General features: G+C 32.6%; 1 protein-coding gene across 1 annotated transcript; it reads right to left on the bottom strand.

The window, feature by feature from the left end:
* Positions 1–21,663: 21,663 nt before the first annotated feature.
* Positions 21,664–44,179, bottom strand: LOC110099071 (cyclin-B1-2). The gene is made up of 4 exons (XM_020826099.2): positions 43,994–44,179; positions 43,754–43,854; positions 29,524–29,621; positions 21,664–21,929 (listed from the first exon to the last, which is right to left on the bottom strand). The coding sequence occupies exons 1-4, from the start codon at positions 44,111–44,113 to the stop codon at positions 21,829–21,831; spliced, it is 420 nt and encodes a 139-aa protein (XP_020681758.1). The 5' UTR covers positions 44,114–44,179; the 3' UTR covers positions 21,664–21,828.
* Between the last annotated feature and the right edge of the window lie 21,376 nt (positions 44,180–65,555).

The raw sequence follows: 65,555 nt of genomic DNA on the forward strand, positions 1-65,555 counted from the left end.
GACTGCAATGGGTAATGCCATGTATGCTTACCAATTCCATGTATTCTTTGGGCCAACAAGTTGAGGAATTTGCTACTATTTTTTTTCTTTTAAATAATTTGCTATCTTTCAATCCACTAATGGTTTGAGTTAGGATTTTCACCTATTAATCTTGGTTATGTCATTATTTATCTTGAGGGAAGCTTTATGAAGAAGTCTTTGAGGCCAAAGATCACCTACTACTCCGTAACGCCAAGGAGGTAAACGGAATTTAAACTACTCTGCAAATGCAAAGAGGTGAAAGTAATTTTGGCTACTCTGCCGCAATGAGGAGGTGAAATGGATTTCAAATACTCCGCACCGTGGAGGTGAAAGAAATTTGAGTTTGTATGAGCTTCTTAACCAAGTCGTGAGAAAAAAGGAGAGATACTATTGATTATTGCAATACTTGAAGATAACCTTTGGGAAGTGAATGTAGTTCAAGTTGACTGAGCCATTATAAAAATTTGGTTTGTGTTCTTTTTTTTTTCTTTTCGCATTTACTTTATGCAGTTTTACTTCCCTTGCTTATTTATCTTTATGTAACCTGGGTTGAGCTTTATTATCATTGTGATACAAAATTATTATGGTTGATTGTATTTGATCTTTGTTTTAAAAAGAAATTTAAAAAAATAGAAAAATAAAAAGAACAAAATTTTGTTCTTTGCTTTTTACAAAAAATAAAAAAACAAAAAGATTAGTATTTATTTTGGGTTGTGTTTATAATTGTTATAAGCTTCACAAATAAGCTTGTTTACAATAACTCATACCACTCTTCTCCTTATGTAGTTCCCATAAATATATTTTGTTTAAGGAGATGGCTATAAATTTTTATTTCCATGACTAGAAAATTTTTAAGTGGGTCTTAAGACTATTTATGTTCTTATTAACAGAGGTATTAATGTTTTTCTTACATTCCCTCTCTGTTGTCATTACGAAGAAATTCTTAACAACTTCTTTTTTGACTTCTTGTTGTCTATGCATATACCTTAAAGATCTATTCCTTTTGTAAACATTTTTTTTTTTATATGGGAGTAACTTTGCAATAAGTTCTTAATCACAAAAATAATATCAACTGTAGACATGGCAAAAAAAAAATTTCTTTTAGCCGTGCATATCACTACATATTACATAAGAAAGAAATATCCATATTTATAGGAATAAGAACTTCAGTTCTCATATCATTATTCATAAAATCAAATTTACTATCAGGCTTAAAAACAAAAGATTATCATCATCTACTACTTTTTTTTTCTTTTTTGAAGAAATGCAAATAGCATTAAAAGAAGAAAAACCTATTACAAACTAGAAAGCAAAAGCAAACCCTTTAAAACTATCATAATGGATATGCGATCCACTAAATTCCATTTTAGATCCATTGGGGTGATGGGGATACCAAATATTTAAACAACCTAAAAGGTTGGTTAGTATCCCAGCTTTCCCAAAAGATGAAAAATGAAACATAGTAAAAATCCCATATATCATCATAATGGTTTTAAAAAGGTATAATAAGCGTAAAAGCAAAACAAGCAAATAACAACTAGGTTCAAGAAAAATAAAAACAACTAACTAAACTAGCTGTCCAAACATAGAACCAAACCTCATTAATCTTAGGGTCTAACAAGCTCCAATCAAGAATAGAATTCGTTGTTGCTTCAACATAACCAACAACAGCAACTAAGAACGCAGCTGCCAAAACATCAAAATGACCGTCCTAAACATTCTTTGAGGCCAACAAACTCCAATCAAGAGTAGTATCTTCTGAAACCTCAATGCAACCATCCACAACCACCATGGACAAACAAAACAAAGTCGACGAAGCAATATCACCAACTCCCACAACTAGAGACTAAGAATCGGCCTCTCCACAATCAAAGTTCCCCAAAAAGAACAGGAATATCACATCTTCAAAAGCTCCAATACTAAAAAACTCTATATCCTTCATGCTACCTGAAGGACTCATATTTTCTTCCATGTAAATACCAAACAAATACAGCCAAAAAACTGCAATAAAGGCGGCATTCCGAGAAGAAACCGCAATAAACTGAACCTCAACTCTCATAGAAAATGAATCAGGATTAAATTCATCAACCTAAATAATTATACTGAACTTCCCAAAAACAATTTCTGCAGAATTCCCTTCTTCAGTTGAAATAATACAAAAACAGAGATCCATAATCAATACTGAAACACACGCCTCAAATCTTGCCCCTATAGGAGGAGAATAATCTTCTTCATGATTCTTGAAGATCTCATTCCAGATCTCAACAAAATCTTTCAAGATGAGAATAAAATGTTATGGAGAAGACATCCAGCAAATCTTTTCAAGAATTCCCTTCCACAACTGAAGAAAATTAGTTTGCAATTGAAAACAGTGGATTAACACCCATCTCACAAGCGAGCCTTCAGACAATAGCGATCCACCATTATAAGGCAACAACACACACAAAGCTTTCTTGAACAACCACCGATCACACAAGAAGATCATAATCGAACCAAAAACCAACATAAGAACAACTAAGAACTTTGCAATAAGTTCTTAATCACAAAAATCCTCCTCTAGAACTTTGCCTAGACATTTATAACTTTTATATCACTCTTAATTGCTATGATTTTATTTCTCCTAGTGTTGATATACATTTTCTCTTCTTTGGACTACTTTTTATGCTTAATGTTTAGATGGTTAAATTTAGTTTGGATGTTATTGGATTGATGCTAGAATTTGGATCATTTTGGATGGTATTGGAGTACTTTGTGCTTTATTTTGTTCTCTCTAATTGGTAAGTTTTTTGGTGCACCGGTCTTAGCGATGCAATTTCATTATTTGGTCTTCTCTTGGGATGCCATTTTCATCAGAATGGGGTGATGTTTGGTGATTGGAAATAAACTTTTCAACTGAAAGTTGTTATAATTTTCCTTATTTTTATTTGGGTAGATTTATCTTTTGATTATTTTTGGAATATAAATGATGACTACCTAATTCTAGTTACATTTTTTAACTCGCATATTTTAAATGCTTTGGGATCCATATTTGGCATACCCCTTCAATATGATTAAGCCACTGCTTCAAAATCTAGGCCTTATGTTGCTCTGATTCTTGTGGAATTGGACATTACCAAGAAACATGCCCAAGAGGTGTGGCTTGGATCTGAAACTTCTAGTTATTTACCAAAGGTTGAATTTGAAAATATCCCTATTTTTTTCTCTCATTACAAAGTCCATGGTCATTCATTTAATGAATGCTTTGTGCCTCATCCTAACCTCAAAAAGAATTAAGGAGGTGAAAATGGTTGATCATTTTAATAAGAATGATTCTATTGATAACGAGGCTCACATTCCTTTAGAGGTGAATAATGTCAATTTGGTTGTCCAGGATAGCATTGTTATTATACCTTTGGATAAACCTAATATTGATGATGAAGCTAACTTAGAAAATCCTTCTTTAATGGAACTTCACACCTTGGCCCAAAAGGATTGATAAGTTCTTCTTAATATTGAAGGTGACCCCATGATTCTTACTAGTATGCCTATGAATGAAATGGTTTATAATGGAAAAAAAAGAAATATTCCACCAAATGAAGGAGATGGTGGGGGAGTGATACATAAATAATATAAATTAAATCATAATAATGGAGAGCAACCTGAAAATGAGGAAGATGGTGAGGAAGAACATAGGGAATAAGGAGAATTTATTCCTAACAAGGATGTGTCTATACTAGGGAAGTCTGAAGGTATAAACGATGTTTCTATGTTTTCCCCTTCTTCAAAACAACAAGTCAATATTAATGAGGATGGTTATACCAAAGTGGGAAAGAACAAATTTAAAAATAATAAACACTTAGAGGGTCAAACTTCTAGAGTTACTCGAGCTTCTAATTTTTCTTCTTCCAATGGTTAAAGCTCTCATTTGGAATATTAGAGGAGTGGGTAATCATCCTTCTAAGGATAGGGTGAAGAATTTATACATAATTTATAATATTAATGTTCTGGTTTTACTTGAGCCATTAATTTCTTCCTCGAAGCTTGTTTTGATTCGCATTAACATGGGATTTGATGGGTCTTTTAGTAATTTCTCAAATAAACTTTGGATATTTTGGAAACATTGGGTGACTTTAAGCATCATTAATGATTATCCTCAAATTGTGTATACTAGTATTAATTATCTTCAATTTTCTTACTGTACTTCTTTTGTTTATGCTTCTTGCTCTAGAATTGATAGGAAAACCTTACGGACTCAAACTACTAATTTCACTTCTAATATTGCTGATGTTAGGATGATTGGTGGTGACTTTAATACTATTACTAATGTTGCTGAGGGTGTTGGGGGGAAAACCTCTGAATTTTCATGCTATGGAAGAATTTAATGATACTATTTTGAACTCTAATTTACATGATATTGATTTTTCTGGTAACGCATTTATGTGGAATCAAGCTACCATGTCATAATGGTTAGATCATATTCTTTTTAATAATGTTTGTATCCCTAAGTTTCATAATACTCACATTGAGCATTTATCTAGAACACTTTCTAACCACTATCTACCTCTTTTGAGTATTTATATACATGCCAATACTAATCATTCTTCTTTTAGATTTCAAAACATGTGGCTTTTACATGATTCATTACTTAGAAATGTTGAGACCAAATGGCATGCTCCTTTATGTCCCTCAAATAATAGTGTTGGTATGGTTTGGTTTTTGGCTTAAACTTAAGCATGTTAAGTAGAATTTAAATTTGTGGAATAAATGTGTTTTCAAAAATTTATTTTCTATTTGAGAATCAAGTTTATTTGGCTGATAACAACTACAAGAACCACCCGTCCATGGAAAATGTGTCTTCTCGGAATGAGATCAAAGATATCTTAGTTGAACTTCAAGAACAAGAAGAAGCTTATTGGAAACAGAAAGTTGATTCTAAATTTTAGTTGAGGGGGATAAGAACACCAAATGTTTTCATAATATTACTAATCATAAGAAAGTTTCTAGTTATATTCATAAAATTTCTACTCCTGATGGTTATCATATTGATTCTCCTCAATTGATTTATGAGTCTGGTGTTGAGTATTTAAAAATGTGTTTAAAAAAAATTCAATCTTGTTTTGGATTTTGATTTCTCTTTTATCCCTTCAATTAGATCGAAAGAGGATAACATTATGCTTACTAAAATTCTATCTGAGGAGAAAATTTGGTTAGTCATAAAAGAGATGAGTTTTGATTCAGTTGCAAGACTAGTTACTACTAAATTTTTTCAGAAAACTTGGCATATTATTAAAAACTTAGTTAAAGATGTGGTTGACTTTTTTAAAGGCAATCCTTACCCTAAATTTTTTACTTATACTGTTATTCCCTTAATTCCCAAAAGTGATGTCACAAATTTTTTGAGTGTTTTTCATCTTGTAAGTCTTTATTCCTTTTTCAACAAGCTTAATGTTAAGTTAATCATGGCTAGATTAGCTTTAATTCTCCCTAATATCAACATTTTGTAGCAAATGGGTTTAATTTGTTAAAGGTCGTTCTATTTTTGACAATGTGTTATTGGCTAAGAATTAGTGCATGATTTAGAGGCTAAAAATTTCTTGAGGATATGTTATTTTCAAGATTGATATTACCAAAACTTATGATAATCTCAATTGGGAATTTCTTTATACTATGCTTAGTTTATTTGGTTTCAATAATTACTTTATTAGGATTTTTAAGAATATCATTCAACACTGCTTCTTTTCAATTATTATCAATGGCAAGAATCATGATATTTTGACTTGGCTCATAGGCTCAGACAAGGGGATCATCTATCCCTTTCTTCGTTTATCTTAGCAGTTGAGTTTCTTTCAAGAGGTCTTAACAAACTTTTTAGGAAACATCCCACCTTACAGTACTGTACTATTGGTGATTTTTTGTGTCTAATTTAAGTTTTGTTGATTTTTTTCTACTAATCATTCCAGAATAATTCTTAATATCATTTTTAAATTTCTTGGTCAATTTTAAAAAGCTAGCGGGTTAATTTTTAACCCTTGAAAAGTTGCTTTATCACTACCAAGTCTATTTATAACAACAAAATTAATTCTATTCAAACAATTTTGGCTTTTTGCATAAGCAGCTACCCCTTAAATATTTAGGCACTCCTCTTTTAAAGGGAAATAAAAAATCTCATTTATTTGGGGGCATTTTCTCTAATATTCACAAGAAGCTTTCGACTTAGGCCTTTGATTTTATTTCTTTTGGGGGTAGATTAGTGTTAATTAAGAGTCTGTTATTCTATTTCTATTTACTTATTTCATACTTTATACCTAACTATGAATGTTTGTAATAGGCCAGAAAAAATCTTAAAAAAAAATTTGGGGTGCCAAAGAGGGTAAATATGTTATTTTATGGGCTCTTGGGAAAAATTTTATGGTGTCCAAGATGAAGGAAAACTTGGATTCAAGAATTTGGATGACATGGCTCAAATTTGGTTTAATTAATGCCTAAAAAGAGTCATTAGGCTAATTTTAAGATTTCTAAATATTATATTAGCAAACATCCCCTTAACTGCTTTTTCAAAAAAGGGGACTCTTTTAATTGGATAAGGTTGTTCTCCCTTAAATGGGATGCTGAGAATTTCATTCAATGGAGGTTGGGGGGTGGTGACATCTTTTTTTAGCAAGACAATTGGGGGGTGGTTATTCCTCTCATGATAATTTGTTGAATACCCATACTACTAGTGCTTGTAAAGTTGCCTATTTTATTTAAGAGTGGACCTGGAATGTGGATTATCTTAGTGAAATGGTGCATGATTTTATCATTAATCTCATTCTTAAAGTTTCTCTTTAACCTAATAAGAAGTATAGTAATTTATTTAATAATTCTAATGATGTGAGCTTTGTGTTCAAAGAAGTTTGGTATTTTATTCGGCATTTGCAACCTAAATCTCATATTTTCTCTTCCATTCGGGGAAAAGGCAGTCCAGTCTCTTATTCTTTTTTAATTTAGAGAATTTTTAATGATTACCTTTCGATGGATACTATCTTAATCAAGAAAGGTTTTTATATAGTTTCCAAATGTTAATGTTGTTATCATATTGAAAATTTGAATCATGTTTTTGCTAATGGCCCCATTGCTCTCAAAGTTTGGTTGTATTTTGACAATATTTTTAGTTCCCATTTTTTAAGGATTATATAAACATTAAAAGTATCATTCAAGAGGGGTGGTTCCTACTAAGAGGCATATTTGTATTTGTTGCAACCCATGACCTCGAGTTTGAGATTTTGATGATGACAAATAATGACGCCATAACTATCTATTCATTGAATATCATTTGATTTATGCTATTGTCTATGAGTACTAACATTTCAGGAAGATCACAAATTACTCAGGACAACAGGAAGACTCAAGACTGGGTAGAGTAGGAGTGTGAGTCTGGAATAATGTAATTTCTATTTATTTTATTTTTATTTTCTTGAGTCTGGCCACAAACTGCATGTAAGTTTAAGCAACCATGCACACATATAGAGGGAGAGGGTTTAAAAGTAAAAATGTAGATTTTCTATCTTTGGTGATCGTACTGTACTAATTTATTTCATACTGTACGATCTGATATTATAAAACATTTTATGTGAACAAATCGTATTATACGAATACTATCGTACTGTACGATGTGTTACAAATTCAAAACCCTTGTCGTCAAATTAACTTAAGTAAGTTTTTCTCAGCCATTTGTACTGTACCAAGAAATTCCTACTGTACGATTTATTTTAAATACTTACTTAAATTAACCTGTGATTAGTGGAATAAATCAAGGCTTAATTACTGATTGATAATCGTATTGTACGAACACGTTCGTACTATACGATGAATAGAGAAAAAATCTTATCGTCCCGGAGATCGTCCTGGACGATGCCTTGTTTTTTGTCTCATCATATTGTATGATGTAGATCGTACCATACGATGAACAGAGATGATATTTGATCGTCCCGTAATTCATCTTGGACGATGCCTTGATTTTGACCATTCGTACTGTACGATGTGTATCATACCATATGATGTACATAGATGACTTTTGCTCATCCCGGCTATCATCCTGTATGAGCAGTAGTGTTGAGGATGGTACCGTATGAGTTATTATCGTACTGTACAATTATATTTTGAACTGTTCGTACACCTTCGCACCAGGATAAGGCATGTTATACATATCATACTTTATGATTGTAAATAGTACTGTACGATAGTAACGACTATTTTGAAAATTTTAGGGATTTTGGAGCCCGTTTTATGTGTCAAAATTGTTATGTTTTTGTGAGACACAGAAAGAGGGGAACGTGATTAGAGAGGGAATCCTTGGGAGAGATCTCTTAACAAGTTTTTAGGGTTTGAGAGAGGAAAGAGAAGGTGAGCTTGGTGAGGGAGAAGAGGTGTGAGGGAGATCACAGGGTTGCTCTGTTCTTGTTGTATCTTACTCCTCTTGTGGCCTGAGAAGAACTTGTGGGAGGCTCTCTGAGGGGGAGACTCTTCTACATCTGTGACCTCGAAGGTACTCTGCCTTCTCCAGGAGGGAGAAAATGAGAAGGTACTCTACCGTTGCTAGGAGGGTGAAAACAGCCCTTGGCACTCTGCCACGCCGAGTTGGTGAAAGTAAGTCTTGTAAGGGCTTCTCCACCTTGCCGAGGGGGGCAAAAGGAGAGCTATAGTTTATAGTGAAATTCTTGGAGCGGAGGACTCCGGGGAGTTGACGTAGGTCATGGTTTGACCGAACCACTATAAAATTCTAGTGTGTTTTTTCATTATCGCTTTTTATTTTTTGCTTGCACTTTATTTTCATAATATTTGCTTGGTGAAAATTATGAAAGAAAAAGGATTTCATTGTTGCACATTTGAGTTAAATTATTTGCCTTCGTAGTAGTTAAAGTTTTCATGTTAAAAATTGAAAAACACCAAAAAAAAACTAGAACTCTTGCTTAGGTTTTTAATTATTGCTAGAAAGTTTTCACAATCCCCCCCCCCACCCTCTTGTCAATCTAGTAATTTCAATTGGTATCAGAGCTTGTTTTTAAAAATAGTATTTTAGAAAACCTTGAAAAAAATGATCATGTCACATTTTGGTAATCGTAATACCGCGGAGGGTTATTCAATAACCCTTCCACCTCATTTTGATAACATCCCGTTTGATTTTTAGAAAATTAGAATGTCTACTTTTTTACAGTCTATTGATTACCACATGTGGATATTAGTCAATGATGGATATGTTGCACCTTTTAAAACTTTGAATGGAGTGAAAACTCAAGTCCCTTTTAATGAATGGAGCAATGAGGATAGAGATTTAGTCTAATTGAATGCTAAGTGTTTAAATTTCTTTTTTTATGCATTAAAGTTTGAGGATTATATGAGAGCTTCTACCTGTGCTACTGGTAAGGAGATTTGGGATAGACTGTGCATTACATATGAAAGAACTCTTCCGTATGAAACCTAGCAAAATAATATCTGACATGTACACTAGGTTCACCCAAATTGTGACATCCTTGCATGCATTAGGTAGAGAGATTTCAAATTTTAAAAAAATTAATAAGATTCTAAGATGCTTACCTAGTTCCTACGATGCTAAGATAACTGCTATCACTGAATCTAAAGACCTTAATGTTTATTCTATTGATAATCTCCTTGGGTTACTCATTGCATACGAGCAAGGAGTGAGTCAAATATAAAGTGATGCAGGTGAAAAGAAGGAGCAAATGGTGGCATTAAAAGCTTAGAAAGTGACAGCTCTACAGGGGAGGAAGAAGACGATATAGCATTGATGACCCAACAGTTCAAGAACTTCTTAAAGAGAAAACAAAGGCGTTATCAGAACAGCTGGAATAAAGGTAAAAGCTCGAAGTTTAATAAAATTTCATCTGATACAATCTATTTTGAGTGCAGGAAGCCAGGTCACCTTCGAGCTGATTGCCCCAACTTAAAGAGCCAACCTGCTCAGGAAAAGAGCGAGGACAAAGCCAAGTATAAGAAAGGAAAAATAAAGACACAAAGAGCTTTTTGGGCCGACCCTACCTCAGAATTGTCAGAAGAAGAAGTAGAGGAGGAGGTAACAAATCTGTGTCTAATGGCTAACAATAATCTTGATCAATCGGATCAAGATGAGGTATGTCAACTTTCATATGAAGATTTATTGTTCATTTCTGAAAAAATTTATGACTCATATAGGAAATTGAAAAAGATACATGCTGGTCTTAATATTGAGTTTAGTAGTTTATAAACTGAGCATGGTAACTTAGTCGAAGAAAATTCTGATTTAGATAGAGATCATATGCTACTTCTTGATGCAAATGATGCATTAAATAAGAAGCATATTGAACTAACTGAAATGCATGAAACCTTGAAAACCACTCATGTTGAACTAGAAGAAGCTTTTGATAGACTAGACAAACTTGCATTAGAAGTAGATCACAGTGAGCATTTATTAAAAATAGAAGTTCATAGATTGACATATCAAAACAACACTTTTAAAGAAAAAATCAAAGAACTAGAACAAGAAAACGCATCACTCACATTAGCACAGTCTAGCAAACCCCCAATACAGCATGCATCACACAACTTTAGGAAGAGGCATCACTACCCACATAAGTTAGTGAACCCATTTCTTGGTGTTAGGTGCTTCTCTTGTGGCATGCTAGGTCACATAACTCGCATTTGCATCATTCACCGTATGACACACTTAGTATGGAGACCTAAAGTGTATCCATCACTGCATAGCATGCATACATCTCATTCATGCAAGCATAAGGAGGAACCCAAACTCACTTGGGTTTCCAAATCTAACCCGTGAATGAAATTGTAGGGATTCTCTCACAAAAGATCTAGTGAGAGCATGTGGTACCTGTATAGTGGCTGCTCGCGACACATGATTGGAGATATGAAGAAGTTCATTCTACTAGAGACTAAAACTGGAGACAAAGTAATATTGTGAGACAACACTATTAGGAAAGTGATAGGCTCCGGTATTATTGGTAATGCTAATAATTTTTTAATTAAAAATATCTTATTAGTTGATGATTTGAAGCATAAGTTACTTAGCATTAGTCAATTGTGTGACAAAGGTTTTGATATTAATTTTTTGTATGACAAATGCCTAATTAGTTTAAATGATAAACTAGTTTTAGAAGAAAAATGAATAAACAATGTTTACATGTTAGACCTTGATTGCATTGATAGTTCAAATTCATTTTGTTTGAAAATAATAGTAGATGACTCATGTCTATGGCATAGGAGACTATGCCATGCTAGTATGAAAACACTTAGAAACATCACTCAGAAAAACCTAATTAGAGGTGTATATAAGTTAGATTTCACTAAGGACCATTTATGTGATGCTTGCCAACTAGGAAAATAAATCAAATCATCCTTTCATTCAATTAAAGATGTGATCACCTCTAGGCCATTAGAAATCCTATATATGGACTTATTTGGAACAGTTAGCACAGCCAGCCTAGGTGGAAAAAATTATGGGTTTGATTCACTGGGTTCACTTGGATAAGATTCCTAGCACATAAGAATGAGTCTTTTGAGGAATTTAAGGTATTCTTCACTTGGATTCAACAAAAATTAGGATGTGAAATCTCAACAATCCATAGTGATTACAGTGGAGAGTTTCAAAATGAAAAGTTTGAATCATTCTATCAAGAGATAGGAATAGAGCAAACTTCTCAGCCCCTAGAACTCCACAGCAAAATGGTATAACATAAAGGAAGAACAGAACCTTGGTAGAAGCCGCTAGGCTAATGTTAGCGGAGTACACCCTTCCTAGATACTTTTGGACAGAAGCAGTCAACAAAACGTGTTATGTTTTAAATAGGGTAAACATTAGATCTAAGATGAATAAAATTCCTTATGAACTCCTTAAGGGTAGGACCCCGAATCTTTCACAGTTACATGTCTTTGGGTGCAAGTGCTTCATATTGATTAATGGCAAACTTTCCTTAGGAAAATTCGATCCCAAGTCTGATGAGGGTGTCTTGTTAGGTTATTCATCTGTAGGTAAGGCCTATATAATCTTTAATAAGATAACCCTAGTAGTAGAAGATTCCAACCATGTAGTATTCGATGAATCAGATAAGCCCTCTGAAAATAAAATTGAAGATGATGAAATAAAGATAATTTAAGGAGTAGAGACTATGACCTTAGGAGAAAGGGTAGAACCTCAGGAAGATTTGCCTAGAGAATGGAGATATTCTTCTAGTCATCCTAAAGATTTAATTTTAGGAGACCCTTCAAAAGGTGTAAGAACTAGGCATTGACTTAGGAAAGAGATTAGTCATTCAGCATTCATCCCTATGATAGAACGTACAAGTATAGATCAAGCCTTAGGAGATGAATTCTGGATTCTAGCAATACAAGAAGAGCTGAACCAATTCACTATGAATGATGTTTGTGAGTTAGTCAAGAGACCTAAAGAACAAAGTGTTGTTGGAACAAAATGGGTCTTCAAAAATAAGGTGAATGATTTTGGAACAATAATAAGAAATAAAGTCAGATTAGTAGATAAGGGGTACAACTAAATTGAGGGAGTAAACTTTGAAGAAACCTTTGCCCCTGTTGCTAAACTAGAAGCCATAAGAGTGCTCTTAGCTTTTACTTGTTTTAAGAACTTCAAACTATATCAAATGAATGTAAAGAGTGCTTTTTTGAACAAGGTAATTAAGGAAGTTGTTTATGTTGAGCAACCCCTCGATTTGAAAGTTCATAATTTTCAAACCATGTATTCAAATTAAAAAAGGCACTGTATGGATTAAAGCAAGAACCTAGAGCATGGTACGAAAGACTTAGCTCATTCCTATTGGATAGAGGATTTGAAAAGGGTAGTGTAGATACTACACTCTTTTTACAAAAGATCAAAAATAAAATTATCATTATTCAAATCTATGTGGATGACATCTTGTTTGAATCTTTAGATAAAAATTTGTGTGATGAATTCTAAAAAATAATGAGTAATGAGCTTGAAATGAGCATGATGGGAGAACTTAACTATTTTCGTAGCTTTAATGTGAAACAAATGGATTATGGAATATTCCTTAGCCAAACAAAATAAGGATGTTCTAAAAAAATATAAAATGGATAGTGCTAAGCCCATGAACACTTCAATGAGCTCAACAATTCAATTAGACAAAGATCCTAATGGAAAATCAGTAGATCAAAAAAAATATAGAGGAATGATTGGATCCCTTCTTTACCTGACTGCTAGTAGACCGGACATAATGTTAAGTGCGTGCCTCTGTGCCCGTTTTCAAGCCGATCCTAAAGAGTCTTACTTAATCGCGGTCAAGAGAATCCTTAGATATCTACTAGGCACCTCCAACTTAAGAATCTTGTATACGAGGCACAACACTTCTTTTGAAAATATAGGGTACTCAGATTCATATTTTGCAGGATGTAAGGTAGATAGAAAAAGTACCTCTTGTACCTGCCAATTCATAGGACAATCATTAGTTTTTTGGTCCAGTAGGAAGCAAAACTCAGTAGCCCTTTTCACGGCCGAGGTAGAATATATTATAGTAGGAAGTTGCGTTGCACAAGTACTATGGTTAAAATAATAAATTCTTGATCTTGGCCTACCTGTAGGAATCATCTCAAGCATGTGTGACAACACAAGTGCAATTTGCATATCTAAGAATCCATTTCAGCACTCTCAAATGAAACACATAGACATTAGACACCATTTCATAAGAGATCACGTTGCTAAGGGAGATATAGAATTGCATCACATCGCTACAAGAGATCAATTGGCTGACATATTCACAAAACCACTAGCATTCGATGCCTTTAGCACCTTGAGGACTAGACTAGGTGTCATAGACATTAATGCATAAAACAAAAAAAAATCTCCTAAGGCTATTCTTGATCATCACAAACTCACTACACAAAACCACCAAATTTGATATTTTATTATCATACCGTACTATCCACTATCGTACTGTACGTTATATCTAAATCTACATAAAACACAATACATATACAAATTTCACCTCTATTGATCGTACTGTACGATATCCATCGTCCTGTACAATATAGCTGGCAGTCATTCGATTTGTCTGGTACGACATTATTGATCATCGTATGGTACGATACCACATCTTCGTACTGTACGATCCATGTCAGTGATCGGATTTGAATGAATTAACTCTGTTTGGTATGATATTAATGCTCCGAACTCCTATTTCAATTTCTAGCAAATCTTACCTACACTATCGATAATACAACTTTCCACTCCTTTATGTGTCGTCAAAACATAGAGATTACTAAAACTGACATCGCCCAATATATTGGGATATCCACTGAAGGACCTAGAGTTCAATCCTTTCTCACAAACGAATTTGGCTGGAGTGATGTTAATCTTGTCCTTAGGAACGCAGCCTTCTATCAACACCAGCCACTCGTTCAATCACTCTATCAAAATGCCAGAATTATTCAACATTACCTTAGAACCTCTATAGTACCCAAAGCTGGCGACCGGATCAACATGACCCAGACTTTATCTGTCACTACCTATCTTATCATGTCCAACACCAAATTTGATGAGGCAGATTTGATTATTGACTATATTCATCATATGACTTTCGTTCGCCTCCCTAATACCCGCCGAAAATAAAATCTAGCCCTTGGTCACCTTATAGGATACATCCTTCAAAATAAATACCAATTAATCTATCTTGGTGAACTCGATAATCTTCCAATCTTTTATACAGATGCCTCTTTCCGTATTCTCTTCCATCGGGGATAAGAGCCTGAAGAACCTGACTTTAATGATGAAGAAGGAGACGCTGCCCCCGTAGCAGCTCAAGCTCGACCACGACGACATGCAGCACCCTGACCACCTGCACCAGCTTATCCTCACGATGATTTGGTCGAACGCTTTGACCAACTTCATATTCTTCTCGATACACACATACAAGAGCAACATCAGTAACACGAGGCTAGCATGCAATGGTTTGGGGAACGCTTCACCACGATTGATCATCGTTTTGACACAATCCTTCACTATTTCCAACCAAACTCACCTCCACCTCCCAGTGATCAGGATCCTTCCCTTTAAAGTGTATCGGTGTTATTTTTTTTAGTATTGTTTGCTCCTCTTTTTGGTGTTGTTAAAAGGGGGAGAAGTTTGTTTTAGTCTGCTCTTAGGTTTCCTTATGTTTAAATAGAATGCATTTCTTTTTCTATTATGTACTGCATTTTCTTTTTGTTCCTATTTTGTATTGCATTTCTTTTTCTTATGTTTAAATAAAATAAAAAACAAAAAAATGCCTTTCAAACTTGCCAACAACAAACAATATTTGCCATCATAAAAAAGGGGGAGATTGTTGCAACCCATGACCCCGAGTTTAAGATTTTAATGATGACAAATAATGTCGCCTGAACTATCTATTCATTGAATATCATTTGATTTATGCTATTGTCTGTGAGTACTAACATTTCAGGAAGATCACAAATTACTTAGGACAATAGTAAAACTCAAGACTGGGAAGAGTAGGAGTGTGAGTCTGGAACAATGTAATTTTCTATTTATTTTATTTTTATTTTCTTGAGACTAGCCACAAACTGCATGTAAGTCTGAGCAATCATGAACACACATAGGGGGAGAGGGTTTTAAAAGTAAAAATATAGATTTTCTATCTCTGGTGATCATACTCTACTAATTTATTTCGTACTGTACGATCTGATCCTGTAAAATTTTTTATGTGAATAAATCGTACTATACGAATACTATCGTACTGTACGACGTGTTACAAATCCAAAATCCTAGCCGTCAAATTAACTTAAGTAAGTTTTTCTCAGCCATTCGTACTATACGAAGAAATTCGTATTGTACTATTTATTTTAAATTCTTACTTAAATTAACTCGTGATTAGTGGAATAAATCAAGGCTTAATTACTAATTAATAATCATACTGTACGAACACTTTTGTATTATACGATGAGCAGAGATGAATTCTGATCGTCCTGGAGATCATCCTAGACAATGCGTTATTTTTGTCTCATCATACTATACAATGTAGATCGTACCATACGATGAACAGAGACGACATTTGATCGTCCCGTAATTCATCTTAGATAATGTCTTGATTTTGACCATTCGTACTGTACGATGTGTATCATATCATACGATGTACAGAGATGACTTTTGCTCATCCTAGCTATCGTCATGTACGAGTAGTAGTGTTGAAGATCGTACCGTACGAGTTATTATCGTACTGTATGATTATATTTTGAACTAAATGTACACCTTTGCACCAGGACGAGGCATGTTATACATATCGTATTGTACGATTGTAAATCGTACTCTACGATAGTAACGGCTACTTTGAAAATTTCAGGGATTTTGGAGCCCATTTTTTGTGTCAAAATTATTATGTTTTTGTGAGACATAGAAAGAGGGGAACGTGATTAGAGAGGGAATCCTTGGGAGAGAGCTATTGAGAAGTTTTTAGGGTTTGAGAGAGGAAGGAGAAGGTGAGCTTGGTGAGGGAGTTTACACGGTTGCTCCGTTCTTGTTGCATCTTGCTCCTCCTGTGGCCCGGAAAGAACTTTTTGGAGTCTCTCTAAGGGGGAGACTCTTCTACATCCGTGACCTCGAAGGTACTCTGCCTTCTCCAAGAGGGAGAAAAATGAGAAGGTACTATGCCGTCTCCAGGAGGGTGAAAACAGCGCTTGGCACTCCGCCACGCCGGTTTGGTGAAAGTGATTCTTGTAAGGGCTTCTCTGCCTTGCCGAGGGGGGCAAAAGGAGAGCTATAGTTTGTAGTGAAATTCTCGGAGCGAAGGACTCTGGGGAGTGGACGTAGGTCATGGTTTGCCGTAACCACTATTAAATTTCAGTGTGCTTTTCCTTATCACTTTTTATTGTTTGCTTGCACTTTATTTTCATAATATTTGCTTGGTGAAATTTGTGAAAGAAAAAGGATTTCATTGTTGCATGTTTGAGTTTAATTATTTGCCTTTGTAGTAGTTAAAGTTTTCATGTTTAAATTTGAAAAACACCAAAAAAAAAAAAAATAGAACTCTTGCTTAGGTTTTTAATTACTGCTACAAAGTTTTCACAATTCACCCCCCCCCCCTCTTGTCAACCCCCCCCCCCCCCCCCCTCTTGTCAATCTAGTAATTTCAATATTATTTTACATGTTACTTTTTGTTGGTTCCTTTGGCAAAGTAGGAACGAGTCGAAGCATGACAACATTACAGTGAGACCATTATCTTTAAAATTAAAGTTAAAGTGAGACAATCATATTTGACAAACTTGATCAATAGGGAATTTTTCAATAGTTGTTTTCAAAATGCTGAGCATTTTAGTATTAATACTGCTCCTAACATCCATTCTCCTAAAGACATTATGGTTAGATGGATTAAACCCACTCAGGATTACTACAAACTTAATACTTATGGCTCTTTTAAAGATTTGAAAGCTGTGTGTGGTGGTCTCATCCGTGACATTAATGGTCAAATCATTGTGGCGTTTGTAGGTCCCTCGGATGTTCATACTGCTATTATGGTTGAAATTTAGGCTTTAAAGTATGGGTTACAATTATGCATTTCTTTAGGGATTACTAATATTTGGATTAATGTGGATGATATGCTTGTGATTCATTATATTACTGATAAATTAAATGTCGATCCCTCTTATTTCTATATCATTAGAGAAACTAAGGAATGGTTGTCACTTATTAATTTTTTATAACTCACAATTTACATAGAAGGTAATGTGGCTGTTGGTTTTTTAGCTTACTTAGTTTGCTGTTTGTTGTATTTTATGGAGTTTCAAGCCACTACTTCCTATCAAATTGGTGGGTTTAGCTAGACTGGACTGCCCGGGCTTTCCTTATGTTAGAGTTAATTAAATGATATATTGTCCAATGTGTTCTGAGATGGTGTTTGCGGTTTATGTCATATATGTTTCTTTTAGTTTTATTACTCTTTTAATGTAAGAGTTATTTAGTATCATTGCCTTTATTTCTTATGTGGCAGAGTCCTTTTTCTGGTTGGTTTGCATTGCTTCCTCATTATTTGTGGGGCTGATCAGTGTTGTAAATTATTAGCCTTCTTTACTTTACATGTGGTGTTAGGTTGTTTTTTCTTCAGGGTGGCCCTACCTTTTAGGGCGGGGGTGGTCATTTCATGTTTATTATCATGTTTTGGATTTTCCTTTTTAAGTGGAAGTTTACCTTACTTCTCCATATTGCATACATGTTTATTCCTCAATCTCATATCAAGCATGGTTGGATGGGGTATGATGCAAATGATTGTTATCTTTTCCAGGAGATGGCATTCCTCGGAATCTTCTGGGACATCCCATCATCGGGCATAGATGGTTTCATTCTTTGATTTTACTGATGATTAATCTCTAATTTTTTTTCACGGAATGTATGCAACAGCTTAAGTCTATTACCTATAAATTCCTTTGTTTAAATGTGATGTTGTTCCTTTTTTTTCTTTCGGTTACGGGAATTTTATGAGGCGTTTGTTATCTGCATACATGACCGACAATGTGAGCCTCTACAATGCTTCCAACAAGGGTTTTTTCATAATTACTAAATGGGATCGTCTCATCTATATTTTATATTTTGTTTATTGGTTTCAACTCTTAACTCTTTATATGTTCTTTTGTTACCTCTATATTCTGCTGTGCAATGTTTTTTTTTATAGTCTTCTTTTATTGCAAGCTCAAGGAATTTCAGATCTTCTGGGCAAACAAGTTATTTTTTGTAGGAAGGTTGTGCTAAAAGTCTTTATAATTATCTTACTTCTTTGGGTGCAGGCTCCTGACCACCCTAGAATGTTATTAAGTGATTTTATAAATCTTAGTATAGGGAATCATCGGCTCATAGATTTTCTTTTACCTTTTTTTGTAGCTCAGCCGAACATTAGAGAGCTGAATGTTTCAATTACGGACCATGTAACATTTTCTTAATATTATTGAGTAAGCCTGATCACGTTTTTTCCCAAAAAAAAATTGACATATCAATCCACCTCTCCAGAAAAAAAAGCTTGGATAGATATTGCATTCCCGCCCTACCACCTATGATTGTATATTCAAAGATTTGTCCAAATTAATTTATTTGAATTAGGTTTGACTTTTGGTTGATTAGATTGATTTAGGATGACATAGGTTAACTTTGAGAAGAGTGTATATAACTTAGGTCATATAAAGACGACTCAAGATAGCTGCATCAACTTATGAAATGAGTGATCTAACAAAGTCCATCACCAAGAAAATGACCAAAGCTCAAGGAACATCATGTGAAGTGTGACTAGAAAACAACCCTCATGTATGAATTAGAAGCTAATGAAGTTGGGAGATATAGAGTAACCTAGAGAGATTGGGTTGGACCAATGTTATGGCATGAACATAGTGGCTACCACCCCTAAAAAATTTGAATTGGGTGCATGTATTAATTGAAGAACCAAGTTTTAAGTGAAGAGACATATTCTATATTAACTTAGAGAGAACATGCGAGATATAAATGGCCTAAGTAATAAGAATGGATCCAAAAAAATAAATAGTACTCTATTTATATTTTAGGATTTGGCCCTAAGTAAATATTATCTTAACTAAGTATTACTTTAAAAAAATTAGCATGAGTTTTCTCTTAATATTTTTTCCATGGAAAATTTGAAGGTGGTGGTAAGCAGAGAGCTATAATCTGAAATTTATTTTATATGGTGATAAATTTCTTATGTATGAGATGATAAACTTAGATGATAATCTTATGTATCATCATTCATATCCTAAACTTATTACCAAAAGATGAAACAAGCATATCCATCAAAGATTCTTAGGGAAGAATTAGAAATTTTCCTATATTGAATATATCATTTATTGGGAATTGTGGCAAACCATGATGAAATATGGAGTAGTCCTATATGGTCAGCACTTAGGTGCACCGCCCAGGCAGGCCAATGCTATGGGACGGTGACAACGACACCAACCAGGCAACTAGGCATGCCAATGCAAATGGGATGGTGGTTGCGGCACCGGCCAATAGCACTAGACATGACGTCATTACGTGACACACGTTAGACACATCCACTTGAAGATACGTCTTTAGCGCCGATGAGACAACAACATCATCATAGCACAGTGCAGACATGTCTCGTGCGATGTTCCCAAGTTAACCCGGGTTACGTTCAAGTTTTCGGATCATCTCAAACCCAACATATTTTTTCAAACGGGTTGAATCCGAGAACCAAAACTCGACCCGTTTGTAAAATGGATTAATCCTAAAACAAAATTTTTGAGCCAAATTTTCAGATCTTGTAGAATACTGACTTTCCTAACTGTGTTGTCTATAACAAGCCTAGAGGGAATAGTTGAAGTAATCCAAAAGCTGAAAAATAATAGAAGCTAAAGGTGGCAATAACTATAGACCACGGGAATATTGAACATTAAGGTACTGCATGCGATTTGCTCAAAGGTGGAAAGAGCCACAAGATGTTTATTACTTTATATTATGTTTGTGTGAAAATAAAAAAAAGTTTCTTTATATAAAAAAAAATTATGTTAACCGACATAGGAGCATGGATAATGGTAAGCCACATGCAATGGCACCAGTGAGCAGTAGGATCCTACAAGTGGTCAATAGTGAATTTTATAATTGGCATCAGAGCATAGTTTATTGCTATAGCTATTGCAATGAATGGAATTATACCATCAGTGATACTTCCAATGATAGTAGTGGGAGGTAGCTCATAATCAGTATTAATAATGACCTCACAACATCTCTTTAACTTTGATAGACTACATTTACGATCATCACCATATCATCATCAACGGGCAAAAGATCATTGTTATCAACTGACATGAATGACAACGTAATATACTAACAATAATTGAATTTTGGCCTACAGCTCTTGACTTTATAATCTCAACTAGCTTGACTCAATAACACCCCTAGTTCACAATCTTAACTAAACCAAATATTGGTTTAAGATAATTGATTGTATTTACCTTCAAGAAAACTTTCGCATTAAAGAAAAAAAAAATTCTAAAACGTAGAACAAATTTAAAAGAACACACTTCAAAATAGCTAAAACAAAACCAAGTACATAATTTTTCATGTATCCTAGACCCAAAAAAAATTTCAATCCATTTTGTAATAATCATATTTTATTTAGATGCCAACATTTTGATGAACTTGTATACAACAGAGCGGACAAACATGTAATTAATAAAATTAAACCAAGTGATCAAAATTTAACAAAAAGAGTGCCTCAGTAGCACAAAAAAAATTACTTCTATACTAATTAAATGAAATAAATCGAAGTATTGACCAACTAGGAAATCATTAATAGGCAGTTGGAGAGGAAATGATTTTTTAGATGATTGTTTTTCAATTTAAAATGATTTGTGGTAAATGAATTATATTAGGAGTGTGAATAGTACAGAAAAATAAACTGAAGCATTTGATACAAGTTGAACTTATCATAAGCGGCCAAAAGCTATCTATGCACAATAATGAAAGCATTTGATGCAAGTTGAACTTATTCATAAGCAGCCAAAACCTAACTTTTTGTATGAAAATAAATATACCTATTATAAAAAGTTAAGGAAATGAACATGAACATACAATAAATAGCTTGCAAATAATAAAATAAACAACGAACATAACACACCATTGAAAAAAAAAAAAACTCATAAAACAAAGATAATGAAAATCATAATTGATAAATTTTAATTTTTTTCCGCAAACAATTCATACCGCCAGCAAACATAAAGGCACGGACTAACATAATCCATAATGTTTTCCAATGGCTAATTATGTTTTTTAACTGCCTACGATAACATAACAAATAAGAGCTTTCACGTAAAACTCGGACAAACAGGACCCTTAGAAATGCCAAGGTGAACTTCCATGGCGTGATGCATGTCGACTGGGCGGAATGTCTCAGCATCTTGAGGCACTGTAAAATTTATATTAGAAGAAAAAAAAATTAAGAAGATCACTAAATAGAGGTTGTAGCAAGAAAAACAAAAGAAACTTGAAACCACTATAATAAAAATACTAGCAACATTAAGGGTTATTCATGACCGAACCCATTCCCCATGTTTAGTTTTAATTTAAAGGCAGTAAACTAAAGCTGAAACCCAAATCGATTTATGATGATAACCAAGGATGAAGCCATAAGAATCACTTAAACAGCCAATTCATAAAAAGTGATCGCTATATTTTAGCTCTTTAATCTGGTTGAAAATGTGAAAAAAACAGAACGCAACAAGAACAATGCTATACCCCTCAAACAAACCAACAAATAAAATGAGTTTCATGTATTTGTATCAGATTAGCATATATGCAATATTGTTTTCATTTTATATAGTCAATGCAAGCATTCAAACACCAATGTACAAAAATTTGTAAAATCCCAAAACTTCTGAGATAGTATTTCAAATGTTGCATTGCTTAAGCGAAAAAGAAAAAAATACATTGGTCCTTGTTAATTACCTGTTAGGAAGAGAATGCACGAAATTTCACGGCATGCTTTAGCAGCTATGATGCATAGACACGGACATGGCGACACAGATATAACACGACACGGACACGTTAGTTATTGAAAATATAGGACACGGACATGGGTTGGACACGGTATTATAGTTTTAATATTTAAAAAATAGTGTATAAAAATTAAATAAGTATAATTTTAAAAATAATTTGAATTAACTTTAATTTGTGCTTAAAATGATTAATATTAGGATGTCGAGAATCAGGCGTTGATGTCGTTTATCAGTCACCGAGAGAGGAGATGAAAATACCTTCACTGCTAAAAAGAAATGAAAATGAGATTATTCGATGATTGGGTATTATGTGCGGACATTGATTTGGTGTTGTGGATAGGAAATAATAAATTTTAGTTTAAATCCCGCCAAATACAAGAAATTATATTTGAAAAAATTCATAAAATATTTAAGATACGCGTGTCAGACACGCGTGTCTAATTTATATTTAATATTTTTTAATCGGACACGTTTTCAGTGTGTCCGACACGTGTCGGAGGAGTGTCGGGCGAGTGTCGTGTCGGACACGGTGTCGGACACTGCACGCCTCTTTGAAGAGAAGTGTCGGTGCATCATAGTTTAGCAGCCAAGGAAAATGAAACGAAGAAAGTCAATTTGAACTTCTATAAAATATTTTTCCATTATAAATCACATTTTGCTTTTAATCATTCATCATACAATCCCGTGTTTGAAATCAGTGGCCCCATTGCTAAGTTCATTCTATTCTAGAAGTCCTGAGTTTTAGGATCAGTTTGGAATTGTTGAGTTATGCAATGATGTTGAGTAAAGCAAATGACTGCTTCATAGAAATTGTTATGTAAAGTGCTATATGAGTTATAGTTGTTAGATAAGAAGTTATTGTGGCACTAATAACATTGTTTGAATGGCTAAAATAGATATCATTATGAATTGATAAACTATTCTGAATTAGTAAAAAATTAATTATAATAATTTATTTATTTATTAAATAAAACAGATAAAATTCATAGAAGTACTTTTGTGGAAAGAAAACTTCTTTCTACTTTTATGCAATTGAGTTTTACCTCACAGAAGCAATATCAAACAACCTAAAACTGCCATGATGTTTAAATAAGCATAAGCAGGAGACAAGGCATTACCAAACGAACCTTTATCCTTTTCTTAAGCAGTGCTTACTGCTGCTGAAGCGCCAAACTGAGAAAATTCTCATTACCTTCTTCTTCGAGATAAATTTTGGTTCTCTCCCCTGCCCTAGGTGCAACCTAAGCTAAGCGCCCTCCCACTCTTGCTTAACTCTGCTGTACCTCATTGTTGGAATCTCTGCTTAAATCCTCTTCTTTGCATTCCCAACGATGGGCTTCTTCTTCCACATGAATTCTCCTTTCATTAAACTTGGCAACTGCGCAATATCTTGATAACCATTCCCCTCTTGTTCTGCTATCATCTGCCTTCTTTTGTTCACTCCAACATAAGAAAATTGACGGGCAACTTCTTTCCCAAAATCTGATCTCTCATCCAGCTCTTGCTCCAGATTTTCTGGCAATGACCAACCCCCTTCTTTTCACTATATCTAAAGTTCATAGATATGTGTTTTTATTTTTTTATTTCATTATTTGATGAATCAACTAAGTTTGCATGCAATTGCGGGTTCGATTCATTGAATTGGGATCAATTGTGTGGTTTCTTTTTATAATTTCATGTGTAGTAATTCAATATTTGGTTTTAATAATGGATAAAAAATGTGTTATATGGATATTGGGAAGCATTGCACTATGCAACCTATGATTATTTATATTATTAGAGATTTTAAATTAAACAACAAAGCCGATTGAACAAAGGAAAATTTATTAAGAACTACACATTGATTGAAAATACAGGCGTAATATATTTGATATTATATTTTGCATTATTAATTATGACATCATTGGGTTGAAAATTACTTGTTAAGTTTTATCTTTCTCAGGTCTTTGCAGGTGACTTTCCATGATACTTATTGTCCTTTTGCATGCTACATAAAATAATTTCTATGCTTGTCATTACAAAACCAAAAAGACGTCTTATCAGTGCAACAATTAGTTGTGAATAATGCAACAGGATGTATTATTATTAATATTTTTCCTTCTTGAGAGGATCACTCTTCCTTTACTAGGGTTATTGATCAGTCTATCTATACGGATGAAGTATACCTATTCAAGCTCAGATGGCTCTATCTCTTGTTATGGTTTATTTCCATTTGGAGAAAGGCATCAATTCCATCCAACATGCTTATCTCTTGTTTTGTGTTTCTTCTATTTTATGAGGGCTTAGTGCATGCACTAGCTAAAATCTGAATGAAGACACCATTTAGACCAGTTGCTTGGGTCAGCCCTATTAAAATTCGAGAGCTCAAGTTAATGTTTTGATAATTACAAACAATATTCGTATGTTTACTTATTCCTACTTTACATATATCGCATATTTCTTTTGCGTGTCACAAGCCATTTCAGGTACAACATATACCGAACTAGATTGAAGAATTTAACACAATAAAGTCCAACATCAATGTCTGAGCCAATATGTAATGATAGAATCTTCATTTTTCTCTTTTCTCAAGTTATTTTATGTATTAGGTGTATGTTGGCAAGACAATTGTTCACACACAAACACAAAAGAGGAGAATAAAAATTGAATAATTAAAATTTTTCTATTAATCGTACTGTAAGATATGTTTAAATAAAAAATAATTCAAGTATTTAATTAAATTAGGCTATAACTAATCATGTCGTATGACCTTGAATCGTAAGGACAATCAACTATTTTGATAAAACCTCGCTCTCGAATCTAGGTTACCAAAATTAAGCAAAATTGAAATTTGAATTGATCGTACAATATGAAGTCTTTCGTACAGTACAACCATAAATGAAAATTTCCTATCTTTATTTTGTAGATTAATAAATCGAATTAGGATCAAATCTTAATTAATAACCTTACTGTATGATCACTATCATACATGACAATTAAAAAAAGAGCTCACTGGTTGAACCTTGATTCATCCTAGACGGTCCTTTATTCGATATAAATAATTGTATTGTAACAGGATGATCAATGATATCATTGAACTAATCATACAACATGATCCTATATTCGTACCGTACAATCAGAAGTTTATATTTGAAAATTAGGGTTTTCTAAAAAGCTCACTTTATAAACATAATAAAATGGCTTGAGGGTAAGATAGAGCTTAGTAAGAGATTTTTTCCATAGAGAGCGATTGAGAGGTGAGAGAGTCTACTTGCTTGTAAGAGTGTCCACATCACTTAAGAGAGAAAGAAGGTGAGGTTGAGGGAGAATTTTTCGTGAGGGTGTCAAGAGGTGTGAGGGAATTTACATAGTTGTGCTTGTCAGCCTGCACCTTAGATCCTCCATGTTGTGTTTGTGGATCTCTTATAGAAGAAAGAGCTTTAGGAAAAGTTATAGGCAAAAAACTTACTAACCGATGAGGGTATGGGATAATATCTCCACCGTAGCAAGGAGCTAAAGGGAGGGATTGGAATCTCCACCATACAAGAAGCTGAAATGATAGGCATATCCACCTGGCCAAGTGGTGAGAGGAGTGAGATTCTTAGGGGCTAGAAGAGTCCAAAAAGGCAATTCTCTGCCTGGTAAGGGAGAAGGGCTTCTCTGCTTGGTTGTGTGCTAAAGAAGAATGAGTTAGTGCAATACCCAAAGAAGAGAACTTTTGAGAAGTAGTCGTATGTCAATTTCAACCAAACCACTATAAAATCTAGTTTGTGTTTCTTTACATACCTGCTTTTATACTCATGAGTTTTGTGATTTACTTTGTTTAACTTTGTGAGCTTTGTAGTTGTTAAATCTTTTATTGAGATCTTGCTTACTATTCAAAACAAATATATATTATAAAAGTTTGAAAAACAAAAAAAAAAATGTTTTGTGATTTTGGTTTTAAATTTTTTTTTTTTGTAAAGGCTTCAGCACGTTACTTTGATTTCAAGTAAATAATTTTAAAATATCAATTCACCCTTCTCTTAGTGTGTCATAAGCACTTTCAAATAGTACCAGAGAGGAGTTCACATTTTGTTTGCTTTTACACCTTGAGTAGATCCACATAGCACACTTTAACAATAGAAATACTTTGGAAGAATATTCTATTACCCAATCACAACTTTTTGATAATATTTCTTCTGATTTCTGAAAAAATTGAATGTCAACCTTTCTTCAATCATTGATTTTCGTATTTCGCACATGATTCAAACTGATTATTCATTGACTTTTAAAATTGTGAATGGTGTTAAGATAGAAATACATTTTTCTAAATGGGATATAGATGATAGTGCTCTTACTCAACTTAATACGAAATGTCTTAAATGTTTTTTTATGCTTTAAAATCTAAAAATTATATGCAGGGTTCAACTTATACTAGTGATAAAAAAATTTAGGATAAGCATTGCATAACTTACGAAACAAATGAAGTGAAACAATCCCACATGAATTTATTTTACATAAATATAAACTATTCTGCAAGCAACCAAGTGAATCTATTTCTACCACGCATGCTAAGTTTATAAAAATAATTACATCACTATATGCTTTAGGTAATGAAATATTCAATGCTAAAAAAGTGCATAAAATCTTACGCTATTTACCTAAATCTTTGGATGTCAACGTTACTGTGATTTTTGAGTCACAATAACAATTTTGTATTGTAATAACACAGAAAACAATATTTTGGTACGAATGGACACCACCATATCACTTTGATAACCAAACGATCCAAGAGATTTTTAAACACAAGCAGAGGCATCACATTGACAAACATTGAGGTAAAAGTGCAAGGTTAGATAAGTTTTCTACTGACATTGTTGTAATGAATACAAAAAGTAAGGGCATATATGATCCAATTGTCTGAATATTAAGAAACACCCAACAAAAGAAAATGGTGTCAAGAAAGGATTAAATAAAAAGGGTAAGCAGAGCAAAGGGATTTTGGGCAAACTCATATTCAAAATCATTAGAGAAAGAAGCTTAAGTGGAGGTAACCAATTTATGTCTCGTGGTCAAAAAGAGAAGCAATGGAGAAAAAGGATTTGACTTATGTTAAGAAAGGTAGGGGTAGACCTAAAAAGACTTGGTTAGAAAATATTAGAAATGACCTTTCTTTATTAGGTTTAAATGAGAATTTGACTTTTAATAGAACACAATGGAGAAAAAGGATTCATGTAGCCGACCCCACGTAGTGGGATAAAGGCTTGATGTTGTTGTTGTTGTTGTTGTTGGTCAAAAAGAGAAGCAAAATGTTGGCCCTTAAAAGAGAAGCATAATATTAACTTAAGTGTTGCAGAAACGAACATGCTCAAGTGAATGAGTGGCTTTACTCTTAGAGATAGGATACAAAACAAGCACACACGAGAAAAGAATGGAGTAGCTCCAGCGGCAGATAAAATTTAGGTAGAGTTATCTTTAGATGGTTTAGTAGCATTAAACGGTGGCCTTGATAACCCTTTTAAGAGAGAAGAGGTATTTGATTTGGCTTATGTTAAGAAAGATAGAGGTAGACCTAAAAAGACTTGGTTAGAAATTATTAGAAAGGACCTTTCATTATTAAATTTAAATGAGAACTTGACTCCTAACAGTACATAATGTATAAAAAAAGTTTCATGTAACCACCCCCATATAGTGGGATAAAAGATTGATGTTATTGTAGTTCTTGGTCAAAAATAACAATGGTGACTTTGACAACGATCTAGTATACAATCTAACTTATGATAAATTATTTTCTCTTTAAAAATAATTGCATTAAACTTATAAAGAAATTGAAAAAGTGACCATGCCTTAAAAAAGAACATGCCACATTGCAAGAAGAGCATACCAATCTAATTAAAAATCATATAAGCTTAAAAACGGATTATATTGCATTAGAAGAAAAGCATGAGTTCCTAAATAAATAGCATATTCAATTATAAGAGGAATTTAAAGAGTTAGAGATAGATACATTGCATTTGTAAGAAGATGAACATGCATAAAAAATGGAGGTAGGCATATATAAAAGTGCAAATGAATTTTTAATAAAGGAAACCAAAGCATTTAAAGAACATGCATCAGGGCCTACACACATGGTTAAACCACAAACTACAACAAATATGCACCATCCTACTCTAGAATAAGACATCACTCATATAATTAGCGCATTTATTTTAGGAGTGAAGTGTTCTTCTTTCTACAAATTAGGGCATATTGCATGCATTTGCATTTTTAAATCCACTATATATCACATTTGATTTAAAGACCCAAGACATCATCTACAAAGGAGAATGCACACATTTGTCAAAATATAAGGTGGGACCCAAACCAAGTTATTTTGACACAGAAATAGAGAATTCCAATAAATTTCATATTATTTGCACTGCTCCCTTCTACCTTCTTTATAGTACGAATATGGTCCTGACTGTTTATGTTTACTCAATTCTTACTATAATCTATGCTACAACATGGACTTTAGCAATTACAGTTGGACTTCTGCAATATACTTTATTTTGTATATTGTTCTTTGCTTATCAGACGTTGTTGGAGTCTGATACTATATATATATATATATATATATATATGTTCGTAAGAAATTAATCATTTAAATTCCATGCACAGTTTGTGAATAGTGTAACTTTCATCTTTAATAAGAGATGCAACTTATTCTTCTTTACCATTAAAACCACTTGACTGCACTAAAAAGCATAGCTTAGCTTGATAGGCTTAGCTTTACTTAAAAACCAACCAAAAATGTCTTTAAGTAAATAATATTTATCCGATGAATCATATTTTATCTAGATACCAGTGGTACAGCACAGCATCTAGCATTCCAGATATTGAGCAACGGAACATGTCTCGAATTTAAAGAACAAAGGCACTAGGAGAAATTATCCTTAGCTAAGAAACAGTCCTGGAATGGTATTCATAACCTCAATGAAAATAAAAAAATCATAATATTAAGATGGTACTTTACTACATAAAACCGACAGAGATAATGGCACTTACTATTAAGGTAATCCTCAAACCCAAAATCTTCCAAGCCACCAGTGAGAGCTTCTAAACCTACCATGGAGGATGGTAGCATGCCAGGGGGCCTCTGAAATCTGCAAATTAGAAATGCCACATTGTCACGTGAGAAGAAACAAATAATGCACAGTGAATGTGGAATGACAAAGTAAATAACTGATCCAACATACAGATTGCTGATATACATACATGCTGATAAGAAATCTAACATGAGATTTAGCAAGAAAAGCTCATGCATGAATAGATATAGATGCATGGTATATTATAATATATTGCCATTCAATCAAGAACATCATTATTAACAGCTTATTGCATGCTGTGAAAAATTAAAAAAATAAAACACATTTCACTATTGGAATGAAGTACCCGTTGTTTATGACAAGAATACAAAAAGAACAAATCCATTTCTAAAACGGGAAAGCTACAGTCTAGTGCTAGCCAGTGTAACTAGCCATTTTCTCATTATTATAAGTGAAATTCCAATAATAATCTAACTCAAACTGTTTAATCAATAGAAAAATGCACTGTCATATAATGAAGAACAGAATAACACATGAAAATTCTATTCTACATAGCTTAAGGGAACTAAAAAAAATGCAGCGGTCATGTACGAAGCTTATTTTTATTACTGATAAAGTCTTATCAACCTTCATCATTAGCTTAATGTAGAGGAGTCAATAAATGACCCAGTCTAAACCCGATCCGAAAAATCTGAGCTCAAGTTGACTCGTTTAATAAACAAGTCAGTTTGGGTTGACCCCGGAACCCACTTTTGATCCTAAAATGCCCCATTTAATATCTTTTCTCATGACCAAAAAATGACCTGTTTAATTTCATTTTTCTTAACTTTTTACTATAGATAAAATATTCTTATTTTTTATCAAATATTCTAAACTTTATAGTTAATAAATTATAAATAAAATTTAATCAAAACAGATTAATAGATCAGATTTCGATCATTCAAATTGCTAGTGGGTTAGGTTTGAATTGATGATGGGTCGGGATTGGGTTGACTAGATTCGGGTCATGTCAATTTTAAGTTAGACCCGAATCTGAACCGTCAACCAATTTTGGCACCCCTAACTTAGTTAACCAAGACTTCTACACAAAAAACAAATGGTTTCTTGAATCTACTCAGGCAAGCCTACCAAATAGCTTCCACAGCAACCCCCAATGCACACTTGAAAGTGGATAATTAATAAAACCATTGTCCTTATTCTCTTTATAAAAAGGTTGCCTTCCAAACTTCTAAAAGCAAAAGTTTACCCATTTATGTGAAGATTTCTTTCATGACTGTTTGGATTAAATTTTAAAGTCAGGATTAATTTGGATAAAGCTAAGATGCAAACACTTCAAAAGGTATTCATGGTTGGACCCTCCAACGGATACCACAAGCATAATCCTCATTAACAGAACATGATCAACCTTTTCAAACTTTTTTATACCATTCGACTGTGAAACACATGTGTGAAGATAGAGCAGCACACGACATAAAATATACAAGCCAACTATACAAATACTGAAGATGTAAGGCAAGACATGTCTATCACATCTTATTAACTCACGCACACCAATGTGATAAAAAAGGTAGTAGCATAATCATTATCATTAAAACTACACCAAGAAAAATATACAATCAATATATAATCTCCAACAAGAAATTGTTCACCAAATCATGTGCATCCATACTCAATAAAAAGGATATAAAAAAAAAAAAAAAAAAAAAAAAAAAAAAAAAAAAAAAAAAAAAAAAAAAAAACTTCTAAAGTTTGCTCAAAAAAATTATGATCACTAGCACTATCCCAAAACATGATTGGGAGAGTTTATCTTTATTATAATATATCTCATTAATCATCTGTCATCACGAATTCAAAAATTTAAAATCTTTGACAAACTCTAATCATCCTTATCCTACATAGACTTATCATTACCATTCTCATCAAAGTGTTTGGTTACTTCACCTGTATGCACATTTTTCATCAAAAAATCATTAAATACATTTTTATTGACTACACTCATGGGCTCCTGGCCAATAAGAATAAAAATATTATTCTCTCAATTTTAAGAAAATGTTACACCACCATGGACCTAACCTTCTTCAAAAATCAAACATTCTTTCCCAAACATCACATTGAAAGGGAGAACATTAATATTGTGTGAGTATGAGCTCTTTGATAGCATTCTTCCTATTTTATTGATATCTCAATCTACACCTCTTCTAAACCTACCCGAATCATAGCCTATTGATGATCACATAAAATAGGGTACTAAGGAATTGTTTGCTCAGATCATAAGAAATTTTAGCTAATAAGGTAAAACAAAACATTGCTCCTGAACCAAACCTAATGTCTAACCAAAATCCTGACATCAATTCACAACGACAATGTAATACTAAGATAAATACTATCAAGGAAATTTTCTCTCGTACTACTTGTTTACATCGTCCACCTCATCGACCAAATATAAACCAATGTCTTTTTAAATGGGGATCTAGATAATGAAGTCTATCAAACATTTCCTTCTTGGATTTGAAAAATAAGAGTAACATGAATCAAATATTCAGAATTAAGAAATCTTTATATGGCTTAAAATAATCACTAATAAATCATGTTAAAGCAAAATCTCCATCATAATTATTTAAATTGATGATTTTATTCTAATAGGATATCATGACGACGACGACAACAACATTAGGCATTCATCCTATTAAATAGGTTCGGCTATATGAATCCTTTTTCTTCATTGTGACATGTTAAGAGTTAAATTCTCATTTAAATTTAATAAAAAAATATCATTTCTAATACTTTCAAATAAAGGCTTAATAGCATTCCATAAAATAGAGATAAATAAGCTAAAATGTGTCATAGCAAAAAAATTTAAAATCAATGATCTTAGAATACACAGACCAAGAAAAAGAGATAAATAAGCTGAAATGTGTCATAGCTAAAAAATTTAAAATCAATTCTCTTAATCTATTAAAATATTTCTTATACATGAAAATAGTTAGATCAAGAAAAGGAATAGTTATTCTTGTTGACCCGTTTCTCTCAAAAAAAAAAAATTGATATTAAAAAAAAATCAAATCACATACCTGTCGTGCACCATACCTTCGCATGTCGTGGCCACGATTGAAGTCGCATCCTCTAACGTCGCGCACGATCTCGCTCGCGACGTTAAAACGAGCACGAAGGCTCTCTTACACGGGCTCTCGCTCATTCCCGAGCTCGCTCTCACTCTCTCTCTCTCTGACTCCTTAGTGGTTATTCGACGAAGCTCCTTCGACGACGTTCCCTTTGGGTCGGATCGAAAGTTACGACATTTCAATTGGAAGCAAGAGGGGAGCTCACCGACAATGAAGACAACTTTCTCCCTTGCGTGTGCCTCTTCCCCGACTCCTTAGGCTGTTCGACGAAGCTCCTTCGACGACGTTCCCTTTGGGTCGAATCGGAAGTTAGACATTTTGATCGGAGGCCGCAAGGGGAGCCCGCTCTCTGTGAAATTAACTTTATCCCTTTGGCGCCGCCGCTCCGGCCTCTCCGTGGCTGTTCGACGTTTTCGCTCCTTCGTCGACGTTCCCTTCTTGTTCGATCGGAGCAGCAACAGGAGCTCCGCCGGCTATGAAGGTAACTTTCTCCCTTCACGCGCTACTCCGGCCAAATCCCGTGAATCTGCCGCACCAAAGGAGGGGAGGGAGAGAGATGATTTATTTTAATTAATTGTTTTTTTTTAATTGTAATTATTTTAATTAATTTTAATTAATTACAGTTATTTATTTTTAATTAATTATAATTATTATAATTAATTATGTTTAATTTTAACCAGTGCAACAGGTGCGACGAGGCGGGTAAGCCCTATACACGCTCTTGTAGCGTGGTGGGGACAGTCCTCGAAATCAACTATCCAACTACTTAAAGCAAAATTCATCCACCCTCCGCAACAGTTGGTGGGGTGGACAAACTAAAAACTACTTCAGCTCACAAAGGGCTAAATGTCTTGTCGAAAATATCACTAAGATCCATTCTCAAACAATCTCCTGCCAGTAAGGACGTAGTACGTGTCCTCTAACCGACGGTTTTACCGCCAAATGGCACCACAAGATAAACGGTTATGACCCGAGGCCCTCTGAACCGAGTGGTTTTGCCGCCAAATTGCACCACGAAATACCGGTTATGGCCAGCGCCGATACGTTCCTTATTGGTATCAAGTCCTTGAGATATGAATCAATAGGATATGATCGATAGGGCACAAAGCTCTCAGTTAGCTAAGGTGAATTCAAATTTGTCCCCTTAGGCAAACATCCAACCCAGGTCTACAAGGTCTCCTTGGACGAAACAACCCATGGCTGCCGACAAGGATCCTTCTGTTAGATTGGGTCGACTACCTCCTCTGACTAAGTAGACCAGGGACCACGATGGCCCGGGACGACTGAACCATGGAATCTTGATCGGGTCTATCATTCATCCCCCCACCATCCTCTTTAAGTGCAAGGTGGTGAAATTTTTTTTTAAATATCAAATCTGCCCAAATTTCCAAACTTCCAAACATTTTTCAAATATCAATGTCTATTGCTGCTACTATATGCCAAATAACACGTATCTCTACGTATCTGATCGATGACTAGCCTTAATCGAAAGTTCTCTCTCGTGATTGGGAGGGGTAATTAACTATAGGGGCTTGAGCATATAGGAAACCAGAACTCATATCATAAAGTCCTCGAAAAATGAGGACGAAATCTCTGGGTAGTGTCTTATCTACAATCCATTTTCTTTCCAAAATTTACCCCGGAACTTATCAGTTAAAACTCCCTCGCCGAATAAAAAAGAAAAGCGGGCGGAGGTCGGGGCCGAATTTTCGGAGCCCACATTTCTCAGCAATATATCTTGAATTTACTAAATGAAACAAAAATACTTGGATGCAAGCCTACAAACACATCAATAGATTATTTAAACAATTATAATTAATGGAGATTCAACTCCTGTTAACAAACATGTACAAACAGTTAGTAAGAAAACTCATCCAAATGCTATAGGCTAGATATTTATTCTCATATGAATGTTGCTAGTCAATTTATGAATAACCCCAAAAAAGAGCACCTAAATACTATGGATACTCAAAACATCTTGAAAAAACACAAAAAAGGGCTATTTTTTAAAAAGAAGATTGACACAAATATAGAAATCTTCATTGATGCTGATTGGGCAAGAACTAAAACTAATTGTAAATCCACAATTGATTATTGATCATTTAAATAGATATTTTAGTGACATGGAGAAGGAAATAAACTATTTTAAAGACAAAGAATATGTCAAATGAGTAGAGGAGTGTGTTAATTCCTAGTTTTAATAATCAAGATATACACAGGAGTGTGCATAGAGGAATTAAGTTAATGTGTCATACTTTAAAACTATGAGAGAAAGTTTTAAAGCATGGGTTACGATGTGATACTAATGTTTCTCAAAACCAATTTGGATTCATGCTAGGTAAGTCTAATATGAAAGCTATACATTTATTCAAAGGTTTGATGGAGAAGTATAGAGAGAATAAGGAGGATTTGTATATGATATTTATTGATTTAGAAAAAGCATATGATAAAGTTCTAAAAGAAATTCTACGGAGAGTTCAACAAAAAAAGGGGTTAATAATGCTTATATTCAAGTAATTAAGGATATGTATGCAGGAGCTATTACTTGTGTTCAAACAAAAGGTGGTTTGACCAATTATTTTACTATTTCAGTTGGATTACATCAAGGATCGACCTTACGCCCTTATCTTTTTTGCTTTAGTCATGGATGTTCTTCCTAGAAATTTGCAAGAGGATATACTCTAGTGTATGCTTTATGTTGATAATATTCTTCTCGTTAATAAGACTAGAGAGGGGGAGTTGAAGGTAAACTTGAATTATGGAGGTCAACCTTAGAGTCTAAAGGTTTTCGTTTGAGTAGATCTAAAAAATAATGCATGAAGTTTAATTTTAGTAGTAAAAGATCTAGTGGAGGGCATTGAGAGTTTGGGTGATCAAATAAATAATAAGAGCATACATTTTCGATATCTCGAATCTATTATTAAGAGTGATGGTGAATTAGATGAGGATATTATTAGTAGAATTCCAAGTTGGATGATTGAAGTAGAGGAATGTATCGGGCTTATTGTGTGATAAAAAAGTGCCCCTCAAACTTAAGGGAAAATTCTATAAGCTGATGGTGAGACTTGCAATGCTTTATCGCGGAGAATGTTGGCCATTAAACGAGAAGCATAAAATTATGAGGATGCTCAGATGGATGAGTGAATTTACTCTTAGATATAAAATACGAAACAAGTATACACATGAAAAGGTCGGAGTAGCTCCAGTGGCAGATAAATAAGATTAGAGAGTCACCTTAGATGGTTTGGTCATATAAAATGAAGGCCTTCAGCTAACCTAGTTAGAAGAGTAGATATATTAAATTTGACTTATGTTAAGAAAGGTAGAGGTAGACCTAAAAAGATTTGATTAGAAAATATAAGAAATAACATTTCTTTATTAGATTTAAATGAGAATTTAACTCTTACCTGGATATAATGAAGAAAAAGGATAAAGGCTACATGATGTTGTTGTTGATGTTGTTGGAGAAGGAAACAAATAATATGATGTTGCTTGGAGTAGTGTTAAGATAGAAATTAGAGTTATGACCCATAAAATATGTGAAGATATATAGCTCATTCACTTTATTCCATCAAAAGGATGAATGATAATGACATGTGGCATTCAAACAACTATTAGCAACAACAACAAGCCTTTATCCCACAATGTGGGGTCGGCTACATGAAACATTTTTCTCCATTGTGTCCTATTAAAAGTCAAATTCTCATCTAAATTCAAACAACTTTTAACATTGCTAAGAATTTTGTCCACCATTATAAGACTAACCATGTTGAGATTAACAAAAAAATGAACATCCATTTCATTTAAAATCCTTATGTTAGAAACTCAACCAAAAACTCAACATATAATACACTTGAATAATCTCAAACTAAACATCCCATTAGTTATTAAAATTATTTGAAAAAAATTTTAACCAAGACACTATAATATTATCTATAACTATTCAATCTCAGATGACATTTCTTCTAGACCTAAAATAACATATTTATGCATCTTTTTTAAAGCTAACTCTACTTTTGCTTTTCGGATCAATTTATAATGTAGCTCCTTATTTTTTTATTTATTATGATGTCTTAAAACACTTCTTCCTTAAGACTCTCATTTAACAAAATCTGAAAATAGCATTTTTTTTAATGAGTTCCTATTAATTAATATCTTACTATCTCTACTTCAAATGCATCTAACTTGATCATAATCTTAAATATCTTATCTCTTACCTTAACTATTTTATATCATATTTTCTTATTTGTTAGTACCTGAACTATCTTGAAAATCATTAATAGATGTACATTTTGTTTTGCTCGCTACTTTAAAAGATTTATTTCTTGAAATCATTTGAAACCACAATCTTTATTTCTTTTGTGATGCAAAAGTGTTTCCCTTCCTCGAGAGGATTCTATATCTTGCCACTTAACTACCAACTATTCTTATTAATATAAGATCTATTTTCAAAACTTTTACAATAATCTTCTTAATGGAAACATCAATCCTATCCAATACCAACTTTGACTCAAGTAAGGAAATTCAGGTTCATATATTAGTATTCTATGTTATAGATCAAGAACTTGTAATTCAAGTTTTGTCAACTTATCCAAAGAAAAATATTTCTTTATTTATTTTTATGAACTCTTAAGATATATTTATCATAACTACTATTCTATATTATGCAGAAATATATCCACAGATAATCACTTTACAATTTTTTTTTTTAAATGTGTACTCTTTTTTAAACAAAAAAATGCATATTTGTGATTTGATGGCACTATAATGAACAAATTGAAATAACTGAATAGGATTAATTCAAAAAATTCTAGTAGGATATAGCAAGCATGAAACTATACCCTATGTTACACAATTTGAAGTATGAAAGATCATTGAGGTGTAAAATTTGACTCTACTATTGAGTCTCCACTATCTATATCACATGAGGAAAGATAATTCTAGCATCGCCTTATCCCGACAAATTGGGATTGACATGAACTATTCTCCATTCACTAATTTTTTAGTACTAAATATGATATAAATTTAGATACACAAGTCATTAGCCAAAACAACAAACAAAACTAAGTATGGTCTACCTCTTTTAGTTGAGATTGCTTTCATAATGGCATTATCTCCCCACATTATCAGACTGTTTTAAATATTTAAAGCAACTGAATCAATTCTAGATAAACTTCCTTTAATAGGTGCCACTCCCAAATCTTTCCAACTTATCACATTCGAACATTTTTAATATTACCATACAACTACCTTAATCAAACTAGTTTAGTTATTAGTGATTTTTATTGCAAGTGCTAAAATACATATAAGAATGTAGATAAGTAGGGCAATCACAATGCAACCATTATTATAGATGCTTGGCTTACACCTTAACCTCCCACATAGGTTTAGCCTTTTAAAAAGTCATCTTTCAAATGTTATTTCAATTTTAATTTTAACTTTAAGTTTTAAATAAAAATTTCCTTTGATTTTGTGAGTAAAAATCATTGAAAGGCGTTGCACACACACGTGTTTGCTCATCTGGGCTAATTATGTTTTTGTTGTCCCGAGAAAAAGGCTTGTTGTTGTTGTTGTTGTTGTTAAGAAAAAGGGTGAGCGTATTCTTATCTTATAGAAAATTCTAAGCATGGGGAAAGGTTAAATGTGATATGGCCAATACATGCTATCTCAAACTATGTGAAATATTTACAAGAAATCATATCATCAAAACTGAGTTAAGTTAAATCAAAAAAATGTGAGTTACTCAATCTCTTAAAGGAACTACGCTCCCTACAATTAATTACACTCAAAAATATCTCCAGAAGCAACTTCTAATCAAAAAAATATAAGGCAAAGGGTGAATTACCATAATGAAGTAAGATGATCATTTTTCATTAAAAAATATTTATACAGTCGAAGTAAACGAATCACCAAAATCTTAATAAATGAATACAAATGATCCAAAAAATTATTGAAAATAATCCTAGTCAAAACTTCATGACTTCATCAAGGACTATCATGCTTAAAAGCATTTAGCGAGAAGGTGGTCAAGCTAATACAATTGTGAGATAGTTAGTTAGCAATCATTAATTGGGTGATCTAATGTTAACCTCATGACCTCAAACTAAAAAAAAAATTAATGAAAAACAAATTTGAAAAGTTAGATCTAGAAAAAAATAACTTACAATCTCTAATAATATAGAAAATTGCCCATGAGGAAAGTGAATAAGATATCCCAGTTATACATGACTAGAGCTACTCTACTAAACTTATAGTTTTGTCTAAATCAGGACTATTGATACCTAGCGAACTAAAATAACCCCTAAGCATATTAAAAATTCATACCAACATAGAAAAATGATATGCAATATAAGTTATATATTCTCAAGAGACAAAAATATTTATATTATACATGCTTAATTGGTTATGTCATTAAAGTGCACCAATATTTGGGGGTATTCACTGTTAGCTAGCTCTATCTCGTATCCCATAAGAAAAAAAAAAATTTAAAGGAAGGTAAATGTCATTTAAATAGTAGCATATGGAGCCTTAATTTTATTTAATTATAAATTATTTTTAAATTTATTAAAGTTAGCGCTATAATTTTTTTCTAAAAAGACTGATAATATTGTCTATAACTGAGACACTCATTATGCAGTAAATAAAATTAAAACATCATATCAAAAATTTATAGAGAAAGTATAGGAGTTAAAAAATAGTGTGCTATAATGACCGTAAAAGAATAAAGAATAGGCAGGCATAAGTGGATAATCTGAATATACATGCCAAAAAGAAAATAAAAAAGACAATGGAGCTCTACACATGCATGTCAAGGAAATTCTTAGTTCTACAAAAAAAAAAGGAATTGATAATAAGATATAAACATTGACGATCTCCTATCCTTGGTACTTGTTACCTAGTTCAAATGGATATATATTCACTGGATACTGTAAATGATACTCCTAAATGAAGGCCTACACTTGATCAAATACTTTCGCTTCTTTTTGTACATATAAAAATTTTCTAAACTAGAAAGTGCAGTAAAAAAAATTTAGTACTAAATTGATCCATCATAACACAATACAAAATGCCAAAAAAACCCCATCAAATCATAAATATAATATTTGATTTGGCAAAAGGGTACACTTAAACATATGGCATTGACTACCAAAAAACTTTTGCTCATGTAGCCAAGATGAATACTATTAGAATACTACTCTCACTAGCAGCCAAGTACAACTGGCATCTGGAATAATTGGATGTGAAAAATGATTCCTGCGTGGAGTTCTGAAAGAAGAGATATTTATGGAAATACCACTAGGGTTTAAAGAAAAATCTGAAGGTCACAGGATGTGCAGACAAAAAAAGGCTTTATATGAGCTCAAACAATCACCAAGGGACTGGTTTGGAAGATTCTCTAAATTCATGCTCCTTAATGGTTATCGACGGAGTCAAGGGGATCATACATTATTCTTCAAACACTCAGACTCAGGGAGATACACAATATTATTAGTATATGTTGATGATATTATTTTGACTGGAAATAATGAAAAGAAGAAAGTTAGTTTAAGGAAAAGTCATACTAAGGAATTTGACATCAAAGAACTTGGTAGACTAAAATACTTTCACAGAATTGAAGTGGCTCACTTCAGCAAAGGAATCTTCATCTCACAATAGAAATAGATCAAAGATATTCTAAAAGAAACAAGTAAACTAGCACCGACACCAGTAGAACCTAATCTTAAATTGGGGGAGGCTATAAAAGATCCAGATGTAAATAAAGGGGCTTATCAGAGAGTTGTAGGAAAATTGATCTACCTCTCTCAAACTAGACCAGATATAGCATTTGTTGTAAGCATGGTCAGTCGGTTTATGTAGAATCCAAAGCAGACTCATATGCAAGAGGTAGATAGGATATTGCACTACCTTAACGGAAAACCAAAAAAGGGATTCTCTTTAAGAGAGATCGCAGAATAACCCTAGAAGTATACACAGATGCTGACTATGCGGGATCACCAGTTGATAAAAGATCTACCTCTGGATACTGCACATTTCTTGGAGGTAACTTAGTTACATGGAGAAGCAAGAAAAAGAATGTGGCAACAAGATCTAATGCAGAAGCAGAATATCGAGCTATGGTCTTGAAAATATGTGAGCTACTATTGATCAAAATAATCCTAGAAGACTTAAAAGTCAAGTGGGATGAGCCTATAAGGCTATATTGTGACAATAAATCAGCATAGCCCACAATCCAGTCCAATATGACAGGACCAAGCACAAAGAAGTGGACAGACATTTTATTAAAGAAAAACTAAACTGTGGTCTAGTGAGTGTCAACTATGTATCATCAAAAGATCAACTTGCAGACATCCTTACCAAAGAATTGGACAGTTTTGCTTTCCTCAGAATAATTGTCAAGTTGGGAATGACAGATCTATATTCTCCAGCTTGAGGGGGAGTGTTAAATCTCAACCTTCCGTTACAAAACCAATCCCACGACTATGAACGGTGATCCGTGGGAAGCCCGCCTGGATCACATTGAATACCTTCCATAACTAGACATTTGGTTTAGGAAGGAATTTATTTCAGCAATTATTCTGTGGTTATTTGTTTCTTCATTAGACCTTGTATAGATCTATAAATAGGAAATATTTTATATAATAAAGCAAGCTTTTTCCCTCTCAAATTCCCGTTTTAACAAAAATAAACCTTAATTGATTATTTGAATTTAATTTGCAATTTTATAATTTGAAAATTAGTTTTTCAATGAAAAATAAGTGCCTATATTTAATGCTAATGTAATTTTGATCGTATGATCATGTGAACAAGATGTGCATTCCCACAAATAAGATTGCAAAAAACAAACCGCTTAAAAAAAATTAAACCAGCAAGCCAAAGAACAAAACCAAACCATGGCCACAACCAAAGTAGGAAACAAAAACAAACAAGGGGATTAAGTCACAAAATTTAACAGTTTAGAATTTGCTAGGATTTTTGCAGCAAACATTTTCAATGTTCTTCAACTATTGTGTTCCCTTTGGGAATTGTTGTGGAAATGATATGTATGTTTTAAAAAGTTCGCCATCAATTGTTTTGTCCTATATTTTCATTACTTTTTCAATTGTGCCTTTGCATGTGACTTTTTCCTCTAGATTATCCACATATTATCAGGTTTTTATTTTCCTATGATTTTCTTATTCCTTTATTTGTGCTTTGCATTGCGCTTTACAGCTAGAAAAAATTAATAATCTAGTTCAATAACTCATATTGCTACCATGCTATAATTTCTACATTCACTTAAATAAAGGAATGTTAAGCCCTAGTAAAGAGGTGGGGCATTGATTTCTTTGCAACAATAAAGGAAACATAATCACCACCGATAATAAATTGTTATAGATTTACCCTACAATAAAGGAAACATAATCACAACCAAAGCTCAACAAGACCATATTCTTATTCAAATATCAAGGGACTTCATTCACAATTATGGGCACTAACAATTAATTTCTTAGTAGTGGCAGCAAAAAAACAGTAAACTAACTCTCAGACATAGTGAAAGCAACAATATGCATCACTACATAGCGGTTTGCTCTCAAGATGAAGGACATGAATACGACATTTTTGCTTATTTTATTCCAAAGAGAACATGAGGGTAGAATTGAAACAGCTGTCTGTTCATCTTCAGAGATAACCACAATATCTAGTACAAACTTCACAATCCTAAATCTAAAAGATGTTTAAGTAGACATCTAAGCAATTACCTAAGTGAAAGTTTATTGTTTTGTTAGCAAAAAAGTTGTATTGTTTTGATTAAAGCAAGTGGAATAAATTATTGCACAACTAGCAAGTCTTACTACTAAAGACCCTAATTGACAAATTTTCAATGCATCAAAATGAGCAAAACGCAAAGGAGAATTCACAATTTATCAAAATAAGGTATTTAGAAGAAGTCTTTGTAACTCGAAGTTCCTACCAAGCACCTCACCAAAAATTAACCCACAAAAAAAAAGGAAAAAAGACTTCACATGTAGGATTACTAACAAAGCTACAATAATTTAAAAGAGAATAAAAATGAGGAGAAGGAAGAATATTTTAATTAAAAAAATGTTAAATTTAGTGAACTAACCAGTTCATACAAAATTCATTGACAGAAACATATAGTGACAGAAACTTCATATGTAAAGGAGTATCATGACTCAACAATTACATGAACAATCCTAATGCTAAGTCAAATTGTGCATATCAACTTCTGTATATCCTCTTTGTTAGCAAAAAAAAAAAAAAATTAACGAATGAACTTGATGATTATATAAGGGGAAAAAATTATGGGAGCTCATAATTAACTATGTATTTGCACAAAGTTTTGACAAATTCATAATAAATAAGTAATAAACTAATGTAACGTGATAGCTTATAGGTAGATAAAAGTCAACATACTAACACTAAAACCAGCCATTATAGCAAAAAAGCAAAACACACATACCTACAAAATCGTGAAACTCCCTCAACCCAAACTGGATACCCAAAACAAAAATGTACTTACCAATTCATTGACTGTTAGGCTACGTTAAGTGAGGGTTTTCTAAATCTCATCAAATGTGAGATGTTTATTAATTAACAAAGCAATAATTTTCAAAGTAAGTAAATCGAAAGACTTGCTCCTTATATTCTCATGGGCACTTTAAAACACTGTGAATTACACTTAGAAATATTGAATTTCATATCAGATAGAAACTTCAAGTTTCTAATTATTATAGGCTTGATGCCAGTCTTTCATATCATTACTGGATAGAAAGTGACAGAAAGTAAATAGGCCAAACTGAAGGCTTTCATATCATTATAGATATGCCACTAAACAATAAATTAGTGATAGAAAGTAAATAGGTAAAATCAAGCTTCTAGCCTTTCAGGAGAGCAAAAAATGCTTGTAACTAACATGGGTCAAAACTGAAGGCTTTCCTATAGGTCAAATAATTATTCACTTAGGAAAACTAGATCACCAATAGATAATACACTAATTAATCATAGTTTAAGTAATGTATTCGCTTTGCTCAAATTACTTGAAGCTGCTCTAGTGAGAACCCAAACCTTGAGAGGATCTGCTTGTCAAGGTCCATCTTCAAACTGAATGCAGATCCGTAAGTGAGATCCGTAATCAGCCGCTTCTTCTCCTCCAAGTCCCTCCTAGCCTGTAAAATAAGCAAAGCACCGGCAAGAAACAAGAAAGAATTAGATTTTCTCGTCCATATATGGATCAAATAAAATAAAAAGACAACATTTATGTGCGCTGATGGCAAAAAAGATGATTGGAATAAAGTTCTCAATTACCGTCTCCCGCAGATATTCCAGGGGATGGGATCCAACGATTTCTCCCTTGACGCCGTCCAAACCGAAGCGAAGGGCATCTTGGTATGCGGCCACATCGTGAGCGATCGACTTCGATGCCATCCCTCTTCGCTTTATCGCTCCGCTGTATCTTACTCGACTTCCTCCCGCAGACTTCGATTTATATTGGTCGACGGGACAACCGCCTTTCGGCTCAAGGAACCAAGTTAATCGAAGTCGGGTAAATGCATCAGGTATAAACTTTTCTAACCCATTAATTTCGATCCAATTATCTGACCCAATAAGTAGCCCAATGAGATACAAACTTTTCTCGGTGTGCCTTCTTAGCTGTTTAATAAATGTTTAACATGTCATAATAGGAGAACTTAAACTCTATAGACTCTCGTAATGAAGACTCAGCCATATGGATCATCCTCAATTTGACAACACAATCTAATAGGAGTTGTCTCTCTACGGAATACCAAGGGTTCGCACAGGAACTCTCAAATTGGGAAGAGAAATGCGCTCCTAAGGTGACTCGACATCACCTCGAGTGGTAAGCCATTAATGAAATCCAGCAAGCTACCTATAAGGAACGACCTTTTCAAGGAGACCTAATCTCACTACATTAGCTGCAATTGACCATGGAGGCCACTACCCCCACAATTCAAGTTTACTCACTACTTATACCAAAAGCACATAAGGACTCCCCACAAAGAGGTTGCCCGTGAAACCAAAGGACTCATCGATAGTAGTCCTTCCTACTCAAAGAATTTGAGGACTCGTCTCCATGAACTCTCACATAAACACTCGACACTAGGGAACTCGGCACTATGTTAAGAAGTTGGACAAGAAAGAAGCAGTCATACACCACTTATTGGAGCAAGACATATGTCCAAGGTAGAGTGTGTCGGGTCTAATTTATTGTGGTGCTTTTATATTTTTGGTATAGCCTTACTTATAGCCCTCAGATCCCTATAAATAAAGGATAAATAAGTATATTTTGGAGTTGTGGCAGATTCTAAAGGCATTATTGAACTAATGAAATAATTTCCCCTACCATTCTTCTTATTATCTTCGTACTCGCCATAGTTTTTAGGGTTCCAATCTTTTAAGCTTGTGTGCAAGTATGGTTGGGTATCACCCATGGACAAACTTGGATCTATCATCCTAAATATATATAGTGAGCATGGATTAATGCTAGTGACTAGAAGACTGCCATAGATTATAATGAAATAATTAGATTCCTTACATAGAGAGACTTAAATGCTCATTGAATGAGGGGAGAGTATAAAATCATAAACTTTTCTACTTCCTCCCTCATCCAAGATTCCAAGGCTTGGCATTACTTCATTCATGTGAATTTGTTCCTAAGTAGAAACCTTAGTGAATTAATTAAGGATAATGTTATTTAAAAATATTATATGCAAAAAGATATGACTGTAGATTTTGGTAAAATAATTTTTCAATCTTTTCACTATATGCTCAAGTGATTGACTTTTGTAGGGCCAAAGCATCATAATATTATCTATGATCTTTGTGAGTTAACTAGGTACTAGAAAACCCATAGGTGGAGTAGGTTATGCTTGTTTCCTCCCCGACAAGGTCTAAGATCATATCCATTGAAATAATCTTGTCAAAGCGAGGTTGGGGATCATATTAACTGAACCAATCCATGCAACAGTAGGGTGGAGATCCTAAGATACAAGTAGATCAAGTAGAAAACCTCTGGGATATAGTTCATCACTTCAGGGGTTTTATTAATCACTTCAAGTAAAAACTAACTAGTTTTGAACAAGGTATGTATGCATGCAATAACCACATAATGTTGCAGTAACAAATGTAGTTTCAGTATTAAGCTGACTATAATGTAACTATAGTAGTCTTGTTATGGAGCTGGGAGATAGACTCCTACAATCAACTAAGCTTTTTCTTTAACCCATCCCCCTTTTAGATACATCTTGGTGCAGGACCTTTGGTAATGGCACCAGCAGTAGCACCTCAGGAATAAGAAGAAGAAGAAGATGATGATGAGGTTTAAGGAGAGCCTTATTGTTGGCCACATAGTTTATTATTATTATTATTAACATTTTTAGTTGTTTAATTTTACTTGTTTTTTCTTTCCCTGTTTATTTTAGTTTTTTTGTAACTTTCTATTTTTTTGCAGTAATTTCCTGCATTTTATTTATTTTTTTTTTCATAAAAAGTTAAAATTTGGAAAAAAAGTGAATGAAATCAAACTTCTATAAATTTTAAAAATTAATTGCCTTACCTATTGCACTTTTTTCTTGAGTTATAAATTTTGGAAAATGCAAAATTAAGATCCTTATGTATTTAATAGTACAAAACTTGTGAAGTTTTCTTAATAAAATAGTTATAAAATAAAAACTAATCATTTCATTTAAAATTAGTAATTTTGGATAAGTTAAATTACTAAAAATCATTTAGGCACTTCACTACATATAAAGGTATATTAGATTTTAGGATTAATGTAAATTAAATTAGTAGATTTATTCTAAACCACATAAAGGAAAGTATATTGTGTGGAGGCAATAGATAGGTATTTGATAGCAAAATAAGGTATTTTAGCTCAAAATTAAAAAAATAAAATGAAAAAGGTTAAAGTATTGAATATAGAAAATTAATACGTACAATATCTAGACTCCACTTAAAAATAATAAGTGGATGCAATATATAAACATTAAAAAATTAATACATGTAAAATTTAGACTTCGTTTAAATGCTTATTTTTAGTAACTTGGGTTAGCCAAGCCCATGGGCTAGGCCTACTAGGGTTGATGTATAAGACCTATAGGCTCCTAATGCGTGCACTAATTTGATTTAATTTCAAATGGGTTGGGTTTTATCTCAAAACAAAAACTCTTTTGGGTTCAGTTAGGTCGGCCTAAATAGCTAGCTCATGTGAGCCCAAGCGATGAACATTCTTATTTTGATCCTTGGCCATCCAATGGATAGTCCCAAGGGGTTTAATGGCCTTGGGTTATCCTATATCACATGAATTAAAAAGGTTGACCCATATAGAAAGCTTGGTCAACCTAGGTTGACTTGGTTAATCTAGATTGACCAAACATTAGCATTGGGTTCAATGTATTCCATTTCACATTTAAAACTTATTGGAAGTAATTGTAGGTCAATCCATGGTCTACAAGAATTGAATTGCATTTAGGGTTCATTTCGGTCTATTTTAGGTTCAATGTCGATTGGAAAAACTTGGGTCAACTATGGTCCACCAAAGGTTCATTTATGTTTATGCATGTATGGTTTAATGTTTAGAAGGTTTAGGAAGCATTGGTAAAGTTTGAATGTGTTCATATGCATGACTAAAGAGTTTATATCAAATGGATCCTTTTGGATAAAGTTGACCAATCATGGTAAAGCTAGCCCAAGCAAGGGTTCACTTTGGTTTTATAATGATCCAAGATAATAGTTAAGTGCCTAGGAGTTAAACCTAAGGCTTGGAATGGAGTTTGCAACATGCTCCATAAATATGGAAATGTTTTAGGGTTTAAAGAGCATTTGGTCAAACTTTGTCAACCTAGGTCAACTACGGTCAACCATGGACTCAAATGGGTTAAAATTATTACAAGGATTATTATAAACATATTTAAATAACTTTCATAAGTTTCAAAAGAATTTGAATCAAGATGCTATGTAGATTTCCATGAATTATAAATATTTGAAGGATTTGGACATTAGGGAGATGCTTTGAGTTTTAGAAAGTAGAAGGGAATGGAGGCCACCAAATTGATTAGTTAGGTTTTAAGGGTATGTATAATACCCTATATAAATGATCAAACACAATTTTAAGGTCTTTACCAAGGGTTTTGTTCAAATTGAAAATCTTCCTATAAAAGTGAAAAGTCCAAAGGCTTTTAAAGTGTAGGTTAGGGCTTGATTTGAATGTTTGAACGTTGAAGATGATTGAATGATTTAGAATGATTGAAGGTCATTTAGTGATTTAATTTTATTAAGTTTAACAATATTTAATGATTGAGTCACCATGGATTGAGCATGATGAATGGATTTAAAATTTTAAACTTCAGTGTAATGATTGAATAGAGTTGGTAGAAATATATTAAATAGAGAATTGAACTTGATGGTTGATTGAGATTTGATGGTTAATTTAGGCTTGATTAACTCATCAATAATCAATAAATTATTGAACCAAATTATAATGATTGTATAATGATTTAATATTCAGGCTTTATTAATTAAATGATTGAGGTTTAATGATTAAGTAATTGATTGAATTTTAATGATTGAATAATTATAGCTAAAAATAGTGGATGGATTAGGTTTAATTAATTGAGTATTGGTAATTGATTCAAGTTTAATGACTAAATCTCTATAACTAAAAATATTGAATGTATTAGGTTTAATGTTTGAATTTTTAATTGTGTGATTAAATGGAACCTAATGATTGAACAACATGAATGAAAGTGAAGCTGAAAAAATTGACCTCATAGAAAATGAGGTCAACAAATAGCACAAGAATAGCTGTGATGAACTTAAAAACTAAATCACACATATTAGCATTGACTGAAATAATTAGTAAAATCCAAAAAGATTTAATTAACAAAAACCTATAAGGATGATCCTAATAAAGTCAATTTTGTTTGAAGATATACATTAGGAAAATAATCCCAACCAGATAGATTCACACTTAAAAATATTTGAAAAGGCGATCTATCCCTAACAAGTGGATTTTAGATGGATATTTAAATGGAATGATTTTAAATGTTTGAACCTTCACTTGAAAAATTGAAATAATGAATGATAACAACTTAATGTTCATTTGACCATATAAAAATAGTGAAGAAGAAGGATTTAAATCCAACATATGTCTGGCCACATTAAAATAGTGAAAAATGATGATTTGACACTCATGTGACAAAATCAAAATAGTGAGAATGAATCAAATGAACATTTAATATTTTCCTAACCATATCAAAATAATGAAAAAAGATTTAGGATTATCTAATGTTTCTTGACCATATTGAAATAACAAGATAAAAGATATAGAAAGCCAACATTCACTTGACTATATCAAAATAGATAAATAGTATTAAGTGATACTCACATAATCATATAAAAATAGTGAGTAAAGAGATTTATACCTGAATAGGAGGTCACTCACAGACATGCAAATTTTAAGGTGTTCAAATGAAAGGTAGTTCTCAAATGAAGCGATACTCACATAATCATATAAAACTAATGACCGATGCCTTATATATAGATTCAATATTTATACAGGGTTTTGACAGGTGGTAAGAGTAATATAATATATTTTTATTTCGAATGATGAATATAATATCAATTTGAGCTTTCCTTCGAAAATTATTTTATGGTCCTTTATATTTTTTTCAAGAAACATCATCATAGGAATAATACACCTAGATAGAGCTTCTGTTACTTGCATCTAAATTCTTGATTGACTTATCTTATATTTTATCATTTATTAGATAATCATCTTAAATCGGATGTGATTCTAGGAAATTCTTGAAGGGCTTGACCTCTTGCAGAACATAGGGGAATGAATGTTATGAAGAATTATAGCAGAATCATTGACCACTAGGCTAATATTGTTGATAATGTTGGATGAGTCATCAAATACTCCAATTGGTTTACTCGGGATATTAGGTTGACTTTATGAGATAATATATAGTGCCTTAGCTTTTAAGCAATAAAGATCAATTCCAAATAATACTTCTTAATAAGAGGGTAATACTGTTCAGTCAAAAGTAATTGTCTACTAAAGTAATAAAGTGCATTCCCTTTCAATTCATCATTAACTTGTGCTAATAAGGCACCAAGAGATTTACTTAATGATAATGTATACAAAATTAATGGCTTCCCTAATATAGGAGTAGCCAAAATTGGAGGATTCATAAAATAATACCTTTTATTTTCAAAAACTTTCTAACATTTATCATCCCATTGGAAGTGAGCATCTTTCTTGACACAATGCTATAAATGGTTGACATCATTTAAATAAGTTTGACAGAGATCTTCTTAGAGATGATAACCAACCTTGCAAATATCTAAATTGAGTGAGACTTTTACATGGTGGAATATCTAAGATTGATTTAATTTTATTGGGATAAAATTTATTCCATAGTGTTTGGCATGAAGCCTAGTAACTTATATAAAATAACACCAAATGTACACCTATGAGGGTTCACTTTAAGATTACACAGTCAAAGTCATTTGAAAAAAAAAATAGGTTGTGCAATTGTTCTTTCCTTTTATGAATTTTAATGACTAGATCATCTTCATAACACTCCACTTATTGGTGGATAAGTTCATAAAAAATCCTCATCATTGCTTGATGATTTATTAAAATAATAATTTGTAGTCTGAATGACATAACCTTATTGTAATAGGCCCTGATGAGTGTTTTGAATATTGGATATTTTTCATCTTCAATATCCAATTTTAATTTGTTTATAATTGGATGAGCCTCCTATGAAAGAGAATATGTTATTCAAAGAAGTAACATCTACCATGAGTTTCAATATGGGTAATGAGAACTCATCTTTAGGATAGTCTTTATTTAAGTCCTTGTAAGTAATGCATGTATGAATATGTTTGCTTTTATTCTATATTGGAATAATGTTGGCTAACCAGATCAAATATTTCTCTTCCCTAATGAAACCAATTTTAATTAATTTCTTGACTTCAATGATTACTTATAGCTTTATTTTTATCGCATACGATGAGGTGTTTATTTTGTGGGAACTAATATATATAAAATTTTGAGTTTATGGATTGCTATAATTGAAGGTAATCCAGACATTTCTTCATGATAACCCCAGAAAAAAATAGCCTTTAAACTCTAAAAGAAACCCGACCATTTTATTTACTTCTTCCTCATTCAATAAGCAACTTATGAAGATCAAATAAGGATACTCTTTATTTCCCATGTTATTTTTTTTTATTTTTAAACTTATAAAGCTTAAGTGAGCCTATTTTTTATCTTTTTTATAATATTTTGTATTCCATGAGTTTTAAAATGATCAAGCTTCACCTCTTCTCCAAGTTGATGGTGTTAAGCTTACTTAGAAAAATTAGTTAAATAAGTAGAGTACCAATCTAAAGTTGGTTCTACTATTTTATTTAAGAATGGGTCATCAAGGATTATATTGGTACTACACTTTTACTGGTGGAAGGAATAAAGGTATTAGCTTTATAATTTGGATTTATATCTTGAGAGACTTTTATCACTAACCTAGCTATATTATTTTGAGATAACAGGGCTATAGTCACATTCTCTACATACTCCTTTAATCTTTTAAAGATATAGTTTCCTACATTATCTTTTTTAGTAATTTAGACCCTATTCTTATTGATATCTTCTTCTAATAAATTTTCAAACATTTGATGATCATTAACATTGGTATACTCCACATCCCATTGATTTTTCTCAAACACATATGATTCAACCTTCAAGCTGGAATCTAACTTAATTTTTATTATATGTTTTTTTAATATATACTCTTTTTTTTTACTCTTTCATATTTTCATCCTCTACCTCTCCCTCTAAATTGTTGAGTGATTCTACCACACTATTTTGAAAAGAGGAGTAGGGTACAAACAAACTTCATGTTCGATGTCAGGATGCTTTTCTTTTTCTTATTCTTTTCCTTCTTGTATACACCATTCTGTTAAAATAGATGATAATAATGTGTAATATTTATACAATCATTTGTCATCGATGGCTAGTAGTATCCCATCTATTTAGTCTTCATCTTCATTTTAGGATACTAGTGAACACCATATAATCCTACATGCACTTCTTCTATATATTTCTTAGCTTTTGATTTATTTAGAAAATCAAACCTCTTCTAATCAAATAATTTTTTATATAGGATTCCATTGACTAACGTATGTGAAAATGATCTTCTATTAATCTTATATGTAATAGATTTTTTTATGAGGGAGCTTGCTTTCTCGTAATTAGTCAATGAAGGGTTATCTACAGCCTTTATCTTCATCATCCACAATAGAACTACTTTTCACCTTGGTTTATATTTATGTATTTCAAAGTTTTGAATGACAAGGTTTGGCAACCATGTACTTCTGTTGAAATGGAATCTTCTTCCAAAAAAGCTAATTCCTTAGTGATTTTTTCTTGGGTGCCTACTATAGATTTTTATCTATGTGGTATCCAATATAAAGTCACATTTAGAATTTTCTTGAAGAGATTTATAGTCTACTAATGATATGAAATGCGGTTTTCCTTTAATACTTTCTAGATCCCTATAACTTGGTTAATGACAAGCTATAAATCTCAAAAGATTTTAATTTTTTGATCCCGTTTAAAATGGATAAATCTAAAACAATGATTGATGCCTTATACATATATTCAATATTTATACAGGGTTTTGATAGGTTATAAGAGTAATATAATATGTTTTTATTTTGAGTGATGAATAAAATATCAATTCGAGCTTTCCTTAGGGAATTATTTTATGATCCTTTATATTTTTTTTTCAAGAAGCATCATCATATGAATAATATACCTAGATAGAGCTTTTGTTACTTGCATCTAAATTCTCGATTGTATTATATTATATTTTATCATTTATTGGATAATCATCTTAAACCAGATGTGATTCTAGGAAATTCTTGAAGGGCTTGACCTTTTGCAGAACATAGGGGAATGAATGTTATGTCGAATTATATCTGAATCATCAACCACTAGGCTAATATTCTCTATAATGTTGGATGAGTCATAAAATACTACAATTTGTTTACTCTGGATATTAGGTCGACTTTATAAGATAATATATAGTGCCTTAGCTTTTAATCAATAAAGATCAAGGCCAAATAATGCTTCTTAATAAGAGGGTAATATTGTTAAGTCACAAGTAATAGTCTACTAAAGTAATAAAGTACATTCCCTTTCAATTCATCATTAACTTGCGCTAATAAGGCACAAAGAGATTCACTTAATGATAATGTATACAAAATTAATGGCTTCCCTAATATAGGAGTAGCCAAAATTGGAGGATTCATCAAATATTACCTTTTACTTTCAAAAAATTTCTGACATTTATCTTCCCAATGGAAGTGAGCATCTTTCTTGCACAATGTTATAAATAGTTGACATCATTTAAATAAGTTTGAAATAAATCTTCTTAGACATGTTAACCAACCTTGCAAATATCTAAATTTAGAGAGACTTTTACATGGTGGAATATCTAAGGTTGCTTTAATTTTATTGAGATCAATTTTTATTCCATGGTGTTTGACATGAAGCCTAGTAACTTTCATAAAATAACACCAAATTTACACTTCTGAGGGTTTACTTTAAGGTTATATTGTCAAAGTCATTTGAAAATAATTTTTAGGTTGTGCAAATGTTCTTCTATTTTATGAATTTTAATGACTAGATCATCAACATAACATGCCACTTATTGGTGGATAAGTTCATAAAAAATCCTCATCATTGCCTGCTGATTTATTAAAACAACATTTTGTAGTTTGAATGACATAACCTTATTGTAATAGGCTCCTATGAGTGTTTTGAATATTTGATATTTTTGATCTTCAAGAGCCATTTTAAATTGTTTATAATTGGATGAGCCTCCAACGAAAGAGAATATGTCATTCAAAGAAGTAATATCTACCATGAATTTCAATATGGGAAATGAGAACTCATCTTTAGGATAGTCTTTATTTAAGTCCTTGTAAGTAATGCATGTATGAATCTATTTCCTCTTCTTCTATATTGGAATAATGTTGGATAACCAGATCAAATATTTCTCTTCCCTAATGAAACCAACTTTAGTTAATTTCTTGACTTCAGTGATTACTTACAGCTCTATTTTTTATCGCATACGATGAGGTGCTTATTTTATGGGAACCAAGCTAGACAAAAATTTTGGTTTATGGATTGCTATAGTTGGAGATAATCCAAACATTTCTTCATGATAACTCGAGAAAAAATAGCCTTTAAACTCTAAAAGAAACGCGACCATTTTATTTTTCTCTTCCTCTTTCAATAAGCAACTTATGAAGATCAAATGAGGATACTCTTTATTTCCCATTTTAATTTTCTTTAATTTATCAACTTATAAAGATCAAATGAGCCTACTTTTTATTTTGTTTTATAATATTTTGTATTCCATGAGTTTTCAAACAATCAAGCTTCACCTCTTCTCCAAGTTGATGGTGTTAAGCTTAGAAAAGTTATTTAAATAAGTAGAGCACCAATCAAAAGTCAATTCTACTATTTTATTTAAGAATGGGTCATCAAGGATTATATTGGTACTACACTTTTACCGGTGGAAGGAATAAAGGTATTATATTTATAATTTGGATTTATATCTCGAGAGACTTTTATCACCAACATAACTATATTATTTTGAGATAATGGGGCTATAGTCACATTCTCTTCATACTCCTTTAATCTTTTAAAGATATAGTTTTCTACATTATCGTTTTTAGTAATTTAGACCATATACTTATTGCTATCTTCTTCTAATAAATTTCAAACTTTTGATGATCATTAACATTGGTATACTCCACAACCCATTGATTTTTCTCAAACACATATGATTCATCCTCCAAGTTGGAATCTGAATTAATTTTTATTATATGTTTTTTTTAATATATACCCTTTTTTTTTACTCTTTCATTTTTTTCATCCTCTACCTCTCCCTCTAAATTGTTGAGTGATTCTTCCACTCTATTTTGAAAAGAGGAGTAGGGTACAAACAAACATCATGTTCGGTGTCAAGATGCTTTTCTTTTTCTTATTTTTTCCTTCTTGTACTTTTTCTATTTCTATTTCTTTTTTTTTTTCATCATCCTATTTGATATTTATAACAAAAACTAACCATTTTTTGGTAGATAATATATAACATCTTCATATATTCATACTTCATGAATAAAGATGTTTGTGAATTACCTTTATTACATTACTCAACACCCTCAAGAGCGTATTTTTTACACAGATGTAGGGTTGGAGGCACCATTCTATATTCATGAAACTAAGAAAGCATTAAAAGTATCCCTCAAATCTATTAAGAGGAATTTAGCTTCAATTCATAGGCCACCTATTTCTAGGAGAAGGGTTATTGAACCTAAAGCTTGCTCACAAATTTCATTGATTCCTCTCAACATCATTATATTGGAACTGAGTTTGGAAGTATCAACCATTAGATAGATAAGAGTTATAAGAGTCATGATGATGACCAATACAATTGGATCCATAAGAATACAACATAAATTAAAGTATTTTATACTTATAGAGATGTATAACATGCGATTATAGTCAGTGTTTCCCAATAATAAGTCTTCATCTATAAATATTAATTGTGTAACCTCTTTAAAATATAATGTTTCTTTTAATTGTGTTAATGCTAGCTGAGCAATACAGATCTCTGGATCAACTGAAGCTTTGATTAAAACCAACATCACTTCTTTCCAAAGGATCAGAGGAGTGTAACTAATCAATTTTACAGGAAACTTTATAAAATGAACTATTCTAATCTACTTCAGGAACTTTTGAATTAACTGCATCTTGATTTTGTATTAGCTAAGATTGTGTTGAAGTTTCAAGATTATCTACAACTTGTTTTCCTTTATTTGCAGTTAAGGTTCACGGTTGCAGAACTTTACCACTATGAAGATTTACTTGCACCTCCTCTTCAAAGATAGGGGCAAGAGAATTATTTATTTACTTATCAATGACTATATTTTTAAATTTTCATTTAATGAAATATCAAAATTATGCATATCAATTTTATTATCGATAGGAGTGCATTGAATAATAAGAATAGGGGTATGACCATCCAAAAAACATTGAAGTGTTTCTTTTAGTTCATTCAAATTTATATTTAATTCTTGAAAATTATTTTTGATTAAATTGTTGTATAATTGGTGCTCATGTGTATTGTTAAATAAGCAAGGGATCCCACATCATGGATGGAAATGTACAAAGAAGCTAGTCCATGAAACTAAATTAGGACATGAACTTGAAATATAGGTTCCTTTAAGCGAATTAATGAATTTACTAGATATTATGATTCATAAGAAGATAAATATTCTTTACATTCAATAAATTAAATGGGTTAGAGAGAAAGCTAAAGAGATTAATTATTTAGGATTTGAACTATAGATTTTATGTAGGATTAATAGAACTAATGGTATAGATATGATTATAGATAACAGTTTGAAGGGTAATGTGATAGAAATTAATAGGATTGGAGATAAAATTATAGATTTAAAGATTATTATTGATAATATGATTATTAATTTTATAAGTTCATATGCTCCTCATGTAGATTTTAATATTTGTTCAAATATTAAAATTTTGGAATGAAATAAAAGAATTAATACACAAAATATATCTTGAAGAAATGGTTTTTAGAGGAGATTTAAATGGACATATTGGGTTGAGGTAGATGATTTTAAAAGCATTTATGGTGGCTATGAGTTTGGAGTGACTATGAAGGTAGTACAACTAATTTAGGTTGTAATAGTTTTTGTTTTATAATTGTGGATGACTACTCAATATTTTCATGGGTTAGATTTTTAGCACATAAGAGAGTCTTTTGATGAATTTATGACATTTTTTACTTGGATTCAAAGAAAGTAAGTATATTTAATTTCTATAATTCATAGTGATAATGGTTGAAAATTTTAAAATGAGAAGTTTGAATTGTTCTATAAGGAATCTGGGATCAGTCATAATTTTTCAACCCTTAGGACTTCATAACAAAATGTCATTACTAAAAGGAAGATTATAACTCTGATACAGGCTTCTAAGACAATGTTGAGAGAGTATAGCATACCTAGATATTTATTGGTAGATGTAATACTACTGGCTATGTGCTGAGTTGAGTAAATATTAGGTGAAAATTGAATATGACACCCTATGAACTACTTAAAGGTAGGACACCAAAATGACCATATCTACATATTTTTTGTTATAAATGATTTATGCTTATTAATGATAAATCTCATTTAGAAAAGTTTGATTCTAAGGTAGATGAAGCTATTTTTTATGTTATTCCTCAATATGTAAAGTCAAATGGTCAATAAAAGAACCTTTTTTTATTAGGGAATCCACCCACGTGGTATCTCATGAGTCAGATAGATATATTGAGGATAAGATAGATGATGATAGTGATGGTGAGGTTGAGATTAACCATCGATTAAAAAGTATTGACATATATGCAAAATAGAGAGAATCATCAGGATTCTTTGCCTAAAGAATGAAGATACTCTTCTTATCATCTATAGAGCTCATCTTAGGAGATCCATCTGTAGGGCTTTGAATCAGATAAGATTTTAAGAAGGATGTTACTTATATTGCATCCATTTTAAAGTTAGAATGAACTAGTGTAGATCAAGCTTTAAATGATAAAGTCTAGATCTTAGCCATAAAAAAGAGTTTAATTAATTCATTAGAAATGATATATAGGAGTTGGTTAGTAAACCTAATGATTAAAGTGTAGTTGACACCAAATGGGTTTTTAATAACAAGTTGAATGACTTCAGGTTGGTGATGAGAAATAAAGCTAGGTTAGTAGCTAAGGTTTATAATAAAATAGAGAGTATTGATTTTAAGGAGACTTTTACCCTAGTAGACTCCATAAGAGTTTTGCAAGCATTTGTTTGTTTTAGCGACTTTATGTTGTATCAAATGGATGTTAAAAGTATATTTTTGAATAGAGTTATTAAAGAAGATGTGTACATAGAACAAACCTCAAGCTTTGAGAATTCTACATTTCCAAATCATCTTTAAAAACTTAACAAAATACTGTATGGATTGAAAGAATCATCCAGGGCATGGTATAAAAGACTTATCAACTTTATTTTAGAATTAATATTGGGTAGTGTAGACACCACCTTATTTATTAAGAAAATTGGAGATGACTTACTCATATTTCAAATTTATGCTGATGATATACTCTTCAGATTCACAAATGAAAATCTATGTAATGAGTCTTACCACTTTGAGAAAGGAGTTTGAAAGGAGCATGACAGATGAGCTAATTTATTATCTTTGGTTTAGTGTAAAATAAAGAGAATATGGTATCTTTCTTAGTTAGACAAAATATATTAAGGAGATTTTGAAGAAATTTTATATAGAGGGTTCTAAAAGTATAAATACATTGATGAGCCTAACCATCCACCCAAATAATGATATAGATAAAATATTAGTCAAACAAAAGAAATATAGAGGGATTATATGATCACTATTTTACTTGACTTCTAGTAAATTGAATATCTTATTTAGTGCTTATTTATGAGATAGATTTCAAGTTAATCTAAAGGAGTCTCATATAATTACAGTTAAATAAAACCTAAGATACCTGATAGGAACCAAAAACTTAGGCATCTTGTATCATAGGAATAGCTCCACTTTTGGCCTTGTAGGATATTCAAATTAAGACTTTACTAGGTATAGAGTAGACAAGAAAAGTACATATGGACCTTTCTAATTCCTGAGACAATTTAGTTTCTTGGTCAAGTAGAAAATAAAATTTTATAGACCTATCCACCACTAATGTATAATATTTAAGTACATGAAGGTTTAATGCCTAAGTCTTATAGTTGAAGTAATAAATCCTTGATTTTGGACTACATGTAGACACAATCCCTATTATGTGTGAAAATAATAGTGCAAACTATATTTCTAAATATCTAATCCAGCATTCACGCACTAAATAGACATATATTAGACACCATTTTATTAGGGATAATATAACCAATGTAGATGTAGAATTTTTGTATGTTGATACTAATAAATCAATTAGCATATATCTTGACTGAACCCATTAATTATGACACTTTCATTATAATTTGGGATTCAAGCTTGTGATTTTTATGATAATAAATATTATTGATTGAATTTTCATTTATACTATAATTTATATTGTGTATTCATTTCTGTATATACTAACATTTCAGGTACATCATACACCATTTAAGATCATTCTGATTGTACTGTATGATGACCCACAAGTATGACCTAATTTGATTCCAGGATAATAATTAACCACCAAAGATCTTATTGGATGCCAATCTTATTCAATTGAACTAATCATAATATATGATTTTGAACTTATACTGGACAATCGATTCAAGAAATTGAACTAATTATACAAGACCCCAACTCTTCGTATAGTACTAATTAGATAAATTGAACTAATCACATTGTATAATCCTCAATCATATTGTATGATCAGAAAAAATAAAATTGAATTTTTTTGCTTTTTAAGCTTTGTATAAAAGATTTCTTAATAGTCCCATAAGAGGCTTTTCGTCTATTAAAGGGATTTTGAGATAGAGCTTTGTGAGAGATCTTAGTGCATTGGATAAAAAGAAGGCGAGGTTATGTAAGAGGGATAATGAGTGTGAGGGGTTTACATATGATTGCTCCAAGTAGGCTTGCACCTTGATTCCTCTAGTGGCTTAGTAGATCTCTTGGGGTTACTTTAGGAAGAAAGTCTTCAAGGTTAAAGATCAAGTTTTCTCTACCCTTCACTAGGAAGGTGAAATGGATTGAAGTACTTTATCTTCATTAGGAGGGTGAAAAAGTTTCCAAAACCGTTGCCTTCACCATAAGGGAGAAAAGAGCTTCTAAGGTTTGATGCCTTTACCAGGAGGGTGAAATGAGCTTCTATTGTTCTATGCTTCACCGGGAGGGTTAAGGATTTTGTTTCTCTATTACACTAGGGTGGCGAAAGTGATCTTATAAGAGCTTCTCCACCTTGCTGTAGGGGATAAAGATTTATTATAATATCTAAAGAGGAGGACTCTGAGGAGTGGACGTAGGTCATGGTTGACCAAACCACTATAAAAGTTTAGCGTGCTCAAAATTTTTTTGCATCTTATTTTTCATGTTTTTATTTCCTGCAAATTTACATTTCTATAAATCTATGCTTAGTTTGTTGAAATTGACTTTAGCTTTCTTGAAAAGAAAATTAAAAAAAAAATCAAAAAATAAAAATGATAAAAAATATTTTATATATTCTCTTCTGCTTATTTTTATTTTTGCCATTGTTTAAAAAAAATATATTTTTTAAGGTATAAATTTTTAAAGAACCAATTCACCCCCCCCCCCCCCCCCTTGGTGTGCTTAGGGACATTTCAATGAGGCTTAACATCCTCCTTTAAATGGCACATTTTGGTATTAGGAGGAGGCTTATTCTATAACTTGTCCACCTTTGCTTGACAATATACTACTTGATTTTTGAAAAATGTGTAAGTTTACTTTCCTGTAATCTATTGATTTTTACATGTAGTATATGGCTTAAGAGGGTTATTCTGAATGTTTTAATTTTGTTTAATTATTTAACGTATAAACACTGTTAACCTCTTTTTGTATGAGGTCACATTGTACTATAATCACCATCTCTTATAATATAACTTGCGATCAACCCAAATTTAAATTGAATCAATGTCAATGAACTTGAATTAATTTAGTTAAATTATTTCAAACCCATATCTTGAAAAAGTTGGCCAATCGAGTTAGCAATTTAGCACTTCACATTAATTTAAAATACAGCTTTCATTTTAGTCATTGATTTTGAAGGGCATGATGCTCATTTAAACATTCTTATATGAAAGAGTTTGATGAGGAATTAGGGCTGGCCACCCCATTCATTCTAGGTCTTCTCATTCCATGATCTCATTCCCACAAGTAGCTGCTCTCTTGGTGGGAAAAATATTAGGTCCGGTCACCTGACCTAGAGATAGGTCCGACACTAATAAAATATTATTTTAAGTTAAGCACGTCAAAAGTGTAGGTAAAGCGCATGTAAAGTATGAGTAAAACACATGTAAAGTGCAGTTAAAGCGCAGTCAAAAAGTGCAGTCAAAGTGCATGTAAAGCATAGTCAAAGTGCACTTAAAGCACAGTCAAAAAGTGCAGTCAAAGTACATGTGATGTGGCAAGTTTTAATTGGATGTCCGAACCTATTTGTTGGTCTGATAATAGGACCTAATAATTTGCCCTCTTGGTGAGACCTCTTACTCCCTGTCTTGAAGCTGTTAGAGCTGCCTCCCTCCCTCCATCCACGAGCCATCTTCTCTCACATATAATATTGAGTAATGGGTCTTTCATAGATAGGATGTGTGCCTTTTTCTTTACTTTTAATGGGTCTTTCATAGAAGATTTTTCTTTGGCTTTGATGAATAAATACTTATCTGACAGAGAGAAACTTTTGTGATTGCCACTATCGAGGAGTGTGTATTCTTAGAGGTTATGGTTGATGGTGACCGATAAGCTCCTTCACAACTCCTTAGCAAGTTTTTTGAATGAACTATCATAAAAGAAGAGAAGATTCTCCTTCCATGCAACACAAACACAACCTATAAGAGACCTGTGAGAGGACACCAATAAAAGAAATGGTGGGTGTACATTTTGTTCCTCATTTTATTTGACCCTTTGATCATTGAATGTAAAAAATGTCATATAAATGAATCATAAATTTGTATAAACAGTGTAAGTAAATGTAAATTTATTGACCTAAATTTTTAATAAACTCAAGTTTGCATATCTTTTGAGATCGCATGGTCCCATCACCAGGTTTCTCTATAAATACTTGCTTCTAGCAAAGTAGATACTTACATTTTATTTCCTATATACGAGCCTCCCATAAATTTGGTGCGATGGATCTTTTCACTCTTCTTGGATCAAGCTCTACTATGCTATGTAGGCCTTGGATATGGAAGAAATAATATTGAGTAATGCCATTATCATAGAGGAGGCATGAGTAGCAGCAGACTCAATTAATTTTGTTATTGGTTCTTTATTTAAAAAGATGCATGTTGATGTTGGGGACCTATTTGTCATTAAGATCCTGAAGATGATCGGTTATCTAATCCTGTTGTTGGGACACAAAATATAATTACTCCCATTAGTCCATCTTTAGGAGGGATGACATGCAAATATGTAAGGCCTTTGAATGAAGGGAGGAATGATTCCTTATCCCTTAAGAGAACATAAGAGTGCACAGGTGAAGTAGCTAAGGGCGGCAAGTGCCCCAAAGAAAAATTTGTTGTTGATCATCCTGTCACTGATATTGAAAATATTTCTAAAGAGGTTTTTTAGGAATAGATTAGGGGAATGATCCTTAAGTAGTTTCTAACATCATTATTATCTAACTTGTACATGGGACAATAGGAGTACATGAAGGGCCTTTGAATAAAGGGAGAAATCATTGCATTGCTCTGAAGAGCATGTAAGAGTGCCAGGGTGAACTAGCTTTAAAGGAGGTAAGTGCCCCATATAAAAATATATTTGTTTATTATCCTTCCACCGATACTAAACAAATTATCAAAGAGATTATTCAAGAATATCCTTGAGGCAAGCTCCTTGAGTAGTTACTAACTTTCATATTATATATCTTGTACATTGTCCTTTCCATTCACCTAAAGAAAATTTCATTTGAAGAAATAGTAGGGTATTCTTTGAATTGGTAGTTAAGACTAAGGATGTTGGTAAACCCAATATTGGCATAGAGGGAGATATTGCCATTTGAGATATTGATTTGAAAGGGGTTGTGGCTTTACTAAATGATAAAATGAAAGCCATGTGTAACTATATAAACTCAATGTGAGCTAAATGGTGTTCGATGCTTAGTCAAACTAAAAAGGAGAGATTTCACCAGGGATTTGAATACATTGGAATATCTTGAAAGGATGAAAAAATTAGCACTAAGTATGGTGAAAGATCCTATGATAGAGCAAGCTTAGTACTATCACTATATAGGAGATTTTTAATCATTACATGCATCGACAAATTGGGGGTGATTTCCCTTTCATGAGTAAAATCTTTGGCTTCTTGAAATGACAATAAGATTATGTGATAGACATGCCACAGATTTTAAGAACTGTCATTATGCTGGTTGGGAGAGAATGTGATATGGTTCTTTGAATATTGAAATGATGAGAGGGAGTTTCATGATCTACCATTTTAAATTTGATTTTAGATGTTTTAATTTCTTTATGCTAGGTTTAAACTATAAATAATAGAGGTAGGGCCCTAATGATGAGATATTTATTTTCTCTCTTGTATTTCCTTTATTTTAGAATACCTATTTTGAAATATATGGCTTGTGTAAGTGTGTGAGTATGTTCCTTTATGAGTACAATGAGTCTGTCTTCAAAGTTTTTAATTTTTCAGATCTCGTCTACTTTAAAGGGTTGATGAAGAATGATGAATGAATTAACTCTATGTTGGATGGAGAATTGATCATTCCCATAGATTAGTTTATGTTGGGGCTTCCATTTCTTCTCTGCACTAAGATAGAGGAAATCATAAATTTCCTTGGAGTTATTCTAGCTGAACGTTCACTAAACTCAATGGTGGAAATCATCCCATTTTCTTATTTTTTATGGGAATATAATTTATTATTGTCATTGAAATAATTCAAACATATTTTTTACTGAAAGCATCATATGAATGCTTCTCACAATTTTTGCATGTTTTTGACATGAATGAATAAGGTGTGGGATTGGAAGGTAATGTTTTTTTTTTATTATGAGTGTAATGAGATGGCATTTGATGATTCCTCCAATAGTGATGAGGAAAAGACATTATTCCTTACAGGAGTATCTTCTAAGTAGGAGGGTCTATTGACACTTGTGACTCAAATATCTTGGTGAGATGAATTCTTTGACTTGTTCTAATTCTCTATATGTCTTTGTAAGGAAGGTTATGGGTTTCACTTTTCCCATAAACCACGTGTCTTTAAAGATGGCTATAGTAGGGCATATGAGTTTGAATACCAAGCCTTCTTTAGTCATTTCTGGTGTTTATCAGGAAGTATGCTAGAAAGCAAAAGGATAAGGGGTTTGTTCCATGGTACTGATGGAAATGAGACTACGAATGCCTGAGGAGTAGATCTATAATCCCCTACATGTGAGGGAAAAAGAAACTTCATACTCTTCTAGTAGGAAGTAGGTTCCTACCAAGCTAATGGCCAATGATGAGAGATTCTTTCCCTGAGCAAAGGGAAAGAGCCTTTCAAATATGGAGAAGCCTTAGAGAAGTCCAGGGGTTACATACCTGTTGACCTCATTTTTGTATGAGGTCACTTGGGCCAATCCTGACCCTAGATCAGTCCTGATCCCAGATTAATCCAGACCCTAGGATTTTCCTGAATCCTAAGATCCTTCTAGATTCTAGATCCTAGATTCTACTCTAGATCCTAGGATTCCTCCAGACAAATCTAGATCTTAGGACTTATTCTAGATCTTTGGACTCTTTTAGATTTTATACTTTAAGATTTATCCTAGACTCTAGGATTCTTCCAAGTCAACCTAAACTCTAGGATTCTCCTAGATCTAGACCTTAAGATCTATTTAGGTCTTAGGATTATTTAGGATCTTAGATCATAGGACCTAACTATAACCTATGACTCCTCTAAATCCTAGACCCTAGAATCCCTTTAGATTGTAGGATCAATCTAGACTTCAAACCAATCTTGACCTCAAGTCAATCCAGAGCTTAATCCAATTCGAGCCTCAATCAAAATCCAAACTTCAGTCCAGTTCAAAAATTCAAACTTCAGTTCAAATCTTGATCCTATTTCTAACTCAAATTCAATCATATACAATCACTTACAATCATCCTAGATGATCATAAATGATATGGATGATTCAAATCTAGTCATCCAAATTTAAATTCCAGCTCAAATCAAAAAATTCAAACCCAAATCCTAAGTCTAAAGGCCCTTTTCAGGGATTTTTCAAACACTTTAAAACCCAGTCAATTGACTTATGATCTAGATTCTATCAATTTTATACTGGTGGGACATGTCTCTAGAGGAAACCCTCCAAACTTGAGCCCATTCTGAGGTCTCTAACCCTAGAAATGGAATTGAAATTCATAGGCTGTAAAACATTCAAATATTTATAGCCTATACCACTAGACTTGCCACCTAGAGGATTTCAACCTTGGAGCTTTCTAAAAAGCCTCCAATCACTTCAAGACATTTGATTACCACCTATTGAACATTAAACTATACTTTAGTGGACCCACTTTGACCCCCAGTTGACCAGGGGTCAAAATTACCAAAATACCCCAATGGGATTCAAATACCCCTTTTAAACCAAATGAGCTTCAAATTGTTTGGAACCACTTCTAACCATTTTCAAACATCAAAACAAAACTTTTGAGCTCGGGCTCACCCCCTGGGTCAACTTGGTCGACCCAATCAACCTATTTGACCAATTAGGCTCATTAAGGGCCTAAATAGGCCATTTGACCCAAGTGACCATTTTAATCCTACAAATCACCTCCACAAGACTCAAAATATCAAATCAAATCCTTTGAGTCCAAAATTAGGCCCTGGGTCAACCTAGTTGACCCAGTAACCTTAGGTTGACTCAAAACTCCCTTAAAGCTTTTAATGGGTTATTTCAACCCATTTAAAGAATCAAACCCTTTTAAAGCTTCAAATCAACTCCAAACTATGGCCTAATCATGCCTTAAACCTTGGCCAATCAAATCTAGTTAAAGTTGACCAAGTCAAATCACTAACTTTGGTCAAATTCCTTAAGCCTTAGTCAAATA

Source organism: Dendrobium catenatum, unplaced genomic scaffold (genome assembly GCF_001605985.2).
Source record: "Dendrobium catenatum unplaced genomic scaffold, ASM160598v2 fragScaff_scaffold_853, whole genome shotgun sequence".
Taxonomy (NCBI): Eukaryota; Viridiplantae; Streptophyta; class Magnoliopsida; order Asparagales; family Orchidaceae; genus Dendrobium; species Dendrobium catenatum.

Coding starts and splice junctions, on each gene's coding strand:
- LOC110099071 (XM_020826099.2), bottom strand. CDS start 44,113: ATGGCATCGAAGTCGATCGCTCACGATGTGGCCGCATACCAAGATGCC. Junction 29,622..43,753: donor GACAAGCAGATCCTCTCAAG/GTTTGGGTTCTC, acceptor TCTAATTTGCAG/ATTTCAGAGGCCCCCTGGCA. Junction 21,930..29,523: donor GTTTGAGGATTACCTTAATA/GTAAGTGCCATT, acceptor TAAATTTTACAG/TGCCTCAAGATGCTGAGACA.